The 63,645-nt window shown below is 46.9% G+C and overlaps 3 protein-coding genes and 1 long non-coding RNA gene across 9 annotated transcripts; 3 read left to right on the forward strand and 1 right to left on the reverse strand.

Annotated features, from left to right (window-relative positions):
• Positions 1-12,175: 12,175 nt before the first annotated feature.
• Positions 12,176-12,934, reverse strand: LOC146261146 (uncharacterized). Its single transcript, XR_014724829.1, has 2 exons — positions 12,431-12,934; positions 12,176-12,268 (listed from the first exon to the last, which is right to left on the reverse strand). It is a non-coding gene; the product is annotated as an uncharacterized LOC146261146 (long non-coding RNA).
• Positions 12,935-17,786: 4,852 nt separating this feature from the next.
• trim63a (tripartite motif containing 63a) lies at positions 17,787-19,468 on the forward strand. Its single transcript, XM_084668323.1, has one exon. The coding sequence runs from the start codon at positions 17,959-17,961 to the stop codon at positions 18,988-18,990; it is 1,032 nt and encodes a 343-aa protein (XP_084524449.1). The 5' UTR covers positions 17,787-17,958; the 3' UTR covers positions 18,991-19,468.
• A 3,797-nt stretch (positions 19,469-23,265) lies between these two features.
• Positions 23,266-32,105, forward strand: mlpha (melanophilin a). Of its 2 annotated transcripts, XM_084668691.1 has the most exons (16): positions 23,266-23,314; positions 23,968-24,123; positions 25,232-25,453; positions 25,647-25,759; positions 26,498-26,539; positions 26,764-26,822; positions 27,250-27,345; positions 27,508-27,616; positions 27,905-28,098; positions 28,671-28,754; positions 29,074-29,298; positions 30,065-30,235; positions 30,583-30,744; positions 30,923-30,988; positions 31,116-31,164; positions 31,394-32,105. In XM_084668691.1, exons 2-16 carry the CDS (start codon positions 24,014-24,016, stop codon positions 31,426-31,428), a joined length of 1,737 nt encoding a protein of 578 aa, XP_084524817.1. In that variant the 5' UTR covers positions 23,266-23,314; positions 23,968-24,013; the 3' UTR covers positions 31,429-32,105. The 2 variants fall into 2 exon arrangements, with proteins under 2 accessions (XP_084524817.1, XP_084524818.1); XM_084668692.1 differs by lacking the exon at positions 30,065-30,235.
• Positions 32,106-32,948: 843 nt separating this feature from the next.
• lrrfip1b (leucine rich repeat (in FLII) interacting protein 1b) lies at positions 32,949-55,218 on the forward strand. Of its 5 annotated transcripts, XM_084668134.1 has the most exons (21): positions 32,949-33,644; positions 39,947-40,033; positions 41,074-41,091; positions 41,409-41,456; positions 42,384-42,428; positions 42,693-42,743; positions 44,411-44,494; positions 44,886-44,930; positions 46,089-46,154; positions 46,752-46,829; positions 47,520-47,555; positions 47,807-47,932; positions 48,161-48,331; positions 48,601-48,693; positions 49,304-49,396; positions 49,526-49,673; positions 52,387-52,436; positions 52,624-52,732; positions 52,995-53,074; positions 53,270-53,374; positions 53,651-55,218. In XM_084668134.1, the coding sequence occupies exons 1-21, from the start codon at positions 33,555-33,557 to the stop codon at positions 53,759-53,761; spliced, it is 1,734 nt and encodes a 577-aa protein (XP_084524260.1). In that variant the 5' UTR covers positions 32,949-33,554; the 3' UTR covers positions 53,762-55,218. The 5 variants fall into 5 exon arrangements, with proteins under 5 accessions (XP_084524260.1, XP_084524256.1, XP_084524257.1 ...); XM_084668130.1 differs by lacking the exons at positions 44,411-44,494; positions 44,886-44,930; positions 46,089-46,154; ... (4 more) ...; positions 53,270-53,374; positions 53,651-55,218 and adding an exon at positions 50,073-51,842; XM_084668131.1 differs by lacking the exons at positions 41,074-41,091; positions 41,409-41,456; positions 44,411-44,494; ... (6 more) ...; positions 53,270-53,374; positions 53,651-55,218 and adding an exon at positions 50,073-51,842.
• Positions 55,219-63,645: the final 8,427 nt, after the last annotated feature.

Here is a 63,645-nt window from a genome sequence, read left to right on the forward strand (position 1 = left end):
TTAATCACCCCATGTCCCCCAGCCTCCCCTGCTTTAATGGGGGCTCCCAGAACAACGGTGGTGGGGTCTAAGAGCAGGGCGCCCTCTCCTGTGTGAGGGGCCGCTGAAAGGCCGGATCGTGGGAGCGGTGTGCGCCTGAATGCCAAAGGGCTCCGCGCGGGCGAAGCCGCACAGGAGAACAAATAGCCTTTCACCGCATCCTCATTCCGCCTGCGCCGCCAATACAGAAAAGCGGGCGTGTGTGTGTGACCGTCCACGTGTGTGTGTGTGTGCCGCTCTCTCCTCGGGGTCCCGCGTTCTCACGACCATGAATGTGGCGGCGAGACAGCGATCTGATGGGCTGTCAGATGAGAGAGGGCCAGGAGGTGAAGGCTCATTAGGCCTTCTTGTCTGGGGGAGGAAGGAGCATGAAGCAGGCTCTGACTGACTGGCCCTGGCCAGGCGGCACTGAGACGATGTCTGAACCATGCTTGGAATCTCAATCTGGGGATTAGGAGAGTTGGGGAGTACCCTCGGCCTGGGCAGAGATAACGACCTGTACATTCTGAGGTGCTTGCTGACTGTAAACATAGCTATTTGAGGCATTTGCTTCGCTAAAAGGGGCAGCGTTTTGTTGGACAAAGTATGAAAGTACATCTTGTAAAAGATGACACAAGACTGGAGGTCATGCAATCGGCCAGAATGATGCAAGACATCATGATATGGTGGAGCAGAGGTTTCTGACCCAGCAACGTGATACTGAGGTTGATCTGGGGAGGAGGGCGGGGGTCACGCTATTTGCATGTCACACTGGCCGCACTATTTGTATGTCACACTGGGCGCACCCAGGGTTGCGCCCAGTGTGACATGCAAATAGTATGACCCTGTTGCCTTAGGTTGCAGCACCTTTAAGTTAATTGCCCATTCAACAGAGAAGCTACTTTTAGCTAACTCTCACTAGGCTCTATTGTTTGGTAATTAGACAGTCAATAGGAGCTCGCAAGAAGCTCGTGAGGTGTGTGTGTGTGTGTGGTTCTGAACCAACTGTTGTGTGAGAAGGGAACCTAGGAGAGGTCAGGTGAACCGGGTCAACAATCTAAAGTCAAATCATCTTGGGAAGGGACAGCTTCCGTCCAAAAGGGCCCATGAACCCATTTTGATTATTTTTCCATGAAGTTCCACCCAAGGCAGTACCCTTTTGTTCACACTGCCAGAAACACAATGTTGGGAAAACGTGGCTTGAGATGCATTTTGTGATTATTTTCCCTGGTCTGTTGCCTTGATTCTATTTGTTTCAAGAGGGAGCGGACAGAAATGTTTAGAAAGGAGTCTTCTGGAGCCTCCATGTGTGCTCTACGGAGGGGGGGAGACAGAGCTGTGCTCACATGAGCCTTTTGTGTGAGGACGTGTTCTTGAAGTGGAGGAAGGGAAAATAAATGAGCCTCCTTGGAGTACGTCGGATTTAACCTTTGATACAATAATAACCCGACTGCTAAGCTGATTGATGTCAGGAATACAATGCAAGTGGTGCAAGTCTTCTAAAGCCAGATTTGAGGGCACTAATTGAAAATACCTACGGTGGAAACGCCTGTCTCCCTTTGGAACAGAGCAGGAGAAGTCTACTTAGCATTCACACACACTGGCTCGTTGTCAAAACCTCGGGCGAGTTTTTAAATGTTCTGCCATGCTGAGATAAAACAACCCGACACGACAGGCTGCAGGCTTTTGTTTTGCACTGCATTTGTACCACAGACTCAATTTTGGTACAACAACTCGTATTTCAATTTAGGCCGCAAGAATCAACATCAACATGTCGCAGAAACACAAAAAGTGTGTATTGCACACAGGGATTTTCTGTAGTCTGGTTCAGCAAAGTGACAGCCAGCCAGAGAGATACCGGCCCTTCCCCCTCCTCCTCCCCTCCCCCTCCTCCTCCCCTCCCCCCCTCCTCCCCTCCCCCTCCTCCTCCCCTCCCCCCTCCTCCCCCTCCTCCCCTCCCCCATACAGCGTGAGGCCCTGGGTCTGGCGCTGAGGTAGAAGTCAGGCTGTTGTGTCTGTGTGTCTCTCGGATGCTAAAGAAAGACTGTTCCCTCCCTCAGAAACATGGGCGGAGTAGCGAGGACGGGTGAAGGGCAGGGGCGAGGCCTCTGATGAAAGGAAAGCAGGAGTTCAAAGGAGCCCTGCAGTCCTCTGCTTGGACTAGAGGGTTCTCACACACGGGTACACACACACACACACACACACATGCACACACACGGGTACACAAACACACAAGCAGACACGCACACACATACACACACATTATGACACTGAATGTATGCCATATGAACATTGCTCCTACACAGGCTTTTCCAGAACGTTCCGTGCGGGGCTGAGTGACAGGCGCGTGAGAACCTCCTCCTGAGTTTCACCTCCTGATCTGGACGCCGCTCTCTCTCTTTCATATTTAAATGATCTAATAATGCACCTCACAATGGCACAGTAAATCCGTATTCTCAGTCGAAGACACACATCATCCGTGGACACGCCATTCAGAGCTTTCAGACCCAATGAAAAGAAACGGGAACCGAAATATTTTTCCGGTCCATTGAGCGCCTAATTGCCCCGAGATGGACAATCTCAAGGATCCACTGCATTGGAACTCATTGACATACTTCCTGTGCCCCCCCCCCCCTCCCATCACACACACACCCTCCCCCAAACACACTCCACACGTTCCCTAAAGCACACACACAAACCCAAACTGGTCACGCAACAAAACTGAAGCCCCATATGGAAGTGGATGTTTCTCCTGCTGCCTGCTGTAGGTCTGTCCCTTGTCTCTGCTGCTCACCAGGTGGAACACAGACTATGGAAGACTTATCACCTCTGGGCCCGACAGAGGCCCGAGACACACTGTTTTACAGCTCAGTGGCACGCTGTGAGGCCATTGTCCGCAACCATGCTCGCCTATCTACCCGGGGATTGTATTCAGGGTCATTAGCGAACGAGGCGTCACTAATGTGCCACTGACACCTCGGCACGGCAAGAGACAGCCCAGATAAGACTGAGGCGGGGGGAGACACAAGCTTGAGGGACTGATTGAAGCATAGGAGATAGGGGCTTCTCAGAGCGTGTGGCGTTCTGCTGGACAGTTTAATGGAAGGGATTTCTCTTCAGTAATGTATCTTTGCTTGTATTTAGATGTTTGTTATTTTCATAATTGAATAGGGCCTTGTGGAACTGGGCAGCTGTTTCTGGAAAAATGCTGCGTTTAAGGCAACTTTGGCAGTAACTGGATATGATGATTGCTGGATAATAGCTGCAAATAAATTGCTTTTAAACACAGCTAGTGTATAACTTTTCATTATATACAATTATATACAATACATGCAATGTGTGCAAAGCTGTAACTTCAACCTAAAACCCCAACTTTCCATTTTCGTTCTTCGCCCGTCAGAGACCGGCTGGTTTCAAGGTAGGGTGGTCGGCCGAGAATGTGGATCCGGAAGGATCCGGCCCACACTCAGCCCTGTACAGCTACAGACGCCTGCGTTCCCATGGTGTTGGGTAGTCATGGGCCGGAGCCCACTCAGACATGGTCCTTGGGATGTCTCCGGAGGTGCTGTACCCACCATCTCTGTCTGTCCTCTTTCTCGACTGAAGTAAAAGCGTAAAAAGCTTTGCTGCTTGGATCTGGTGAAGGAATCCCCCATTAGGGAGAGCTACTATATCTCCTGGCCTGGGTCTGTAATAGAGAATCTGGCGCCATGTCAAAAACATTTCAGTACATTGGTATAGGCGTTATAAATGGGACTCTAACCCCTCTCTCTTTCACGCACGCACACACACACACACACACACACACACACACACAGTTTCATACCAGGCATGTACATACAGAGCATCATTTGGGGGGTGGGGGTGGAGGTGGGGATTGAGGTTCATGTGAAGGTGACACTTTGAAAGTGTCAAAATTCACAATGTTTGGCACTATAGCTGTCATCTGGGCTCTTAAGACATCCAACACCTAACCTAACTCAACCCGTCGCCCACCCGCCCGCCCACCCACCCACCCACCCACCTCTCTATGGAGAATCACAATGCTGGATAGAATTTCTAAACCAGCCTGGAGACTGAATGGGCTTTGGACAAAAACGACACAGCATGGCCGGTCCCCATCTTTCCCCCAACAATAACCAACAACCCCGGGCCAGGACCCTCTCACAGAGAGACCTGCCTCCAGCTATGGCACGCAGGAATGTCATTTGTGACAAAGCGTATTCGACATTATCATAGGAGGGGAGGTTCTTTGACCCCCAAAGACCTCAGGAGGTGCGGATATGGTGCCTTTGGCAACCAAAGCTTTCAGCATTAGGAGTTATGTCCAAGGTGAATTTGATAGTTTCCATTTGGCAGCTTGACAGACTCCACATTCACAGGAAGATGAGCACTGTTAATGTGTCTTTTACGAATCTTGGTGAAAGAGATGTGGAATAGTTTTAATGGTTGATATAAGATATCCCTGTGATTTGATTGGATGAAATAGTCAATTTAATATCATCTTGATCATAAAAACCTACTGAGAAAAGACATGATATGTTAAATCATGGCAACGACTTTGATATAGTATGCAGCTGAACATCCTTGTCAAAAGTGAAGTCATACATGGTATCTCACGAAAACACAGACACTATATAACTATCAGTTTTGTTATGCTTTAGATAAGCTTTATCAGCGTTGGAAACTTTCTGTATGCCTATTCTATATGTAAACTGTAAATGAATGAGAGTTGTTTATGTTCTTTATGATTTAAATCGTTTGGGCTATAACAAATACAAATTTACAGTATAACTGGATCTCTGCCATTTTCAACAACCAGTGATCCATCGAGAAACACCCATAACAAAGTGTAACTGTATCTATCACGGCATGAATCCATGTACTGTACGCCTTATTAATTTCTTACCACAGTTACAGTGCATTCCACACAAATGCTTGGTTGAATGCCAGGAATCCTCACACAAAGCCACTTGCTCAGAAAACCACACAAACGATTAAGACTGGGGTATTTGACCTTTGACCTGAGGTCGTGTTTACAGAGAGCAGGTGTGAAATCAAGAGGGCACCCGGCTCGGCACATTCCAGGACCAGCGGCTGGCGTCAGGGTCAACCGGAAGACACGCTTCACTGACCCCGCCTCCTAGACTAAACGTCTCCAGGGCAACGGTGCCTTCATTGGCCGTACTTGCCCGCTTTGCCTGGAACTGTTTTGAGTACTTAAACTCGGATCCAAACACGCCATACTGTCCTCGCGAATATCCGCTATGTGCCATGTTGTGTTTGAAAATGGGTCCTTTGAGAGGCACTCCTTTCCCCCTCCACTTGTTAGCTTAAACGGACGACGTTAGCCGTCTGTGATGGATGGCTAGCTCACATGTGGGCGACCCGAAATTGGCAAACCAAACACGGCCACGGATACGTGCTGTGTTCACAAAGACCCGACCAGAGGTCCGGACATGCCTCGCTGCACACCTTTGTTGTTGATTTTTTATGAATGGAGCACTTTGATTACATGAGGGAGTCCCATCCATCATTCTACATGCATACGGCAGGGAGAAGGCTCGCAGCTGCGGGGGCATGATAACCTGAACGCAGAGACGCTCCGGTGAGAATCCCTGAGAAAGCTTTTGTGGACCTGCCGTGCAATTGTACAATGTTGTGTCGAATGATTCTTTAAAAGGACAGTGAAAGCAGTTCCTCTGGGGGATCGTGTAAACAAAGGGATAGGGGCTGAGTCTACCGACCCTAACCATCATGGCTTTCAGAGAGAAGTTCAGATAAGTTCTTCCTTGCCGTACAGAGAAGTTCTTCCTTGAAACAACGCCTTATGATCCACGGCACCTGCAGGAGTTTTGTGACTACATTCCTGTTTTAATCTCCTAACATCTCCAAACTGCAGTCCATACTAGATCTTCAATCTAATAGCTTCATGTTGCTGTATACTCATGACGTTAATGCTATCATCTAGTCATAAGCTGTGTAAGGTTCAACAAAAGATAATGATAAGAAATAAGTAAACATTGCCAAACTGCTGACAGAGATCGAAGCAAAAGTCTTTTGTTTTGGTTCTACAGGCTGTTCTAGACACAGCTGCTTGACTGAACCAGCTTGAATACCTCTGCCCTGCACAGTGCTCCATGAGATATTTTATAGCCACGCCAGCCTCTTTTGTTCCACTTGTATCATTCTGCTTCGACAGCTGCTGTGACAACTGATGTTTTTGTATGGTGATGTGTGCGTGAGAGTGTATGTGTGTGTTTCAAGCATTCAGACTGAGACTGGAGGGAACTCCTAACAGTGTGTGTTGGAGGTCCTGAACTCTGTCACTCAGAATGCTCAAGAGTAGACCCATGGACTGAGGCACTGCCGGGTGGAATTGACCCCGGGGGTCTTGCACCATTGTGACATTCTGTCACGAGAAGACAAATGTGCAAACATGATATCTGCTCGGCGATGCTGCGTAACCCAGATTGACAAATGACACGGAATAGTTCCAGCATTGACGACCAACGCCCTGAGGAAACACAGACCTCGCTAAAAAGGCTCCACGCAGACCCGTGGACGTGGGGCATTCCAGAGTCTATCTGCTAGACTTCACAAACAAACATGGCTCCAAGACAATGTCTCCGCAATGGTCACGTCTCTTGCTCTCCATCGTACTCTCTCTGTGGCACGTTCCCACGTGCAATGAGAGAAGGCTGTACGTTCTCTGCTCGTGCACGTCCATGTAGATTGCCAGGGGGTCATTGAAAGTTTATCTGACAACTGGATCCAAAACACAATGTCTGTTTGGTTAGATTTAATGTGGTGTAGGATTGTTGAACGAAGGTCTACAGCCCGTATACTGGTATGAGCCAGCCGAACAGATTACCAGTCTGATAGACATCAAAGAAGAGGGCAATGTTTGCCCGCTTTCACTGAATACACATGAGTATGAATTGTGGTGTTAGGAGGAGTGTTTGAATCTGCTTAAAAGAGTTTTCTCATTATATATTCATGAATGAATCGACGCTACGCGTTTGATGTTTGATACCTCGTTAATTCTTTGGTCAGAAGCACTTCCTCCCGGCTAAAAAAAGAAAGGCATCTCAAACATTACTACCATCTAATGGGAACTACAGTCATTGTTTTCTTTGGCATTTGGATTTGGCGTGTCTAAGACTGTGCTTGTGAGAAGGCTTTTCCATAGCATCAAATACCTCGCATCACTGTGGTACAGTCCTTGTAATTGCGACAACGCTGGAAACTGAAATCCTTTTGATTGCCTTCTCTTGTTGAGTGGAAAGTGTCAACAACACATGGTTTTGATCAAGTTCTGCAGAGTAACACTGATTGGAATGACCAACAACGCATGTGTGTGGATTTAACAATGAAACAGTATCACGATGACAATCAAATCCTAGATCCTAGAAGGATATCAAAAATGTAATTCTGCACCCTAGTTCCCTTGGATTAGAAAAGTACGGGTTCAAATGGAAGCCAAGTTCACATACAGATCACTGTCAGAATGTCATTGCGGAGCCAACAACTGGTATGGCATTGTTCACAAGGAGCTCCACTCCTCAGATATGCACCTTGTAGAAGTCTTCATATGTAGACTACATAGATGATACATACATGTACCATATGTTGTCTTCCAGCAAAAAAAGAAAACACCAAACCATGGATGTAGTTCATCAAATGAACAAAGAAATGATCTTGGGGGATTTTTGCAGTCATTTGTACATACTAATAATGATTATGAATTATTCAGTATCTCATAGTTTTATTTCAGATTGAGTTTTAGATGTATTCACTATGTAGTGGAGACACAAAGATGGAAGGTGAGATATGTGTGCAGCACTCAAGCTGTCAGAGTTAGAGTGCTGTCAGAGTTAGAGTGCTGTCAGAGTTAGAGTGCTGTCAGAGCTCATGTCATTGTGAAAATGAGGATGATAAATACACAAATCCATCACGATCCGTGTCTGTAACCCATGAGCCAAACCTGATGATTCATGAAACTGGTTGATTACCTAAAAAACTCGTGGGAAGAAAAAAAAGCTTGACTGAAGTTCTACATTTTATATATGTATGTTTTCGTTTGAGTGGGCCACTCTTTGGAGAAGCTCCATTTGGAGGACAGGACCATCCATCTCCCACTGACATGTACAAAACCTACTGACGTTTCCCCCATTCTGGTGGAAATTCATCAAAACAATTGCAACACTTTAACTCGCAAAGCATCACATTTTCCATTTATGTGCTCCATGGCTACATTGTAACCCCTAAACCGTAAACCTCGACACTGCAGCATGTTAACCAAGCCATCAATCAGACCGTGAAGTGCTGCTTTTCAGACCAGTCGAGTCAAACCAAGGAAGGAGTGATTATGATTAAACGTAGCTCTCGTTCCCCAGCACGGTGGTAAATGGCTTTCTCTCACTCATCTGTTATCTTAGCATATAATTAATAACAGAGCACTAATGGGGTCTCACAGGACCCCATATATAACTGTCTCCAGAGAAAACCCAGCCTTTCACGACTCGATACCTATAAAAAACCTTTTCAGTGAAAAAAACCTGGACCTCAGGCCACATCCACCCTCATTCATCATCACATATCTCACTCACATGACCATGCATGCTGCGCTATATGGGCTAGCGAATAAGGGTCTGTGTGTCTGAGTGTGTGTGTGCATGCGTGTGAGTGTGTGTGTGCCAGGAAACCTGATAGGGGACCTGATTAACTAGAACAACATCTACCGCCTGTGGTGGCAGCCATCACACTAATCTGAACCAGCACCTCCGCAGAGGAAACTCCATCGGACACCTCTTCTAGCACATGACACCTCCTCTAACGTACCAGAGGGGCACTCTCTCCAGCCGCAGTACAAGATGACTACTTCAGACTGCTTTCAAACGTGTGTGTGTTGGTGGGGAGGAGGTGTGTGTGTGTGTGTGTGTGCAGCAGTGTGTGTTTAGTGCTGCTGGGGCATCAAATCTATAATTTTTCGATCGCTTATTTTCATCCAGTTTACTTTTCCATTTGCTTGATATCCGGTCCAGAATGAAAGTGAGAACACGGTTCTGCTCTGAATTGACTTGTCAACTTAGATTAGGTTTTCGATTATGTACAAGGGCCCTTTTTTGTCGGTGAAAAAAAAGCTTTTTGTTGTAGCTATTGTCCACAAGCTCCATTCCGCTCGTCGCCATTTGTTACTCAAGTTCCAATTGGCGACTGACCGCTATAAACTCAACACTTAAACTTTTAGAATAACGTAGGCCAAAAGGCTTGGGCAGGCGAAATTCTCCTCTACTTGTCCTCTTGGTTCAATCTACGACAGACACACACCCACACGCACACACGTTACTGTAGCAACACATCTATAGGGTTTGCCCTGGTCAAACTCAATGGGTTCCTCAGTAAATGCAGCACAAGCCAGCCTGTCACTCTAGAGACTCTCAGAGCGGCTACTGGCCCCTTCAGCTGCCACCAGAGGCAGGACTGGAAGGACACTTCAATCCCCAGGTTCGACTCAGGGTGAGAGGCCACCGCATGTGTCTGTCAGGCGTCTGCAGATGAAGAATGAATAGGAGCGAGACGGTTTGTTGAGGAAAGGGGCCGAAAGGACAGGGTCGTGCGGTGTTGTTATTGAAACACCAGCCTTTCTGTGGAGTATCATGGGTAAAATGTAGGAAAGCAAAGTTCATGTCAGTTATACAGTAACAAATGAGGTAATAAACATGAGTCATTCATTTGAGAGATGCAAACTTACAGTATAAGAGTGCACACGACAGCTATCGCAAGGTAAAATGTACAGATAAATAATGTTCTGGTCACATCCTCATGAGGGCCAGTTTCCAAATAGTTAAACAAAAGAGCTAATGCTGGCAACATGTCGTCCCGTGAATGCTGAAATATGACCATTGTTGCTACAAAAGCAATATTTCATTTCCTCATTTGGCCTGACACATTCTCTCACCGAGCCTGGTGCATAGCTGTTATCTCAAAGCTCTGTGTATCCAGTTATGTGTCTTCCTACAAGTGATGAAAGCTGCCAACGTTCACAAAACAAACTCCTTCCGCCTCATTTTCTTTACTGCCAGTAATAGTGTCCAAACAATAAAACAGAACATTTAGACGTTATTACTACACAGAAAGCACTGGGGTTTGGTTTGGAAGAAAATATACTGAGCGTAATAGCATTTCTTTTAACCTACATCTTCTTTTTTAACTTGTTTTGTAATAGCTTCAACACAGCAAACTGAAACGTTCATACAGTAAAGCCTTTAAATTTAAGTGTTCCATAAACACATCCTCCACCCCAAACAGTCACCATAAATACACACAAACCCCACATAGTGTTTAGTACTTGATATCTAACACAGCTGCATGTGGCCACTACTTGATTAGGTTCATGAAGGGCCACAGCATACCATTTCCTTCCCCTCATCAAGGGAAGGGTAATTGTTAGGTGTGTCTTATTATATAACTAGTGGCTTGAAATCTGATTGGTTTGTTTAGCATTCCAGAGTAAAGATTTGATATGGCTGACTGGGCAGTTTGGGAACATCCTGTACAGAGCAACTCTGCCACATACATTCGTTTGGTCATCGTTTGGTCATTTAACAGGGTCTGCGGTCACAGAAGGGTTTTCAGACGATTTTAAGATGAAATCGCAACAACCACAAACCATGACCCCGGTTGTTATTCAGCAAACACACACATTTTCAAAAACTGGCCGGAAATAAGTGAGGGGAAAATGATATTCAATTGGGTGGGCTCACTTGTGGCTCCTGAGTGATGTTATGAGTCTTGAATATTTGCAGTGAACTAAAAATGCTTCCAGTTCCTGGAATTTAGTGGAGTTTAGGTTTAGGACAAACAAATAAGTCCAAACAAGAGGCCAGGGGCTGGGGGTCTCTCTCTCTCCTGGACCGCTGAGTCCTTGGTGGGCTGATATCTGGAGCACAGACAGAGCTCTATTCAGGAATGAGGCTGGCAGGCCGACATGCTGCGGTTCTCAAGAGGACCGCTCAGGTCCAATCAATCCCTGTCTGTTGGTTATTAAACCAGACTTATGTCGGCAATAGCAGCCCATGATGTATTGCTCAAGGCACTGCGTTTTACCTGGTTGGCTCACAAGTTCAGTGTGTTTACTTTACTGTTTAGTTTTTTCTTATGTTGCGGGATTAGACCGTTTGTGTAGGCAAGCCCCAGTGCTTATATACTTAATTATAAACATTATACAACATAATATCACATCAGAACAGTAAGTGTAAGGGTAACTGTCAAGTGTCTGCCAACAGATAATAACTTTCTAAAAACAAAGATCAGTCTGATTTAGGACCACCCTTGTTTACTAAACAGCTGTGAGCACTGAGAACTGAGGAAACTTCGCAATCCGCTCAACATGTCGTAAAGCACCAGTGAGAGGAAAAAATAGGACCAGCAGGATACTAAGGAGAGGAAGGCCGGGGACCCCACAGTCATCCACCTACTACCTGAAACCTGACAGTCACTGAGTCTCGAATCAACAAGACACATGAGCCAGCACCTTGAGAGTAGATTAGAGCGGCGAGTAATAGTGTTGTTTTCCATCTCGTTTGGTGTCACAGGTCAAACCCAAGCTTTGAAGTTCCCCTCGATGTTTTAAATAGCCTTTCTCCCAAAGCCGGCAAATATAAAGCAACACTAAATTAGTCAATGCATAAAACCTGTCACACTAAAAGTCCTAAGCTGGGATTGATTTTGTTTTCTTCCTAAATACTTGTGCGAAACAAGTTTTAATTACTGGGCTTTTGACCCTAAAGTGACCTGTGGAAGCTGCAAAACCTCCCAATTAAAGGAGTTTCACAGATGGATTTATCAAAGATTTACGGGGATTTACTTCAAGAAACGAGACAACTTTAACCCCCTGGAGAATTACTCTGAGGTTTTCAGTTAATTACAGCCAGGTTCTGGTGATGGTAAAAGTCTGTGTCATAAAGTTATTTTTTATATTTATGTGCTAAATGTGTTTTCCAGAACGGCGTTAGTCTGTTGTGTGATTCATTGGCTACTGTATTCTTAACAAACGATAAGAGTACAATACCAAAATACAGACTCATAAAGCAGGACATATATATGACCGTTTTAAACACATTTCAAAAATAGAAACAATAGATCACCGAAGTGAGTTCAAAGGTATTTATTTTTGCTCACCGATTCAGCCCTGCAGGAACTACCCAGACAAAAAGTCTCTCTCTTTGAACTCCTGAAAAAACAACTGCGAATTTGAAACAGAGAGGGAGTTAATTAATGGCGTACATTTCATTATAAGCGTGAGGTCATTTTTGGCAACAAGGGATCACCCTCCCAACACCAGGCCGCTGGAGGCGAGAGCGCAAACACAAAAAACACAGTGGAAGACATAGGAAAGCAAATATACCTTCGGAGCGAGGAGAAGTAACACAAACACAAGGTGCCTGTCTTGACTTGAATTTCAACATTTTGGACGTGTTCCAGGTTCAATTAGGCTGCTGCAGCCCTCGAGCTTCTTCCGCCGTCTCAAACACCATCAGGGAGAGCCTTGACCAGGGTAAAGCAACATGGAGGTCTGAATCCATACAGGATCATTTCATGGCTTTTTAACAAATATCAGATCCATTGGCTGCCTCAAGGAGGGGAATTTGTTCATGGCTTTTACACTTTCATGGGAAAAGAGGGTTCGCTTAATCACAGTGTTATACGGGTCAGATTTGGGTTGTTTGAGCACATTAGCTTTTATGTGAGCATGAGTTTACTTAGTATGGCAAAAGGAACAAATATTATTACAAGGAAAATATGTAGACATTTACAATTCCTATATACGATACTGCATAAACATCTACTGTAGTGATGCTGTTGAAACTGTCTTTGATGCTGTTTTTAAAGTGTTTTTGAGACAGACACACTGTAACTTTTGGTCAAAGTTCTATAGAAAAAAATATTATGTTTGACCAGACGGGCTTCATAAATGTTAAAGAGAGCAGTTTATTTCAGGGACATTTTTACGGCCCAAAAAAACAAAACTCTAGACCAACCACAACTGCCATTTTCTCTTTTACCGACATGGCAAACAAACCATGTGACTTCAGTAAAACAGCGCCGTCAATCAGATTTTCTAGTCAAAGCTGCTGTTTGCAGTGTGCACCCTCTGTCTACGTCTTAAATCCGCAGCCCTCTCTCACCACCACCGGGCTAAGAGAAGAGCCCAGAGAACAAATGACTGAACATACACAGCCAAATTATGCAAATGTTACTTATATTTGCTGGTCTAACATGGTTTAGCATTAATACCATTAGCCAGGGTTACCACATGCCCGGTTAATCTCTTGTTTGCCCCAAGTGGATCTGTGTGCCTCTGTGTGTGTGTGTGTGTGTGTGTGTGTGTGTGTGTGTGTGTGTGTGTGGTGGTGGTGGTGGTGGGGGGGAGGGGGTGGGGACGCTGAGGCTCCAGTAATCTGTAGTCGATCTTGTGTCCCTCATCCTGTTTTCAGTCTTAAACACATTGTATGTTGTCAGAGGAGCTTGTGGTTAGAAAGCGCTACCTCTGGCTGAATCTGAAGAAAAAAACCCACAACAAATCTGTCATTGTACAGACATGGCCACAATTTTTTTCTTGGGGGGGGGGGGGGGCGGGGGTTAGAATACATGAACATATGTGCCCCAGAGAAAACAAAAGGGGCTCCCTAGTCTTCCGGGGAAACATGAGCGTGCCACTGTGACAGACTGCACCCCAGTGTGCTGAGGCGTCTATTTCAGGAGCACAGAGAGCACATTCTAGAGAGCATCCTTTAATTCAGCCCATCCTTTTATCTTCGTCGAGATCAAAGCGGACATCTTGTTATGCTTTACTTGATGGTTGCTTTATGAAAAAAAAGAGAAATGATGAGGTCTGCAAAACATGCTGTTGAGGCATTGTCTGGCCCATCATTCATATGATGTTCCATTGTCTATTTGCTTTTATAGTACCAAAGTGTGCTAAATTAATACATTACATGATGCAATGTTGGTGTGTCTTTGTCTTGAAGAAGACAAACCAATTTCCCCTCATGGATTCACAACTAGGATAAAAATGTCGAATGTGATCAAATTGAAGATGAAAAAACAGTACATACAAGAAGTACATCAATAGATACGATATGGTAGATTTTGAGGAACAACCTGGATAGGATATAAATCTGTATGTAGGGTTTGACCCCCATGACTCCTGAAAGCAATCCTTTCCCATGACGGTGATTTTGCTTGTGGTCAGTATCTTCTCCTCCCACGCATTTTCTCATTGCTCTGCAAGCCCTCTAATGAGCGAATCTCTTTCAGGTGGAGAAGGCAGAGCAGCGGACCCTCTGTGAAAGATTTCAACTGTGTTCTTTTTTTTTTTTTTTTAAGATGAAGGGATTTTATATCATGAGGGAGGGGAGTCGAAAGGCGAAATGCTTTGAGACGCAGGGAGCATGCAGTGTTAATTGGACTCTCATTTATTCGTTCTGGCTGGGCTGTGTGTTGTTTATGAATTCAACATCTCTAATGAAGACCCTCATTTGTGAGATTCAGACTGCCAAAATGTCACGATGTCAAGAAAAATCTATCAAAGGATCAAAGATGGCTAAGGGCTTCTGCTGTGTTAGGTTATTCTTTGTTTATTGTTCATGACATCTTTTGACCTTTTTGAGCAAAATAAATGCTGTCGAATATAGCACAAGCATTATGCTGAATAATAAGTGACTGAAGTATAGGGAAACAGTACTTAGTTTGCCTGCCAAAAAACATACATAGCTGATGTCACTCAAAGATATTAACTGGACATTGTTAAAAAGAACCACTGTGACTATATTAAAACAACCTACATTTCTTTCAACTTTAAGCACAGAAGAAGGAATCCTCCCACCAAAGGAAGCTGACCTTGGCCTGACTAGCCTGACCACAGTAAGATAAGAGTTAACCCTCCGCTCTCCCCGACCAGTGGTCTACCGGAGGGCTTGTGGAAAGGACTTCAGACAAATGTGCACACACAAAAACTACACACCCACAGCCTACACATGGCTGCATGCGTTCACATTTTGAGGCTTAATTCTACTGGGAATGTTGATATTATTCCTTTCTCCTCTACCCATTCCCACTTATAGACCTGCATCAGAAGGAAAGGGACTCTTCCTTCGTTCCAAAGTGAGCGTGGGAAATCCAACCCCTCCGTAAACACACGCCAGGGCAGAGAAAGGAGCCTCACAAAGCACAATGTCCCAAACGCGGTCCGTTTTGATTTCCTGCGCGTGAATGAATCAAACCCACGAACGCCAACTGTGTTTACGTTACCGGGGTGTACGCGACAGGCGGAGACTGGCAGCTCCGGCTGCCGCGTGTAGTTCCTGTCGTGCTTCAGCCCCAGGCCGATGCCCGGTCGTCCATCGGCCTGAGGCGGCCCGCCTCCGTCACTGGTCATCATTGTGTTTCCGTACACAAAAGCACAATGGATCATTTTTCCCACAGGCCCTCTGGTTCTGAGATGGCACGGCTGATATGTGCGCGAGTGGCACGGAGGAGGAAACAGACGTCCCGATCGTTTATCTTGGATTGTCAGCAGAACACAAACACTCCTGTCAAGTGTGGTTTGCTGATGTGACGTTGGAGGGGGAAAATGTATGGGTCACAATGGCTGTAGTAGTATGAGGACTTCTTTAAGGGTTATGGGTTATGGATATTCTGAGTTTTTATTTTATTTTACATTTGACTACGGATTAATTAGTAAATCAGTCAGATTATCAGAAGAACATCACTAAGATAATGTGAAGCAGGGAATCTTAAGAAGCCATTTCTGAGATATATATTAGTCATCTATTGTACCAGCCATAGCTATTCAGATAGCACTGGTATTTACAGATACATTCCATAGGCTATAGATCTATTTACATACTTGGCATTTTTTGTCATCTGCAATATGTCAATAATGTCCTCTTGTGATATCTGATGTCCATAGCTTTTGTAATTTGATTGGAAAATAGTTATGTATCGCCATCTAGTGGGAGGAGCTGCAAAACATTTTTGTTTGCATCATTTTTGGTCACTTTAATGATAATCTCTTGTTTTTTTACGTTTAAATGAAGTGTAAAAAATATATTTGAAAATGTTATTCACACTACAAGCCATTAATATACTGTCTTTTGTACACCAGCTTTGTTGAATGTTATCCTATAATGACATAAACTAAAATACTATTTCAGCTTGCGTAAGTGAAGTTCAGGGTCTGTGGCCCCGATGATAAGTTCCTCCAAAGTGTTATTATGAGTATCAGTTCCATGGGATGGCTGTTGGCAGCTCACATGGGATCTGACATTTGAAGATGCTGTGAAGCCACCACTGTTGGCCACTTGGAAAACATCCAGAACCTTTGGGAACACACCTCGCTCTTTCACTTACCTGCCAACATCACACACAGTCCACTGCACATGAAACTATTCTGTACAGTCATTCCTCAAAGGTCCCTTTTCTAATGTTAAATTGCACAGTATGGTTTGAGGTTGAATGGACATATACGGTTGTTCCTATATGAATTATTTGTATTATTATGGTCCCGATCTGCAAGGTGTTGTTTGTTACCTTAAATGGTTCCAGATTGCCTGTAAAAGTATCATTACGGAACTGGATTCAGTTGTATAATAAGGTTCTTTTGTGTTTTAATCTTGAGACTGAATGTTACATGAATGCTATGAAATACAATTTTTCTTATGAAAGTGATAATGAGGAAAGTGTGTGATATAATTCGCTTTCTGCTTTGATACTACATACTATTCTTCTTTTAGTAGATATGGCAAAGTTAGTGGAGCCTTCAGTCAACAAATCCACGTGGCCAAACTGCAACAACATCTCTCAACGTATCACTCCTCAACTTTGGTCATGTTTACAACACACACACACTCACGCACATACAGACACACCTCTCTAACCACCTGTTATTTTGTTAACGGTGAAGTTTTCCGACGGCACAAAGAGTGCCATGCTGACCCGTGCTGCGCCAAATAGTGAGGACAGTGTTGCTCAACCAGCTGTGGCTGTATGACCCGCCAACGGCTCTGAGGAGCACATGACTGATTGTTTACGGCTCTTCCAGAAGTCCCCTAGTTGTGTAACGTGCAGACACCCAACGTGAGCTGGCTTTGCTGGCGGGAGTGAGGGGTTGCGGGAGGGAGTTTGGGGGTCAGGAGGGGCGTAGGATGTGTATGTACTGCCACAAAGACTACCACTTTTCTATGGTTTGTTTCATAGGGTACCCGGTGGCATTATCTCATAATGTACCGTATAAATTCACAGCGCAGTTTTAAGCATTTAAATGTGCACAGGCTCGTGGCTCTCCTTCTGCATGGAACGGCGAACGCCTCGGAATGCAACAAGCAGCGACCTGGTGCCTGCTGCTGAGGGAGGGTCGCAACACGTGTAAACACATCTGAGCTACATGGTTGTTGTGGGTTGGGAGAAAAGGCATGTTGTTATTGGCAGGAGCAACAAAACACCGTCTGAGAGCCTAACCGTGTCACAAGGGGGGGTGGTCAGGTCTCCCGTCGATTTGATTTGTCGCCCTCCACAGAAAAGGAGACCGGGAGGTGTTGCTAAGTCTGGCATGTGCCATGTTTGGAGGGAAAGGGGGGGGGGGGGGCTATTTTCTCCGAAATGAGACTCACAAACAAGCGGAGGGTGGGATCATGCCACAAACGGTGTGCGGGATCAGGTGTCCTGTCCCGCCTCGCAGTATAAAAGCCACCACAGACGCCTGGCCAGGGCAGATCCAAAATAAACTCAGCTGAGAGAGACACAGCACCGTAGCTTCCAAGGAACAAACAAGAAGCACAAAAGGGACAGACCCAGATCCTGAACCCAAAGACCAAAGGACCTCAGAGGATTTTAAGGAACAAATCCCCGAGCCATCGACCCCACACCCAGACCATGGATATCCAGACCAGCCAAGTGGTGAGACCTCCCAGCCCCATGGAGAGCCTGGAGAGGCAGCTGAGCTGCCCCATCTGCCTGGACATGTTCACCAAGCCCGTGGTCATCCTGCCCTGCCAGCACAACCTCTGTCGCGGCTGCGCCAGCGACCTCTACGACTCCCGCAACCCCTACCACTACTCCGGGGGCATCTTCCGCTGCCCCACCTGCCGCTTCGAGGTGGTGCTGGACCGCCACGGCGTCTACGGCCTGCAGAGGAACCTGCTGGTGGAGAACATCATCGACCTCTACAAGGCCCAGCAGGAGAAGGGCGGCGAGAGCGTGGGCGGAGGCTCCCTGGAACCTCCGATGAAGGACAAGGACACCAAGGAGGCCAAGTGCAAGGAGCACGAGGACGAGAGGATCAACATCTACTGCGTGACCTGCCAGATCGCCACCTGCTCCATGTGCAAGGTGTTCGGCCAGCACAAGGACTGCGAGGTCACCACGCTGGAGAGCGTGTACCAGACCCAGAAGGCCGAGCTGCGCAACGCCGTGGACATGCTCGCGGCGGGCAACAGCTGCGTCCAGGCGGTCATGGCCCAGCTGGACGACATGGGCAAGAGCATCCAGGAGAACGGGGAGCTGCAGAAGAGACACCTGAGCGAGAGCTTCGACCTGCTCTACGCCATCCTGGAAGAGCGCAAGGGCCAGCTGGTGGAGAAGATCAGCCAGGAGGAAGAGGAGAAGGTCCAGGTGATCAGGTCTCTGGTGGAACAGCACAAGGTGCATCTTGAGGCTAGCAACCAGCTGAAGGAGAGGGCTTCGAAGAGTTTGGAGCTGGGAGGCGCGGCGGAGTTCCTGGTGAGCGCCAAGGAGCTGATGTCCCAGGCCAAGGAGGTAGCCAGGGGAGCCCAGGTACAGAGGCCAGAGCCAGGCTATGAAAGCATGGACCACCTCGTCTTAAACACAGAGGACGTGGAGGTCCTTCTAGCCCAGATGGACTTTGGAGTCAACGATGACGATGTAGAGACAGAAGAAGATGAATAGGAAGAGGAATAATGACTTTCCCTTTCAAGACAAAGACTTTTAGTAGAAGTAGGGGAAAGTTGAAGTAAAGACTCTGATAAACTAGCAAGGAAGAAATGAAAAGATGTCTGCGGATTTCACAGAAAATGTATAATGGTGCCATTTTGAAAATACGTTTTTTTACACATACAAAATGCAACCTTTTGCATTTAATTTCCTTTTCTTTTTTATACTTTTGTATTTAATGCCTATTTAACTGTACTGTACTATTTTGATATCGGTTGAGCTTGATATCACAAGACACATATTTATGTTTACACTTGAATTTTTAAATACAAGTTTAAACTACACCTACACAAAAAAAGTTTATTTATTGAGTTTGGAATGTCTTCATTGTTTTGTCATACTTGAATTGCTGCAAAATGCACTGAATCATATCTGACACTGCTGTTACATTGTTATGTGATTGTGAGTTTCAATAAAGTGTAAAAGAAAACAATTTTGAATCAGTCCTTCCTCACTCATAACTTTTAAAGTCTAAGCGGATTTCTCTCGCTTCGATTGATCCTATATTTACATGGGTCATGAAACTACACTATAGCCTTACTTAGTCTTCTTGCTGGTGATATAGTGGCTATTTTTGCTGGTCAAAAGGGGAGAGGTGGTGAAGGGCACTGGAATAGCTCAGTCAAAGAGAAGGACGAGGGAGAGTTCATGTTGCTATCCCTGACCCAGCAGCTCCACTTGACCATTCCAGCTGCTGTCTGGCATGCCTGAGAGAGCTGCAGGCCAGGGGTCAAACACTGAGACCATCATCGGACTATGGCATGAATGCAAGAATAATGTGGCTTCAGCAATTGACCAGCACAGCCCAACCAACGCCTTGACCAGAGTTACAGTATGTGAGTGCGCTTGGATATTTGAGGAATCCATCACAGATGGATGACATGTGATGTTACTGATAATATATTCAGTGTTTCAGTACACGTCTGTGCCATTATCTGACAGTACATCCAAGAACCAAATGCTTCCATTTCCACATAAATGAATTGAAGTTAGGATCCATTCACTGACGTGTGCTGCCAATCTGTTATGGACATGATCTGGTTTCCCTCTGGCAGCAGCTGACTGCACTCCCCAGTCACATGGTCTGTGTTGAAGGAGCTGATAAACCCAAACAGGCTCTCAACCAGCTTAGAAATGACTGAGATACAAAGACACACACTCCCTATCTCCGCACACACACACACACACACGCACGCACACACACGCCCCTGCACACACACACACGCACACAAACGCACACACACAGAGACAGTAGCTAATGTATGATACCAGACAGACAGACCCCAGACACACAAACTAAAACAGTAAATAATCAAACGTATTGTATCATGACTAAAGAGTCCTCTAAAGTTGTACATGCTGTCGTGTGCATTGGACTTAGCAAGCATTCCCCCTATAGACGCCATCATTGTAAAATAGTGTTCAATAGTAGCAACACATTGAAAAAGTCATTAGAAATGAAGACAGTGCTCTTGGAAGCTATTTGACAGGTACAGAGATAGGCTAGCCTGGAGTTTGACCTCGTACGTCTCACCACCAGCTGTTCACCACCAGCCAGACAGCAATGCTTATAGCTGCTCTTCTCAAGTGTTCGTGTCAGACTATCTGTGTACGACCCCGCGAGTCTCACGTTACGATGCTGCAGAGGGTGTACAGTAGCAGAGGGGGCGGGGGCCAACACACTGCCTTGATAACCGTCCGTCTGAATGCACACAATACTTAAAAGTGGAGTGGCACATGGTTTTGGTAGCTTAGAGCCCCTATTTTGCAAGCTGGGCTCCCATGCGCCTCAAGTGCTGAAGCGGGTTCATTTCCAAACGCCTGCCTGTCAGGTGAATTTGTCACAGCTACCGACAATAGCTCCTCAGCCTTTTTCTCCTGTCGGCCAACAAACTGTCTCTACAGCTCACCTTCGCCTCTCCTTTCTAATTCGGGCCCCCACGACCTTGCTACTCCTGCCCAAAAAGAGAATGAGGCTTTACTGGGCTGGGAGCATGTGCATGCAGCGACCCGCTCTTTGTCGGGGGTGTAGAGTGTTGAGAGGCCATGTGGTGTATTACTTTGACTAAATAAGATTCGGACTTCCCCTGGAGCTCACTCAACTTTGCTGCCTCCCAGCCTCTATTTTTAGAGCTGTGAATCAGCTTGCCCTTAGCTATGCCTTGTCATCGTGAAGGGCACCCTCCTCGGCAAGTTTCTCCCCCTCCATAAACCAGGAATGGGGCCAAAGCTGAAGTTAGATGGAAGGGACTAACATCAGGGAAACTAAATGCTTCTGCATGGGCCTTCCTAAGCTGACCCAATTTAGTAGTATCGGATCAGGTTACTGATGTAAGCGAAGAATACCTTTACAGTAACCCACCTAATGAGTAATCAACATGCCACCCTAGTGCTACGTAGTAACTTGCTACCTTGCTCCGCTGTTGGCCTCTTCAATAAGGCCAAGGGTCCACACTGACTCTAATGACTACTTAAAACACTTTACATTTACGCAATTGTATCTTGTATATTTGTATTTTTTATAATATTTGTATTTTTTAGTATTTTTATAAGTGGTAACTTATTTTATTTTATGACAACTTGTATTTTATTGTACATTTTATTTCATTCTAATTCCACTTAGTACTGCTAGTTTATGTACCCTATGTACCCTTAGTATAGATAGTCCACAAATTTAAATTTTAGGTTCCTTGTAAATTCCTTGTCAGTTCAAACCTTCATGGCAAATAAATCCCATTCTGATTCTGATTCTATCACCTTCTTCAGGGTTTCAGTTGGCGTAGGCTACCCGTTCTTTTCTTTGACAGCCAAGAACGTTGTGCATTTCCAAGTACACTCATCTGATTATTTTATCAACTGTGACGCTTTTACTTTCTTTGTGACATTAGTCTTGTAACCAGACAGATTAGGGGGGTTTAGGTTAAATTTCCCATGTAACAATAGATATGGTATTTAGAGATGGTCAAATGGAATCGCCCAAGCATCTAACCAAGAATGACAGTATGACATCAGTTTCGATTTGCCAAGAATGATAATACAGGGGTGCATTAAGCCAGACCAACCCAGAGGAAACACTGGTCTGCATCAGCTTGTTTTAAACGGATTCAAGTCTGAGATTAATTATTAAAAGTATTAATCAAAATGTGTAGGAATAAGCCTGAGCCATGCTGGCTATCCACAAGGCTCTACAGAGAGCTTGGGGGAAAACTAGTGTTGACACTAGAGTCTTATCCTGGGTCTGGCTCTACCACATGGAAACTCAGCAAGAATTTGGTGATCAGAATGATGGAGACCTTGTTAAATCAGTCCTATGACATCTTTGCGGAACACAAATAGATTCAGACTGGATTGTTGGAAATTATTGGCTCGAACAAACCAGAAAATAATGTTTCCACTATGGAGGTCAACGTGAAGTGAAGGCAATAGACAACAGCAACAGTTGCTGTTTTCAGCATATTACTGTAAATCATAGCTCAGATTTACAAGGTTGGGTACCAAACTCGATTTTGGCTGAGTTTACATTAACCTCTGACAAGAATTAGTTGTTAAAATAGCCACGCTTGACCCTTGGTCGCAGCATCATGTTTTCGCTCTAGGTCGGCTACACTTGAAGACAACTTTCTAGTACATCGGGATTGATGTTGGATGGTGTGTGTCTTATTTAGCTCACTATACTAGGTTACAAATTGGCTGTTTTCCCTCTGACAGATACAGTGTCATCTCTGTGTTCCTAAGGGCAGCCTTGTGTGCCCACCTCTCAGACCGATAGAGGCCTCTTTCATCTGTTGATTTACCTTGGGTTACGCTGATAAAAATAGCATTAGCCTATAGCTTGTTTTTAACGCCTCAGGCTTGTAGCCGAGGCTGGAGTACAGATTGGAACAACAAAATATATGTTAAGGCTACTGTCAACGGGAAAGATCAGTGAAAAATAAAGTTTAAAATAGAAACGTTACCCATTTCTGGTTTTAAAAACGTGTCAGTAATAGTCATAATCTTCTGAATGGAAATGTGTTCAAAAATAACAAAATGTCTAATTAAACAAATCATTTCCTTTCCCAAGTATGAAGTCATTGTGTATGATATGGTCTATACCTTGTGATGTCGCATGTTAAAGTGTGTGACTGACTGTACTGAGGGCCGGTTAAACCTACTTGGAGGAGGGGATAAGGGATGTTCATTCTTCTCTCCTGGAGGCATGTGATTAACTTAACCATACTTGAGTTCATTCGAGCATTTGGTGCTGCATCTGAACAGTTTACCGGTGTCCGCAAAACGGGTAAAGCTAAGCTATTATTATAAATCAATTTTGTGTATTATTTTGAACTGGTTTCTGAGTTATAATTTGTCAAGAAACAGGCTACCTGTTCACCTTTTTAACAGTAACTCTTAGGCATTTTGTTGAGTTGATGCATGACAACAACATTCTGAGACAATGGCTCACCCATGATCTCTGTACAAAGTAATGTTGTGCCTAACAGGGTACCTGTTGAATAGATTTGTTTAATGCAATGGATTTTTAGTATTGCTGTCTTGTATGCTTAAAATATCTTATTTTGGATATTGTTGACTGATTAGATAACTCAAATAACTAGTGTCAGAATCGCGCATTTCATTCTGAAAGAGTGACTTGATCTTGTTTTTATGTTTTTGACAATGTAGTGAATGTAGGTGAACAATAGTTTTGTAATGTTGCAGGATTCCAAATCATGTGATTAAAGCAATACATGCAGCTGCTTTGTTGTTTAATTGTAGGGCAACAATAGACCGTAACTTTTGATCTTTAATTTCATTTCAATTCCTAAGAAAATAATTTAAATTCAATCAACATAACTCAATAGATTTTCACAGTCCTAGCATCCAGTATACTGTGATCGCCTTGAACACTAAGATCATTCGTCAGCAATCTGACAGGCTGTGTTGATTTCACAGGAACCATCCTCGTTGCTTAAAGAGGGGTGCTTCTGTTGCAGCCACCATGGACTGCAAACTGGATCTTTCCAGACTTACAGATGAGGAGGCTAAGCATGTGTGGGAAGTCATTCAGAGGGACTTCAACCTGAGGAAGAACGAGGAGGAGAGACTGGGGTGGGTCAGCTGCCTGATAACCTTCCGATTCATGAAATGACAGGATCCGAACGTTTAGTCACAGAAGGATCTTCTTGAATAATTGGATTGTGAATCGTCTTTCAGTGATTCCATACAAACAATGATGTTAACTGTTTAAACAGAGCTAACATTAGCCAGTTTGATAAGTGTATATTTATATTTTTATAGTTTGCACGTCCATATTCCAATTGTTCTGACTTTATATGCAATGCAATGTGCACATAACTGAGAACTGTGCCCAGTTGAACCCAGTTTCAACAGCTATGCATTTGCTGTGTTTTGCCCCTGCAGAGAGTGTGTGTGTACTGATGATGTGTTCTGTGTGTGTGTGTGTGTATAAGTGTGCGTTCTGAGCTCTGCACTCAGGAATGTAAGTGTGAAAGCCTGCTGTTGTGAGTCAGCTCATCACGGTGATCATGGAAGAGTCACAAGGCCGCTTCCAGCACCCAGACAACACAAGATGTTGTGAGCTCTATTCTCTCACAGGCACAAAGACTCCTCTGTTTGAGTGCTGTCTCATCCCCATCGTCCTCTCAATGTCTCCGGGAGAACACCTCCACGATAGGTTCCCTTCCCTCTGTCAGAGTACAGTGAGATTCAGCATGCATTTACATTTAGTCATTTAGCAGACGCTTTTATCCAGAGCGACTTACAGTAAGTACAGGGACATTCCCCCGAGGCAAGTAGGGTGAAGTGCCTTGTCCAAGGATACAACGTCATTGGCAATGCCGGGAGCGAACCAGCAACCTTCGGATTACTAGCCCAACTCCCTAAGCGCTCAGCCACCTGACTCCCATACAAATGTTTCTTTCAAGGTTTCCTAATGTTCATGAGCTTGCACATACAAGTTTTGTTTTCGTGGAATGCACCGTACTGTTCACATACCTGGTGATAAAATGTTCATCTCTATAACTCTATAATTTTCTCAATAGTATATCTGAGATCCGCCTAGTTTGCTGTATCCAGGACCCGATAAACCAAAAATGAACACAATGAAACGACACGTGACACCAAGAATGGTCCAACCCGAGCTTTCTTTTCAGAGTCCCCTGAATTCTCTCCTCTTCTCCCCCCCCTGTGTTGGCAGCGAGCTGAAGACGAAGATCGAGAAGGAGGACACCAAGCTGGAGCTGCTGGGGTCGGAGACCCCTCTGGCGGTCTCTCACTGCATTCGCTGCCTGCAGCCCTTCAAGTTCCTGGTGAACAGCAAGCGGGAGTGTCTGGACTGCAAGCTCTCCATCTGCAAGGCCTGCAGCCGCTACAACAAGAAGGAGATGGGATGGGTGTGCGACCCCTGTCGGATGACCAGGTGACACCCCCCCCCCCCTCCCAAAGGACAGGGTCACACGACCGAAGGCTTCGAGCTTTTTTTCTGAGGGAATGTCACGAATGGTTACGCAAAGCAGCCCATTTTAAGTGTATGCATTGTTTATAACATGACCGTACGGCATAACAGTACGGCTAGGGCTCCGTGCTAAAAGCTGGTACCTTCTCTAATGCAGGGTCCTGAAAATCGGCAGTGCCGGGTGGTACCATGACAACGTACGCAACCGCTTCAAGAGATTCGGCAGTGCCAAAGTGATGAAGTCCCTCTACAAGCGTCTGAACGGAGAGGGTCCGTTTGATAGCAACGCTCTGAGACTTGATATGATAGTTGCTTTTTTACTTGGTCTGTAACAGTCCGTGTCAACGTTTCAGATCAGAAGTTTAAATCATATGTGTGCTTGCACGATTATATATTCAGTCTTTTTTTCTGAATGGGAGAAACAGTCCCATTTTCACAACACTCTTAGGCCTACTCCAAAATCCTGGAAGTTGTCTATCATCAGATTGTTAGGAGTCCCCACATGTTCTGCATATTGCTTGCTATGTGTACGTGTTTATGTGTGTTAGTGTGGACTGAATTGTGATTACCCAAGAGGATAGCCATACAAAGTTGCGTGTGTGTGTGTGGACCTAAGGCATGCCTAAACAATGATGCCATATGCTGGAGTCACATTTAGAACTGCCTGTGTCTGTAACAAAATGCAGCTGGTTCACTCTATGATTTGTAGTCAGCTATGCTTGCCTGAAGACTTGGACAAAACATTCAAAACTGTGTTTGGTTACATGATGGAACACCATAGCGGCTCAGCTCACAATAGCATCATGGGGTTTGGGGGTCAACGGGCCAATTTTGTAAGGATGTACAATGTCAGATTGTATTCCACGGTTGAGAAAATTCGAGTTTAGTGCTTTGTTTTGTTATTAGAAGTCTGGAGAGTGAACCTTCAGAAGACTAGATCGTGTCAATGACATATTTCAGTGCATGGTTGTTTGCTTGTCCTCATGAAGAACATTGTTGTTTTCATAGGAACTCGTGAAGATGATACGCAGAGCATGCCAGATGTTCGCCGTGAGTAGAATAAACCACACATTCATCTCTTAAGCAAAACACAATGTTTATATTTAGATTCATGGACAGCATATTCATGTTCTGCCCCAAAAAGTCACAGTCATAGTATTGTAATGGTGTTTCTTGGGGCTGCAATTCTGAACATGTAGCTTTAGTTGAATATGTAATATGAGAGGGTGGAACGTTCCGGACACTTGATGAAGCAGTGGAATTTTGCCTTTTAGACACATACAATGGCCACGAGGAAGAGCATGCGGAGGCCGAAGCGCAGCGCTACAAGATGGTAGGAACGACTGAAGGAAAACAGATCCTTTTGGTTCTCTGTGACATGTCATGCTAACACGGAGGCAGAGCAATCCAACGAGTCATCAACAAGCTTTGCAGCAGGCTCCTCAAACAAACAATGATGTCTTCTTTCCCCCCAAACATGGATCCTTCCCTAGCTTGTTCATGAAGTAGCATTGCCTTGAGCTTGCATTGTGAGGGCACTGGAACAAAGAATGTCTCAGTCTCTCTCTCTCTCTCTCTCTCTCTCTCTCTCTCTCTCTCTCTCTCTCTCTCTCTGTCTCTCTCTCTCTCTCTCTCTCTCTCTCTCTCTCTCTGTCTCTCTCTCTCTCTCTCTCTGTCTCTCTCTCTCTCTCTCTCTCTCTCTGTCTCTCTGTCTCTCTGTCTCTCTGTCTCTCTCTCTCTCTCTCCTTATTCTTTTGCAGATGCGCAAGAACAAGCGGCTGCTCTCTGTCCACCCCCTGGATTTCGACGTGGAGGAGTATGTACCCTACTCCCACTCCCGACGACAGTCCTTCCAGGTGACACAATATCCTCCACTCAGTCACACCCCAATGTTTAGTTAACGAGTAGGACGACCTGACCTGTGTTAAGGGACTCAAGTGGCCTGATAGGTCCTGAGAGGAAATATGTGTTAGAAGGGTTTATATTGCGGTGATAATGAGGTTCGATCGGCGGTCCAGCTCATCCAGGAAGAGCGAGGCGAGTACAGGAACGATGTGGAGTACCACAACGACATGCACCACCACCGCATGAACCGCAGGAAGAGTCTGGACAAGTACATGCGGCATGGTGAGGAACTGACCTCACACACAAACATGACCACACACACAAACACATACACTCTGAGGCCTATACTGAATCATAGCACCACACACACACACCTGCGTACCTACACTTTGCTTCCACACTTTAACAGAGTACACACTGTTCACGGTTCCTAATGTGACAACGTGAAGTGGGTGAAGCCACCCTTTTAGAATCTGAAACTCCGACAGGACCGCCACTGGCCTTGATTACATTTCTTTCCCCTAAACTGACCTTTGTCAAAATGACCGTAGCCGAAGCATTGCTCTGCAGATGAAGGTCCATTTGCAGACCCCAGGATGGTGCGCGCCCGCTCCCTGTCCAAGATCGGCTCGTCCATGGCTCGCCAGCAGTACGTGGACACGTCAGAGGAGGAGGAGCTCCAACGCTACCCCGTGTACCAGCCCCCGCCCCGCCGCCGTCCCAGCAGAGCCTCCTCCCAGGAGAACCTGGGGGGGCCACCGCCGGTGTGTGTGTTTGTGTGTGTCTGTGGGTGGGTGGTTCTGTGTTTGTGGGTGTCTGTGGGTGGGTGGTTCTGTGTTTGTGTGTGTCTGTGGGTGGGTGGGTGGGTGGGTGGGGGGTTCTGTGTTTGTGTGTGGGAAGGGTTGGGTGTGTGTGTGTGTTTGTGTGGGGAAGGGTTGGGTGTGTGTGTGTGTTTGTGTGGGGAAGGGTTGGGTGTGTGTCTGTGTTTGTGTGGGGGAAGGGTCGGGTGGGGTGTGTGTGCGCTTGTGTGTGCGGGGGTGTTTTTGTGTTTGTGTGGGGTTCGGGTGGGTGGGGTGTGTTTGTGTGGGAGCAGGCTATGCCTCAGAACTAATGCAGTGAAACAGTGTTATGAACAAAGGCAATTTGTTTGCCCTCTCAAGTGCCTTCAATTTCAGAGTGATGTCATGAATTAGGTGATTAAGAGATAATCACACAGATAGATGTTATCTGTGTTTGCAACAAAGACGTGTGCTCGTTCGGACTAGTTCTAGGTCATGGCCACATTGCCAACGAAAGCTTTCTGACAGCATTAACGTTGTTATCTTTGATCATGTAGATAAATGAGTTGAACAAGCGCATGTCCGCCATCGAGAGCCTCCTTAACCGACTAGAGGAGAAGATGACCGTGCCCCCCGACGAGGTAAGAAACTGGTTCTGGACTCTAAAATGGAATTAATCCACTAGGAGGTAACCAACAAAAATACGGTTTATCCTTGACATGAGCCTCGCGCAGACAACTGTAGCTTATCGCTAGTATTGTTTCGTTAACCTTTGTCGATGCTTATTTTGACTATTTCTTTAAGGGTCAAGTCCGTGAAACAGCTCATGTGGCTTGGAGAGGAAACTGCATTTTCCCCACAGGCTTGCCAATTGCCCTTAACAGACACTCGGGGGCAATGACCTCCCTCCTGCCCCCTCCCCCCCCCCCCACCCCCCCTGTGCTCTGTGTCTCCTGCCAGACGACACCTCAGACCACCGCTCAGCTGGAGGAGGAGAAACTGCGGCGGAAGCTGAGCGAATTGGCGGGCAACGTCAGCGACAAGGGGCTCTCCTCCGACGAGGAGACGGGGAGGAAATTCTCCCTGGCCAGAGGGACCCCTGCGAGGGGCGGCCCCTCGGCGGCCCGTCCACAGGACCCCGTCCTGAGCTCCTCCAGCGACGAGATGCCCACCGAGGCTCAGAAGGTGGGCCCTTCAGACGGTCTCCCCTCGCCAACGGAGAAGTCGGTGGGCTGACCGCTTGGCGGGGGGAAGACTGTTGTTTGCTCGGAGGCCCTGGTCCACGTTTCGGGTCGTCATTGACTGCTCTAAAGTCATGGTTGCTAGGGCAGGGGTTGCTAGGGCAGGGGTGTCCACTCTTTCTGTGGAGCTCCTCACCTGGTGGTTGTAGCTCCAACCTCAGGTCAAACTAACAGGATTCAGCTAAATCAACCGTAGGTATTGGAGGAGTTGTGCTATATTTGGGTTGGAAAAATAGATGACAGATGGTAGATCTCCAGGAACCGTTTTAGGCAGTCGTGATGTTGGCCGTAATGTCCTCTGTTCATGTTTGTGGTCTTGTTGGTAGTTTGTGCCGTTGTTGGTGTCTACAGGAATGACAAAAATAAGACTTCTATGAAGATGTAAATGAGTTACATTTGGATGAACTCTTATCTACAAGAAGGCCCAAAAGTGAATGTTTTTTGAAACGGTTGAATTGCAGCGAAAGCTCAACCGCTCGATTTCAATGTGGAATGTATTTCAGTACACACAAAGCACAAGGATCCTTTTAGCTTAGCTTTGAGTTTAGTCTTACATTTAATTGTTTAGACTTTGCAGAGATTAGTGCTGACTGTATGACTGCATGCCTTCCTGGCTAAATCTCCCTTTAAAAAGAAATCAGTCTGCTTCTAATGTGAGAAGTTAGTCGTTAGCGTAGTTGCTAATTCCTGTCCCTTTACATGGCTTTCAGAGATCCACCGCGGCGGCCCTCTGTGACATCACCACAGAGGTTCTAAGAACCATTAATGCCACTGAAAGTGCAATGACTGAATACGGCCCATCAAAGCCTATTGACAGATCCCTTTTAATTGGGACTGATGTAAAGCAAGCAGATGAGGCTTACAGGGAACTTGAGGAAAATGTAAGCTTAAAACTCGCACCCCCCCCCCCCCTCCCCCCTAAGCTATCATGTCCAAATAGCTGTTTGTTTAAGTGTAGGTCTGTGGAGCTATGCCCGTGCACTTTCCTTCTAAAAGCATGCGAGTTACTGTTGTCTTAAAGGGACATTCCACTCAAAATTTCAAGCACTGGGAAATTGAATTCCTTGACACACTGAGAGTGCCACTCACATTTGAATATCTTTGTTTCTCTAGTGTCTCTTTAATGCAGACATGACCTGCTTCGTTTCCCAGCTTTCTCGTCTGAAAGTCTATGACTTTGGTGCTGAGCTGAGTTTGTGCATTGTCCAATGGTCGCTTTCTTCCCCAGGTGTACATGACTGCAGGGAAGTCGTTTGACCTGGAGAAGAAGCTGAGGCAACTGGAACACAGTGCTACCAACCGCTTCGGGGGGGCCACGGACTCAGAGCTGTCTGAGCTGGAGGACGCGCTGGCTATCACGGCTGCCAGAGTTCAGAGCACAGAGAGCGAGGTGTGTTAGCTCTGCCACCTAGATTCTGTACCCGGTTCTGTAAACAGACATTACTTACTGATGAAGCCGCTCAAGTAACAGTGGGAGACTTGGTTCTGTACGAACTCTTTTACATCATCCTTCTCTTGTGTCTTTTCGTTCCGAACTCTGACCTATCACTTTTCGATGCTTGTTTTAGGTGTCTGACATTGAGAATAAGATTGCTGCCCTCAGTGCCACAGGAGGGGATAAGGCCAAGAAAAAGGTGAAGGCCATTCACATAATCCTCTATTTTTGTTTCCGTTTGAAAAGCATTCCTTTTGAGATTCACGCGTGTATTCGTGTCGTGCACTGTGTGGCGTTTCCTGAACACCTCTCACCTGCTCCTGCAGGTCACAGGCAGTCAGCAGAGGAAAAGATACACCCAGGACTTTCCCACAAGTAAGGCTTAGGAAAAAGCACAATCTTCATGCCCGGTTCTACAGTAAATAATACTGCATGCTATCCTGCGCATGCTACTGCACGTCACCTCCTTACTGCATCGTCATTCATTAGCTTTTCATCTGTGGAACAGTAAGATTATGTTTGGCTCTCATCCCCTACATGAAACGTAACATTTTGATTATGAAACTGGTTGCAAAAAACCTTCCTTTGATCTTTTCTTCCACAGAAACCAGCAATGGCTCAGGGTCTCTCCGGAAATAAACTTGTAAAGGACTGTGTCGGCATCTGTCCCTTGACACTATGTGGTTCAACTAAGCAAATAAGCTCCCATCCCTTAACTTTGATTCTTCACATATTTGCCAACTTTGATAGATGATCATACAAGTAATTACTCCCCTGGGTAACTGCCCTGAATAACACACCTCTTCCAAAGCTTGTGTGTACATGTGTGTGTGTGTATATCTATGTGTTAGGTATGTTTTGTTACTACTGAGATCTGATCTGATTGAGCTCCTCTCTCTGCTTCAGAATAGCTTATTGTGCTCAAGGCCCTAGGATCAAAGTGCAAGAAAAAATAAAGATACAATTTTGTGTATTGGTAAAGATTGTTGTATTTATCAGCTAGTTGCTTGGCAAATGTATCTTGTATGTCTGGAATTATACTGTTAATCCCAAATCACCTGTAAAGATAATGCACTGTTGGTTGCGCCAACAGTGATTGTGTATATCACAATTCAAATGGCTCTTGTTGAAGGATAATGTTTATCTCCATCTATATATATTGATCTACATAGATATAAATTATGTTTATGCTCATTTGAAAGTCTATACTATAGCAAATTATATTGCAAAAAGTTGCAAGGAATTTATGTCCTGCTTAGGCTATCATATTTGTGCTTGTATCCCATAAATTATAGAACATTACGTTTTTTATGTGTTTTTATTTGAAACCCTGTTATTTCAACTATATGGGGTGCATTCATTCTTGACAGGCACAGTATTGGTTATACTTCAGCTAGTTTACATTAAAGCAATATCATTTACCATACTGTATACAACTAAACTAAAATACAACTAATGCTGCCATCTAGTGCCATTTCAGTTCACTTAGCTAAACGTTGCTGTCGACAGACACATTTGCATGATCATTTTGCTACCATGTGAGTTTGATATTAGGTCAGACTGGATGGTAGAAATTATGCTTTCAATTGCATTTAATTGAAATAAATAATAAAAAGCATGTCTCCCCTTTAGCAGCATGTCAGGTTGAACACAAGATGGAGTAAGAGCACAACAAAACACGTTGCGTGAGCGGCTCTACTTATTTTGGCTTCATCCTCTTTCACCAAGACACTCAGGTGTTGACTATAAGCAGTATAAATAGCATACAAACAAAGACATAGGTTGAAGATAATGGTTAAATACGATTAACTCATTCCCATCCCATCAATTTTGAATAACTATCACAAGTTCAGGTTGAAGAGGATCAAATGTAAACTCATCCACTAGTAGGCTATGGTTTATTTATAAAGGCCCATGAATCAAATCCTAACAATTTGATAAGACATAAAATGAAGTATAACCTGAACAGGATATGTGTGGCAGGAGGATATCATATCTTTGGAAAATGTCAGGAATCAGACATCAAAAGCTACCAAGAGGCTTTCCATTTATTCGATAGATCAGAGAAAGGTAATTTATTTGAATAAAGGACAGTCGTGATCTACAAGTTAGGGATGTTACCACTATCTGCAGTCTGATCTGCAGGCGTAGCCCCGGAACGTGTATTCTTCACAGTGTGGTCATCATCCGGGATTGCTCCGCAATAAACTTTTCTCCATCTGTTTTGGCATTTTGCGATTGGGAGGTTCGTCTTTAAGCAAATAACGAGGGCATAATTGAATTGAAGAGAAGACAATCAAACGAGTATTCGACGGGTCCATGGCAGCACATTTGCAGGCCTATATTCCTTACAGAAGCTTAAATGTATTAGGATGACAATGGCGGATTAGATAGCTGACAATCGGGGTAGCCTGCCCTAATAGCCTGATGTTTTGACTAAAGGAAGCGACGCGTGTGATAAAATGTTTATCAGCAACAGGCATTCAGTCAGATAGTGTATGATATGATAAAGTAAACGCTTCGGTTGCTGCATCAAATACAGATGGAACAGAATGGCATCTTTTCCGGTGACAGAGAAAATATTGGGTTGTATCGTATTCGTTGAAAAAGGCTCACTCTTCACACATTTTATGGCAATGCTATTTTCCATTGCGTGGACATGATATTTCCAGCTCGCGGATATCGAATTCACTGGTCTCGTTCTTGAATGTTCTTTGATTCTGACACGTATGCTAACATAGGCAACCATATCGTCACCGACAAACATGGGAACTCAGGTTACTGGAAGAAAGAGGATTCCCAATAAAGAAAAATTGACCGCAGAGGACGATGCTCTCAATCAGATTGCTCGAGAGGTAAGTTTTTTTGGAGATGTTATTTATTCATTTCGGCAAATCGTCACACTGCGCCAAACCTACAGTAACCAGGGACACGTTCAGTAACAGTAGGCCTATAGACTCAATAGTGCAACTAAAAGGATATGTTTGACGGCAGTATCCTAAACTAAAATCATGCACTATTGGTTATCAGCCCCCACCCAACTCAACGAAAGCAGCGCATTCATTCAATTGGCATATTGTGGTGCAGCCTTTTCCTATCCTATGCATTCGTTGAACTGAAACAAAAGAGGCATTATTTGTGAGAGGAACCATTGACATTGTTAGTTTGGCCTACATAGTGAAGAATGTGAATACATTGAAGTGTAGCTAACAACAGAGCGATATGAATGGGTAAATTGTAGTGAGCAAATTGCATGCTAAGATGACAGGGCCATTGGGGAAGACTGGTTTAAGCCTGGTGGTCATTCTTATCAGTTGTCGGTACCAGCTGAAAGCTTCACCTATTTAATTCACTGGCGGGCTACAAGGGAGAGAATGCTGACGTCAAACCACTTCACACTGCCGGAGATGAACCTCAATAAACAATTTCTCTCCTCTCCTCCACACAATCTGGGCTTATCTCAATGTCTATGTCATCTTTATTCTTGGCGTGCTGTATGACTGGGGGTATACACCCATACAGTATAAGCGTATTGCATACACTTGGCTTAATGCTGTTCTTTATCGTCAGTGAGTGCTGTAAGAGACCTGCGATTTAGAGAATGTATTCAAAATTGTATACTTCATGGGAACACGCCAGGTCACTGCATTTGCTGATAGCTGTGTCCAAACAGTTCATCCAGCACAATGATGTTGAGCTCTCCTGGGCAGCACATGTGGATATTTGCAACGACACGCTTCTGACCGACTATAGACTGTGTTCTGTTTACCAGACATCTGGAAAGCATTGGCCCACTGGCACCCATGTCTCGCTGGCTCTGAATGTCATTAGAAACAAGTTCTTCCTGTCTTCGTTTTCATCGCGTTGGTTTATCACCATGTAAACTTGCTCTTCAGGGGGGGAAAACCTGAATCACCAAAAAGATTTTAAAACACACCAATTGACGTGTGTTCATTTGTTGACACTCATCCAAAGTTATATGGAAATGGCGAGTATAGTTGGCCTAAAGGCAGATAATCAAGGACCAGTAGTCCTGTGTTGTACTCGGACAACGTCCACCAATAACAGTCTAAACTACAATATTGCAACCAAACTACTGATATTGCATTAATACGAATGCGATGACGAAACAGTCACTGATGCTGAAGGTTACTTTCGCAAATGGATGTGCTTGTTAGACCTTATCTACAGTCTATATCAACCACATAGCCAGCACGCACCCAGTGGCATTATCACAAGTGTGTTGGCTCTCATTGGTGAGGTCAGCCACCCAATGACGTGACGCTGACAGCCCACATGGGTTTGGTCGACAGAGCAACGGCCTTCTTATACAGGATCTGTTCTCAAAGGATTGCCCATACACAGTATTCTTAGTTATTCAAGTGTGGGATTATTGTCACGTTCATCGATTTACTAAGGTACTTAATATTGTCTTTTGAATGAGGAAAGCTCTGCTAAGCAAAAGACCTCCAGTCAAGGAATAACAAGGTGTTTTTGCAGAGAGGGCAATATTCACATCATTAATATGATGTACCGTAGCTTGATCGTGCCATCTCATTTCAGTGTCATGGCAGTGTTACTGAAGCAGCAAATGCGAGTTTGTTCCAGACAGCTCACTTTGCACTTTGGTGGTAAATTAACTTTGGCTAAATAACAATGACCCGAGAGATCATAGGGCCATTTATTTTCCAGGCTCCACATAATCCTGATTTGAGGAAGATATATTTGGTTTATTTTGTAGGTAAAAAATAAATACAAACCTTTAGCAGGGTTGATGCACCTGGTTTTGCCATGGCTTGTTTCAATGGCTGTTCCAAGTAGCAAGTTGAATGTGGACTGCGATCTGGAATTCCAAGGAATGGACAGATTGAGAGTTTGGCATGGGGAGTGTTGGACGGGGGCTAAGAGAGTCTGGATGGCTCAGGGTGGGCCTTGGCTGATGTTCCTGCATGCTGGTGAGGCTTGACCTACTGGCTAAGATGACAGCTGTTCCTTTGGTTGCACAGTTGTGGGTGTGTGTGTGTGTGTGTGTGTGTTTGTGTGTGTGTGTGTGTGTGTGTGTGTGTTTTGAAAGCACTCTGAGCCAAGGGATTGGTCTGTTTCTATCCCAGTGACCTGCATCTTTTAAGCCTGAACTGTATCATCCACATCCTGATTTTAAATCGTGGACTGAATAGTCAAAACATGAAGCTTTTACACTATTGGGGGGGACATTGTCATTCCCTCTTTCCTGGAAACCTAAATTCAGGCTGGAGTGCCAGTAAATTTAGTTCAGTAACGGAGGTTAATTCAATGGTAATACAATAAAATGATGCCAAAAATGACTGGCCACTCAAAATTGCATATAAAAATGGTTGGGATCATCTCACTAGAATCATGCCGGAAATTATGAATATTACTCTTTGAATATTTGGGTAATATTGCGGCTTCAGTCATGGATTTGATGGTTTGGAGCCCATATACTTCTATTTCATACCTCTGCCTTCAGTATCTCTCTGCTTGGTGGGTATGGTGCTAACGATGCTTTGTGAGACAGTTTGAGGGCAGAGTTAAGCCTCCTCTTAAGGCTCGGGCCAGGCTAAGGTGACCGGCCCTGGAAGGAAGTGATGCGTAACAGGGACTAGTGCTTTAAGAAGGGATTAGACTGGCTGGAGCTCTGGGCAGAGGCAGGAAGTGTTCCCTCTGACCTCCGACCCCCTGCCATCTATAGAAATACTGGCCATGGGTGGAGAGGACGTTAGTGGTGTTTTCTTTGGATGGTTAAAAGCAGTGTTTCTCTTTGGCTGGGGCTGGCGGGAAAGCTGGAATGGGGTTGGCTGGTTCGGACAGAATGAGGTGATGAGTGTTGTGATAGTGGGTGACTTTATTCATCCCTGAGGGTTGGATTTTGTTATAAACGTGTGTCCTAAAACAAACTAGGCTTGATTCAAAAAGGGCTCTTTACGAAGTACACCAGTTTGAATGGCTTCGGATTGAGTTTTGTAATTGGGTTTACCAATAGAGAAAGGTTATTTTTGAGCAATTATAAACATAATAGCCTGGTCAGACAACACTTAGAGGGCCCAGAATAGGCCAGCTAACGAGTGTTGATGTGTGCCATGGTTGGCATTGGGATTAAATACGTTTGGTCCATTAAGTATTTTATCATTTAGTTTAATGGGCCCTGATACCATGCACACCCACACGCCAACACACAATGCAAGTCTGCTCATCAAAGCAGTTTAATCTGTGGGGATCCTTCTAAGAAGATTAATACACTCTCAAACATTGCCATTGACGGGGGCATTGGCTGTGAGGTGATGAGGCATTCTTTCCGGAAATGAAATCGTTCTTTCAATGAAATCGAAATAAACCAACCCCTGTATGGGAGCCCAATGTCAGTGTTCTTCTCCTGAGGCTGGGTTGACTGTTGAAATGTGACAATGTCTGTGAGGGGGGAAAAAAAGAAAAGGATTTCTGCAAACACTGTCACCCCTTCTTTCTCCTGGTCACAACCACCCCCAAACGACCAAGCCAAAAACCTTAGAAAACAACCTTGGAGGGCCGTTCATGATGTTCAACACAGAAGGAGGGAGCTTCAGTCGACCGCCACAGACCAGTGTGCACTAAACTGCTGCCTCACTGGCCCGTCCTGCTGACGGAGCCTCCTTCCGACTGCTCCGTAGGGATGTCTTTAAGCATTGGAAGACATCTGCTCTGCCGGAGGGCTGCATGGCCAACGTGTGGAAGCTCCAACCGGCTAATGGGAGTGACCAGAGGCTAGGTTTTACAGAGCAATATTTTAAGTCGCAGGGAAGACTTTGGCTGTGTGAAAAGGCAGGCAGCTGGTGAAATAAGAAAAGAACGTTCTGGATTTGTAGTCGTACTCGGTAATCGGGAATACCTCGTTTTAGATAGTTGGAAAATGCCTCCAATTGTGGATTTGAAGCAGGTCTGCTTTTTCAGTTTTTCTTATTGCTGAGGATTGAAATATCAGTGGCACTTAATTCAGCGATCAGTTCAGGGCTCATATTTTTCGGGCTTACAGGTTCATGCTGCAGGCTGTGTTCACGGTTCAGCGTTTTTCCTGGAAGTGTCAAATCTCAACGCTAGTCATTCCCAGTGTGTGTTTCTTCCCAGCTGCTGTCTCTAGAGTTGACAAGCCTTGAATAAGTGCCTGTGCAAATCAGCCCCGTTGGGTCGAGATTTGGACTCGTGTCGAATGGCTGACCGCCCAAGCCCCCCCCCCCCCCACCCCCCCATTCTCCTCTGTTTCACGTGTTGACCTTTTGCGGAGGACGATCACCTTTTAAAAAGCCTTATTTTGCTTTGCAGTCTCCCGTCATTTCAAAATGGTTTGGCGGTGGCACTAGTCATGCGCACCAAGTCGTATGCGTCATCATTTCCGTTGTGGGAGTCGGGGGCATTGTCTTTGATGTGGCAGGCCATCTACCTCTGGCTGTGCCCCAGTCTAGGGTCATACCATGCTGCTTAATGGTCTCACAGTGACGCCTTAACCAACGTCTGCCTTGAACCCCCCCGGGATAATCCCTGTCAAATCTCCTGAGGAGTGTAAAGTCTCCTGATCCTCCGAGGCCACCGTACCTGTGATGCTTGGCAGGGACTTACGGCTTGGAATGAATTAGGAATGCTCAGCTGCTAATGAGAATCCCATGTGTGTCTCTCGTGGAAAATGGCTTGGTCCTAAACGATTCCACCCCGACGTCAGCCAGACGTCTCCAAAAGCACGGAAGGTGTTTCTCTCTTGCACCGTCGCAAGCATACATGTGGCAGTAATTAGCAAGGAAAGGGGCTTGTTGATGTTGCTCCTTGCTTGGCAGTCAGTGCTGTTCCATTTTACCCTCTTTCTTGTGTTTAGTTTTGTTTATCCAGGCCGATTTTCGTATATTTTTAGAACTGAACTCTGCATATTGAACTCCAGAGTCCAGATGTCTAATGGAGTTTTGTTCATTTTCAGTCTTTAAAATGGTCTTAATATATTTGTGCTGGCGTGGCTAAAGATGTTTTTCCTTTGTGCTAATTGCTACCTTCAGTCTGTCAGCAAGCTGTGTTTACGGTGGATCAAATGTACAAATAATAACCTTTTACAAGGTGAGAGTGCAATCAAAGCAGATATCCCAGCTTGCACTATACTGGTACCAGCGTTGTTGTGGTCCATGAATGGCTGTGTCTCACCAGAAATGCTGGATCATCCACATTCTATCTCTCTCTGTCTCTGTGTCTGTCTGTCTCTCTGTCTTTTCTCTCTCCTATCATCATATAGGAAATGCTTCCCCCTAGTGGCCACAAATCCAACCAGACTCAGCCCCCTTGTCTCTTTCATGTGCCCTTGCTTCCCCGTAGTCAACCGTAACTCAACCAAAGTGGTGTTACAGACGGATTCCCCTGTGTGTATTTACCTATCTGGTCAATTAAGATCAGAGTATCCTTTATAAACAGGAGAGCAAAGTGGAAGTGAGCAAGGGTTCTCTTTCTGCATGTCTTGCAGTCGGTCAGTGCAGTGCAGTGTTCTCATGTGGCCTTCCTGAGCCTGGCCGTGTTCCGTCCTAACCCGTCCAGCCGGGGAGAGGGCTGTGTTTTGGTTCCCTGGCAGAGAGACACCAGCCCTGTCTCGGCCCAGCGGGCGAGTCATCGTCATGGTGCCCAGTCATCCACACACTCCAGTGAGCCTGCTCAGCCTCGCCGAGTGAAACCTCCTCTCTAGGGACAGTAGGACACTGTGGACTAAACCTCTCTTGCGGTTGGCATTTCAAGGCGACGCCGAAAGTTTCTGTCCTCACTTAATTGTCGTTGATTATATAGGTGGGTGTGGGTTTACCATTCCCCTTCATCTTAAACAATGGACGTGAGTGACGTAATCATGTTGGAATTGATAACCAAGTGCAAAGGCTTATGAGGGACTGCCTCAACACTATCCTGATCTAATTTGTCTTCAAAGGGTCGTTTCATCTCCCCCTGCCTTGCTATCAAGCTATATTAGCCTGCTGCATACATAACAGAGTAGCAGCAGTCGACCCTCCTCTCCAGTCAGCTCACTGGCAGTCTTTGTAGAAGGTTCCAATGGTAACAGTTCACCCACACTTAGAAAGGCGGCTGCTGACAATTCAACATAAGTACCATTTTAAAACGTTTTCCTCCCTCTCTCTGTCTGTTTCAGGCCGAGGCGAGGCTGGCCGCGAAGAGGGCAGCCCGGGCGGAGGCACGGGAGATCCGGATGAAGGAGCTGGAGAGACAGCAGAAAGAGGTGAGTTTCCGGAAGGTTCTGGGTGAGCACTAAAAGACCAGAATGGCAACTAGAAGCAAAGAGTGCCATGGAAACATCTTTTTTTTGGGGGGGGGGGGGGGGGGATTGTGAAACAACCTCAGGTTTACCTCAATAGTTTTGTATTGTAGTTATGGACGGGAATACATTTTTGGAGCTTTTGTGGTTGGGGTGGCGCTGTGTTGTCTAGGTTAGTAACAGTATGGCTTGTTGCAAAATCGATCCTGGTTTGAGTCAGCAGACAAGAACTTGTGCATGCACCCTCAAACACATGGGAGTATGATCAAACTGAGAATGATTGGGATGTGTTCCAATCCAAATAATGGGACAATAGACCTTTGCAGACTCGCCCTGTTGTGTACTCGGATTGCTCAGGGATTGCTTACTATTATTGTTTGAGATGGTGCAGTTCTATAGGTTTGCTGCTGTCTTTTTGTCTCGGTAACAATGTGTGAGACAGGCCCATCAAGCTTTCTCATGAGTGCTTCTTAGGCTCAAACATGCCTTGAAAACGGGTCAGAATCCAGTCAATCAGAATCCTACTAAATCAAAACTCAAATTGGTTTAAAGGTTGACCAAGGTTAGAGGAATATGTTTTGATCTAGCTGCTTGGGGGGTTTAAAAGTCATTATGAGGGACCAAGCGGTAAGTTAGGCACGCCTGATTGGAGCAGGTAAGTGTTTTGAGGTGTATTTCCTACATGCTGTACCTGCAGTAAGCGTAGAGCTGGTTGTGGTAGTAAAACAACAGCAGCGATCCTCATTTTCCCATGCTGCTGTTTGTAGGTGAACACAGCTGGGTCTGCAAGGAGGACTGCTAACATGACGCAGCTTAGATACATGTTAGTTATTATGATTTTCCATGCTCATTTCGACACTAACTGCTGCTACCATGGCACTATCTATTCCTGTCTCACTCGTAACTTGTTTTAACCCGATGTCTTTCTCCTCCTCATCCCTCCATCTTTCCCTCTGTTTTCATGTCTTCTCTCCATGGTGTCCTGCCCTTTCTGCCTGTTTTAGATTTATCAGGCCCAAAAGGTAGGCACTCTCTCTTTCTTGCTCTCTCTCTCTCTCTCTCTCTCTCTCTCTCTGTCTCTCTCTTCCTGATTACATTTCAAAGCACATTCCTCATCTCTGTCTTAAGCCTATCTACTCAATACAATGTAGAAAGACCACAATGTCTAGATTTCAGGAACTCAATTCATGGCTCTTTGAAAAACAGATTTGAAACGTTTTCCTCATACAGGTTCACGGCTCAAAGGTTCAAAAATGTTTTACTGCGCTCGTATCGCTTTCCAAACCCTTGACCTTCCTTCCTTCCTTCTTTCCTCTATGCTTCCTCTCCCCCCCCTCAGAGATACTATGGTCTGGACAACAAGTGGGGGCACATTGAACAGTGGATGGTAGGACAATGCAGACACTGATCTCTGGACTGCATTCGATTGCATGACACGACGCGATGGCTTGCTGCACACATGCTTGCAGTCGTAGATAACCCGTGGTGCCGTATTGTTTGTTGTTTCTACGTGGCCTTTAGTAGGTTCACCAACACGAAAGAGAGGGCCCTCCTGCCCTCCCTCAAACCCTCCCCCCCCCCCCCCCCACCCCCACCCCCATGTAGTATAGGCTTTGGTGTTGTCTATGTAGATGTATCAGTCAAATATACACGCTTCCTACTGTACAAGTGCACTGGCATGTGGTAAACAAGTTGCCTTTTGCAGGCCTTTTGATACAGTAGATGGGCCTGCGTGCGTGTGTGTGTGTGTGTGTGTGAGTGTCCACCAGACATAGGGCAAAGCTGATCTACATTCCACCAAATCCCGTGGAGCCACAGGGGGTTCCCGAGGCCATCTGACAGGGGTCGGAAACCTCACCCTCCGATAGCATGAGGGACAGTCAGGATTACGCCCTGGTCACATGACAAAGAGCTTACCCTGCCCGACTGGACCCCCCCCTCGCCCCCCCCCCCCCTCCACCCGCCTCTAGCCAGAGTCCCTGCTGTTGATCCGTGCTCGGCGTAAAGACAGCAGGAAGAAGTGGCTGATATGAAATGCATGCCAATGTGATGTGCCCAGACTGGGGTTAGTTCAATTCCTGTTTCCACCTGGTCAAGGGCTTTACTGACGGCCGGGTGAACTCCCCCAAACTCACATGTCCGGCTCCACTGGAATGGAAATGGAATTGAGCCCGACCCATATGGCACTGCCTGATGCGACCTGGTGGTGAAAGCCATTTCCTCCCCATCCGGGAGGAGGGTTTCTCCTCCTTTTGACCTCTTGACCTCTTTAACTTTCTTCTCTTCCTTCCTTTCTCTCCGCGGGGCCTTCCAGGAGGAGAGTGAGCGGTATTCCCGTCTCTCTCGGAGGCACACTTCGGTCGGTATCCCCTCTCCTGCATTCTTTTCTCTCTCTATCTCTCTATCTCTCTCTCTCTCTCTCTCTCTCTCTCTCTCTCTCTCTCTCTCTCTCTCTCTCTGCTCTCCTTTCTTGCTGTCCCTCACAAATACATGCTCTTTTTATTTTTATTTTTGCTGTGGCAATACCTGATGGAAAACCTCCCTCCTACATGACTCTCAGTGTGTTGTGAGCAGCATTTGACTGTGTGTTTGTGTGTGTGTGTGTGTGTGCCCTCTCTCACAGATCTCTGACGATGAAGAGCGGATGTCCGTTGGAAGCAGGGGCAGTCTTAGGGTCAGTACGCCTGAGTTTCCTTCTCTCTGTCCTCTGCTCTCCTCTTCACGCAGGTGGCCTTTGCTGCAAGACGCGCACACACTGACATTACACGGGTCCTAACCTTTCAAAGCTTACATTTCCACTCCAGCTTGTCAACAATGAGACGGTAATGGGCTTTTTGAAAAGAGTTGAATATCTGCCCTTGAATGTCACTGTACTTACTGTAAGTCGCTCTGGATAAGAGAGTCTGCTAAATGACTCAAATGTAAATGTATTGTAGGTAGCACAGATGGAATGGCAGAGGCCTTTTTCACACCTTTTAGACTATCAACAATATGGTCAACGTCGACTCAACCAGCGTGAAGGGGAAATTAGCTCCATTTAATTTGGGGCTGAAAAAAATATTTGACCCAGGAAGAGTGATCCACATCCATATATGTTTCAGAGGCAGATGGAATTTTCCAAGTAGCATTTAGAATCACATTTAGTTGTGCATTAACAATAACGGCCATCTGACAGAATTAGGCTTGGGCTGTGGCAACTGCTGTCACGCCCCTGTCAACAGTCAAGCCTAGTCAGCATAGCTCCAGTCTTCCAGTAATAGGTTGTTAGGTTGTTAGGGGGTAGCAATGTGTTTGTGAGGTCACACCCAGCTATAGCTTTCTTCTCACACGGGTGAAAGATGAGATAGCATTCTGCACTACATAAAATTGTTTTTCAAAACTTTGTTACCAAGGTACAAAAAAAAAATATATATATATATATATAATTATTTTGTACCTTGGTCAAAATAGTTCTCCCCCTATTCAATTATATGTACTTGGTTTGCTATAGGTTATGCTTGGCAGACTCTTGTGCGGCAAACTCAGTGGTCGTGACCAAATCAAACATACCTGAAGTGATTGACTGAAACCACATACGGCTTTGTTCCATGCAGGGGAGCAACCTGAATCTATCCCCAACATGTAAAAGAACCCGGCCTGTATGGGAAAAACACTGGGCTGAGATTGAATGACAGCAGAGCATATCGTTCCCAAAAACACACACGCAGCATTCTAGAAATATCCGTTCATGTAAGGACCCACGGCTGCCTGAGAGCGTCTGCATGTTGATCTGCCCCTTCCTGCTGTTGGAACCATCTTTAGTGTTCTCTAAAACTCAACCATTTCTCTTAAAACCATTTTGCGCAGACCAGAACTACAGAACCAGACACCTCCTAATTAGTACTATTTTATTTATAACAGCAAATTGAAGAACATCGTTAGTTATTAATTGATTTAAGAACAAGCGCTCATTAAGGTAGGGTAGGATTCCAGACCATTTACCAGCTTATGTCTCAAAGCCTTCAAGTAGATGGAGATGTTGGTTTCCTGTTTCCATTGTTGGAAAGATGTACAGATGTCAGCGACTTCGGTGAATGTCGGGGAACAGGAAAGTCTGGATGACTGTTTTATCACCCAGTTGGACCCTCCCTCTGGCTAACCCTTGCCATAGAATGTCTGATAGAATGCTGGTAGACATAACATACTGCTTGCTTTGGTGGACCACACCCACTCCTAAGAGACACCTGTCATAACATCATCCTGTGTACGAGACTCTCAGGTCCTGTGTGTATTTTCTTTTAATCCATTCTTGTCATGTCTCTCTGTCTGCATTTCTCCTGTCTGTGTGCTGTTCCGGTGCAGGGGAGCCACTTCCCGGATCAGTACTGCAGCACCAGCAGTCTACCCTCTCTCAGACAACACAATAACTCCACTCAGAACGGCCGGGTCTGTCCCCTTCACAAACCTACCCACCTCTCCCTGACCCTCCCTCCCACCCTCGCCCGCCCCCGTGTATCTCCCCCCTCCACACCCCCCCCCCCCCCCCAACCTCGCTCCTCAGTCACTGTGCTTCCTCCACCTCCTCTGTCTCCCCCTCACCCTGTGGTAACCGAGATAAGACGTGGGGTGACGTGGGCGACCGTCTCGTGTTCCGTGGCGGTCTCTCGACACCTCACCTTTAACGGTGTGAGCTCGGGGTGGGGGGGGGACGAGACGGTGGCCGGGCACATGATGAGGATGTGTCTGACGAGCCAGGTCGGTTGCGAGTATTTGGAACTTGTTTTTTTTGTTGTTGTTGTTGTTGTTGTCGTCGTTTTGTCTCCCTCCACGCGTGAAGCCCTCCGTGCTCTATAGTGAAGGCCAACGCTCCCAAAGCCAAAGGGTGGGTCCCTCTCTCTCGTCCCTCTCCATGCCGCCTTCACCTCACCGAGAGTAGATGGATGTACGCTGGCAGAAAGGATGGATGGATGGATGTAGAGACGGACAGAATGAGGGGTGTAGGGACAGACAGCTGGAAGGATGCATGGCTGAACGGAGCTTTGAGCGTAGCCTATCGGGTGGGGTCAGGCGACTCGTGAGTTCAGTGGGTAGATAGGAAAGGTCAGTCCCATAAAGGAGATGGCGGAGGGCCTGCATGCATTCACGCGTCCAACTCATCCGTCATGCACGACCCGACACTCGGGATGCCAAAAGCCACCTGGCGCTTGCGCGTCGCTGCCCCGAGATGTCCCCCGTGTCACTGTGCATGGCTTGACTGAGCGGTTTGTGCGTGGTCGGGCCCGTCACAACCACTCTCTCTCTCCCTCTCGCTCGTTCGCAAGAGCTGTCACCGTTGACCCTGGAACGCGCCGAATCCCGTTTTCGAAGTGACGGACGCTAGCTGCGGTACGTCTGCGCGCGCCAAGCTGCTGCTCATGCATGTCCCACTGCCGTCCGCGATGCCGCGTGTGAGAGAAGAGCGTTTGAAGCTAGTTCGGATGACACGGGAAACGTGGCGTGACCGTAGCGACCGTGACCGTGCCGACGACACGGTTCCATCTCACTGTTGACACAGGCATGCTTGCATCGATGGGCACAGTCATATCCCGGGTCTTTGTGAACCGCTTAGTAATGTCCAGATATTGTGTCCGTGTCGTCGAGGTTTGGATGGACTTCGGACAACATTGTGCACTTTTGCCGTTTCCGAGCATGGGTGATTGGTTTTGGGTGGATTGACACAAAGGCATGACTGTATCCGAGGTGTAGTAGAGGTGCGTGTTCAGCTCGACCATGTGTTTGTCCCAGCATGCACATAGCCAGCTGGCTACCAGTATTTCCTCTAGACCGGCTGTTGGCACAGTCCTGCTGCTAGCCGACCTGCGCTTAGCAGTCCGGCTATGAGAACGACACTCACGTCAGGTCGGCTGTCTGCAGGGTCAGTGCATGGCACAAACGCAGGGGCGGAAGGAACCGCCCAGCTCCTACACCTGTGTGGATGTGTGAGAGACGAACGCTGACACTGTGTGTGTGTGTGTGTGTGTGTGTTCTTTCCTGTCCGCAGGGCTCTGTGTGTGAGGAGTCTGTACTCGGCAACACCCGGCGCTTCAGTGGCTCCAGCGCTCGCGGCGTAAGCCCTTGGAACGCGCCCCCCTTCTCCCCTGAGATGGGGTCGGAGGGGGGGGGGTCGATTAGCATGCCTCACATGGGCACATGGAACCGCACAAGCCTGTCTGCATGAAGGTCGTCAGTCAGGGGGGTCAACGCAGTCTCTTTTGACCTTGCGGACAAACAGGGCAGAATCCATCCCTCTCTGGCCTGTTGAAATAGCACTGGCGTTGTCCACCCTCCCGTGTCTTGCATTTGACTCAAATTGCATTGAAGTAGGTTACAAACACACACACGCGCGCACTGCTCACACTCTGATGTTGGGTGTGTCGGTGGTCGAATGGTAGGAAATCAATCATTGTGGTTGCTGCTGTATTGAGTCTTGGGCGAAGTGTCCGCATGCGCGTTTGGTTTTGGTGTTGAGGTTGTGTGTGGTCTAACCAGGCCCGGTGGACTTGTCTAGCAGTCTTACCCCTGTTACTCAACCCCCTCCTCCCTCCCGCCCTCCCGTTATATATCTGCCTGCTCATTTCCCTCTCTTCCAACTCAATCAACGATGTCACTAACTCTCTCTCTCTTTGCGTCTGTTTCTTTTCTTCGTCCGCTGTGACCTTGCCAGCCTTCGGACTACAGTGGCTTTCTGGGCTCCAGCTCTCGGGCCTCGTCCAGGGCCAGCTCGGCCCGTGCCAGCCCAGTGGTGAGCTCTCTTCGTCAGTCACTCCCTGTAACCCAAGACCCCTGCTTTAGGCCTCTTCGTTGATGTCTGTCGTCCCCGCCCACCCCCCCCCCCCCACCCCAGTGTCTAGGGACGTTGATGCCCCTGTGTACCTCAAAGGCACCAGTAAACCGAGATGGGCTCTTCATGTTCATGTCCACGTCGACGAGGCCACTTTGGGGCTCAGTTTGGTGGCCTCATGCCCCCTGGTGGCCACGTTGAAGACTGTAGCTTTTGTCGTGTTCCTCTTCCAGCCAAGACGAGCGGCTCCCTGACAGAGCTCGTTTAAAGTGAGTGAGAGGGTTACTCTGAATGCACTGTTGTGGGGATGACCACTCACGCGAAGACTGGAGTGCGACTAACCAGCATTGGTGCAGTGGTTCAGAGAGCCGGGGTTTCGCATGTGAGCATGACCTTTAAGACGACGCCGCTGTTGTAGGATTGTGTTTTCGACGCACTTGCGGTTTCAGTGGCTTCAGAATGAGCTCTAACCTTTAGCAGTGCTCAGCATTTCGAATGGGTGTGTGCACTCTCAAATATGTGTGTGTAAATATGTGAAGCCGTTCGTGTGACAGCGTGGACAGAGCCGTATAGGATACTGACCGACAATGTCAGCGGCCTGAGCCTTCACATGAAACGTACGTGACGGTTCTCTTTGTCTTTCGCCACCAGGTGGAGGAAAGACCAGACCGGGACTTTCTAGAAAAGGTAAGTGCGTATCTCTCTCATACCTGAACCCTCTGCTGACATAAATCCGTGGGCACGTGACATTTCCCCCCCGTTGCTCACCCGCACAGACGACAGCTCTCCCACGAGCGTCAACTTTGACCCTTTTTCAATCCATAAAGGCCATAGGGGAGGGGGTGGGGGGAGGGGGGTGGTCTCGGAGGGGAGGGAGGACTTGGTTAAGTGGCCCAGCCTCGCCAGACAGCACTGACCCCCCTGTGGCGTCCTCGCAGGGCTCCAGGACGGCCTCCACCCTGTCGGCCGCCACCCTGGCCTCCCTGGGCGGGGCCTCCTCCAGGCGGGGGAGCTGCGACACCTCCTTCTCCGTGGACACGGAGGCCTCCATACGAGAGATGAAGGTGAGACCTCGTCCTGTCAGTGTGTGTGTGTGTGAGTTCTGTGTGCTCCACGTGATTTGATTTAATCCTGCATGCAGAGGACCAGTTCACAGACGGGAGCAGATGTTGAAGGCAGATGTATACAGAGTACATTCGTGTCGCCCCCCCCCCCCAACGAAAAGGAATGAGAACACAGAACGATCGATGCCGACTAAGCAGGCCTGTGTGCGTGTGTGTGTGTGGCGGCAGGACTCCCTGGTGGAGTCGGAGGAGAAGTACCGCAAGGCCATGGTGTCCAACGCCCAGCTGCACAACGAGAAGTCCAACCTGATGTACCAGGTGGACACGCTGAAGGAGTCCCTCATCGAGCTGGAGGAGAGGCTGTGGGAGTCGCAGCGCGAGCTCAGCGACAAGGCCAAGGTCAGGCTCAGGGGGGGGGGGTGTTAAGGGCTGGGGCCAGTAGGGCGCAGTGGTTAGAGCACTGGACTGCTGATCAAGAGGTTGCGGGTTGAAATTCCCCCCCTCGTCCCCTTTTGTTCTGTGCATCGGTTTGGTTACATTAGTTGTTTGTTTCATCGCAGCCCTAAAGATCCCACCTGTGATCTGCAAAGAACGGTTGTCTGGGAAAACGGTACCTTTTCCAGTCCCAGTGGGACACGCATTTGACCCGCTTTCTCTCGCCCTCTTAGGAGTTTGAGAGGGAGAGACATGCCCACGGCGTGCTTCAGTTCCAGTTCAGCGAGACGAGAGAGACCCTGAAACAGAGCGAGGAACTTCTGACCGTGAGTACCGACCAAGTCCCCGTCGGCACAAACAAACCACCGGCGCTGCAACCACAGCACTAACACTAACGCTGGCCGTAACTGGCAAACTAGTACTCCATCCTATGAGGTTCCCCCTCGCATGACCGGGTCTCTTTCGCTGCGCTTGCTTCTCCTGCGAAGCATTCTTCCGCTCGCTGACTTTCCCCCTCCTGTGTGTCTCTTGGTCCTCCGTGCTTTCCGTCCTGCGCCCCCCCACCCCCTCCCCCCCCCCCCCCCCCCCGAGCCAGGAAGTGGGAGAGCTGCGTCTCAAAAGGGACAGCGGCGCTCGGGAGATCTCTGACCTGCAGGAAGCGCTGGAGTGGAAGGAGAAGAAGATCGGGGTAGGGCGCCACAGGACTTCCTGTCGGCATCACCGCAACAGAAAGAGATTTCCCCCTCTAAGCCCCTCCCCCCTAAGCCCCTCCCCCCTAAGCCCCTCCCCCCTCCTGGCATTCTCCTGTCTCTGCCTAACTCTTCCTAACACGCCGTAACTTCTTCACCCTGTTGCTATTTTCTTTTCTCTTCCCTTCACCACCTGAATCTCTTCCCTTCCTTCCTGTACTGACTTCCTGCTTCCGGCACTGCTCAGGCCTTAGAGAGGCAGAGGGAATACTCGGAGGCCGTGAGGACTGAGCGGGATCTGCTCAGGGAGCAGGTGGTCCGTCTCACAGATGCCCTCAAGGTACTGAGTCGGTCCTGTAGGATCGATGCTTGAGTCCAGAACAGTCTTGGGTTTGATGTCAGTAGAACTGTATGGTGGTGTGTCACACATGACGTTGTCGCATTCTAAGATGGGTTCTTTCCTGGGCAGAAACATGGGATAGCGCTGTCGCCTGAGGTAACCACCAATGGGGCGACAGGAGATGGAGTGCAGGTGCACAGTCCGCTCTGTGCAGAGCCTGGCTCCCGATTGGCTCAGGAGGCACAGCCACCTCATATAGGTGGAGAGAGCATGCTGGGTAAGCACCTTTTGGATGCAACCAGACATTGTCTGAGCTTTGCCAGTGAACTGTTTTTGGTCATTCCATTTCATGATGTTAATGTTTTCTCATATGTCTCCTCTACTTTTCTTCTCGAGTGTCCTCTGTTTAACTGACTGTATGACTCAAATGGGTACAAATAATATTTTTGTTCATGCTTTTTTTAAACATTCTGCAGCATCGGCCTGTAGGGGATTGCGATATTATTTTTTTCCCCCCAAGCCTGTTTCTCTGTGATCGAGTCCCCTAATTCTGTTCTCTTCCAGTTCATTTAGTCGATTTCTTATGAAAAAATCGAATACAAAAATTTACAAAATAAAAGAATCCAATGAAATCTTTTGAGGATGACCGTTGTCTGGTCCTCCAATATTCTCCCAGGCAGAGCTCTGGAGACGACGCTAGACCAGATTGCCGTCAAGGCAGCCGCTGTCAGTAGACTGGCAGCCGAGGCTGAAAACACCTCCCAGCAGCTCTGCGAGAGGCAAACTGAAGGAGACTCGGACGACACCTCCAGTCAGCAGATGAAGACAAGCAGTCAGGAGACGACTCAGAACACCAGGGCAGAAACCACCCAGCAGAGCACTGCAGTCTATCCGGACTATTTCAAGTGGAATGACCGAGAGATAAGAGAGGGTTTTCAATCACCGACACGCTATGCTGGGCAGCAGCTACCCCAGTGCAGCACAGAGAACAAGGTGGATTCTCTAATCAAACTCAGAGAGGACGTTTTGGTGGATATAAAATGTTGGCACAGTCAAAAAGATAATGGTGATATAACGGACTTGGGAGGATGTCAACGCAGAGGTTTTCATTGTAGACCGAGTCTACAATATACGGAAAATATCATGGATGAGTTGATGGATTCAGGACAACGGAGAATATCTGATCTGTGTGGTGAAGTGGAGACGACCCTCTTCTTAACGGAGTCTCAAGGTCGCCAGAAGGATCCCGAGGTCGTGCTGATGTGTGACACGAAGGCCCGTCGGATTGTTCCGGAGGTTTCAAATCCCAGCGTGAAGGACGGCAAGCACCAAGTGGCACCTGAGTTGCTTTTCACATTTGGGTTTGCGTTTGGGCTTGCATTAGGGATTTCTGAAGAGCGGACAAGAGCTTCAGAAAGGGCTGGAAATGACATTAGGGTTTGTCCGTCAAAGAATTTGCGAGAGAAGCCAGGAAACCCGGGACACCTCGCGTCTACTGCATTTGACTCTGAACTAAGGATGACGTTTCTAGAAGAGGCACGGACAAGCTCTGTTCAGATGAAACGAGGCACAGTAGGTCCTAGAAAGTCCTCAGATCTTACTGCCCTTTCACCGACAGCAGAGATGGAAGTCACATCCGATCTGGCCATTCTAGACATTTCCACCAGCCCCGAGAACAATCAAGGGAACGTTTTTAAACAACAGGCAAATAATCATCTCGTAAGAGAGAACTCTGATTTCTCTAGCCGCCACGGCCCGGATGACACGACGGTCCTTATTTCCCCTATGATTGCACGAGGAGCTCAAGGCGGCTTGATGAAAGATCAGGCTGATGCCATACAACCCGGCAGTGCCCGTTTGGTGAATGTGAGCTCACCAGATGACGAAAATGCAAGAATGACTTATCTTGTGACCATATTTGAGTTAGAAACCTGTCCAGACTGGATTGTGTTGGATCTCCACAGTTTCTCCGAAGGAGAAGAAGGGAGCATTCAGGAGCAGGGACAAATGGAGCAGGAGGGTTTCAGAAATAGACCTGTTCTTCGACACAAAAAGACAAATGAAGGGGCGTCAGTTGGAATCCTTGACAGTTGTGAAGAAGCCATTTGTCTTGAGGAGGAGATGGCAGTGGTTTGGCAAAGCCAGCCAGATGCTGTGGATGTGGAAGGAGAGAGTGATGGTCCCCAAGCAGATCAGAAATCTCGGAGTCACAGAAGGAAAATGTCTCTGCGTCAGAGGGAATGCAAATCAAGAGAGAATTGCTGCCTCATGTAGACTTGAACAACCTACTTGTACATAACTGATTGTGTGTGTATGTACTCAATGGAATGTGAATATAAAAGTCTAAAAACAAATACAAATGTGTTCATTTTTCTCAAAGAAAATTATAAACAGGAAATAGACTTGAATACAATTTGTGTTTTATGGAATGATGTTATCATTTTGCGACCTGTATGCTGTATGTACAGTATCTAACTTTTTTTTATTGAATAAATGTGCAGTGCCAAGGTGCTGTTTTTTTAATTTTGTGTTAGCATTCTTCATATTTTTCTTCGTATTATTCTTCATAGACTGCAGGGGTTGTCTATGGAACTCTAGAATGGATTCTGGAAAAATTGCTCCAGACATTCTCACAGAAGAACTTGTACACACACAGAATGTGTATTATATCTCAATGAGACAAACACTTGGATTCAAATGCTACTATCTATACATGGCCAAATGACTTGGTCTTGTATCTAAATAAATCCTATCCTATTGATTTCAACATAAATCAGCACATCCTGTCTCACCAGGAATGGAAAGAAACTGTTCACTGGCTCTAGTTTACTCAGATGGTTGAGAAAGTGGAAATCTGAGACAGTTCTAATGAAATATAGTTGTGATTTGGGGCAATTTTACATTGTTGACAAGTGCAGTGTTTAAGTATGCCATTTATCCACCCACCCAGTCAGAAAGTTTTCTAACTGCTTGTTTTGTCTGTGTTGTAGAGCTCCGGTTAAGAAAACTCGTTGATGAGAGAGAAAGCTTAGTGGATCAGGTGAGTCTTCACTTCATAATGCACATTTTTTTGAGAAATATAATACCACAAAAATGTGCAGTTCAACAATAAAATAAAAAAATCCAAGACAAAATGAAAACGTTTCAAATGGGTTTGTTTTAGCTGTCAAAGAATCTTCCAGGAAAGGTTTCTCCCCCTTGTTTGACCGTGTGTGACCGTGTGGTAGGTGAGGAGGCTGAAGTCTCAGCTGGAGCAGAAACCGAGGAACGGCACCGAGGGGCCAGAGGAGGAGGGCGTGGAGAACGGCATGGACCCCTACATCATGGAACTGCAGAGTGAGTGAGGGCGGACAGTCGAGACTGCTTCTCCGAATCACCCCGCGGTATCCTCCACAGCCCTCTAGCTTTTTTTCCCCCGACCCGTGGCGACTCAGCAACTCTAAACAGGGCTCAGAAAATGTCCTTGTCAGGTCACACCGAAAAGATTAACGACTTGTCCAATTCACTTTCTATTGTTTAATGCTGCTTTAAAGAGTCCTTTTGATGTCTCTTAACACGGTGCTCATTATGTGACTTGTTGTTCTCCTCCTCTGTACAGGGGATGCAAACAGGCAGATTAGCGACTTCAAATTTAAACTGGTTAAATCGGAGCAGGAAGTCACAGCGCTCGAACAAAACGTAAGTTCAAAGTGTTTCCTCGTTGCAACTTAGAGAGCTCCGCGTAACCAGATCTCCACGCACGCAGCCTTCTACAGACGTGACCATTGAAATGGGCTTCATCCTGCGTCGACACTCGGCTCCGTCAGATTATACAGTGAAGTCACATTCTTTTCCCCTAATCCAATTGTTTCACCTCACTTGTCCCCTTCCCAGATCATACGGCTGGAGGGTCAGGTGACTCGCTACAAGTCGGCCTCGGAAAGTGCTGAGAAGGTGGAGGACGAGCTCAAAGTGGAGAAGCGCAAGCTGCAGCGCGAGGTCCGACCCCCGGGGGGCGCTCTCCCGTTGTTGACGTTGACCTTTCCCCAAGCGCTTTGCGTTTGCACGATTCCAAAACGGATGATTTGTTTTCTCACACTTTTCTTTTTTGTCGTTGTTGTGCCCTCCCTCTCTCTCTCCCCTCATCTTTCCCCCGCTCTCTTTTGGTCCGTCTCACTCTTCTCTTTCTCTCCATCTTTCTCTCGTTTTCTCCTCCCACTCTCTCTCGCTCTCTGGCCTTCCATCTCTCTCGCTCTCTTTCTCTCACCACTACAGCTGAGGTCAGCCCTCGATAGAATCGATGAACTGGAGGCCAGTAACAGCCATCTATCCAAGCGCCTGGAGAAAATGAAAGCCAATCGAACTGCCCTACTGGCCCAGCAGTGATGCATCCCGCAACCTCCACTTGACCTTTGACCCATCAGTCGATGCCGCCCAAGGATTCAGAGCAAGAGGAAGCAAAACACGGAGATACGCAGTGGCATAATCGTGCATAACGCTATCCCAGACGACCACACTGGGCCATGTTTTCATCAGCTGTGCGTGCAAAGAACAGACCAGATCAAGAGGCTGTTTTTTTTGGGGGGGTGGTTTTCTTTGACCACGTCGCTGGTCAGAATGTCTCCACGTTTCCATGCCAGACTCTAAGGACCCTGACCCTTTGCGTGAGGGGTGCCGCAGAGACACAGAGAGGCCCTGTGGCGGACAGGATGACTTCACATCACATGAACCCCTCTCTCTAGGGTGGGTGAAGGAGTAAACTGCACAACATTGAACAAAAATTGAACTACCCCACCCCTCCTCCTCTCACTGTGGCTCATGAGTTCACCCCCCCCCCCCCCGCTATATTTTCTGAAATACGTGGCACTACCTATCTCTGCCACCTGAGTGCGCTGTCCTATCAAGCAAGCTCAATCGCCAGGAGAGGAACGACATGAAGGCTGAATCATTGACTCTGCTGGTTCTCGAGTTCACCGTTTATTTGAGCTCTTTCTTTCCATTTGTATATGTACTTTATGGAAATGCACTCTGTTCCCTGGCGTACTCCCAAGCCAAACTCTTCCGTTGATTCGATGTTCATTTGTTTCGTTCGAAGGTGATGTACGTCATGTATATCCATGTTGTTCAGCGCGGTGTCTTCGTACTGTTGGTGTGTGGGTGTGTTACATATCTAGATGGGATTGGTGCAAAGTGGCACCTGGCACAAAACGAATGACGAGCGCCCAACATCGTCTTTGTGCCACTTATAAAAGCAGACTATATAACAAAAAAAGAAATGTACCGGCACTTTGGGAAAAACACCAGCTTTAAAATGTACAAACAGTATCGCCTCATGCAATTAAAGGCAATTGGTGGCTCATTGAAACCTATGGGAGAACACAATCATTGAAATAATGCTTTGCAATAACACTTTGTTTTGAATGTACAGACTGTTGAGAATCATTGCCTAAATCAAGGTATCATGTCATTGACGGGAGCAAAACGCATCCCTCTGCTTGGAAGGCCTGGAGAGAAGGGGGAGCATTGAACACAACCTCCCATTCCCCTGTATACCTGTCATGCCACAGAACATCCATATGATCTGACAATTGATGCCGCTCCATTTACGACCAGACCTGTGTAGAAGATGCCAATGACAAACTGAATCTCTTTGGGATCGCTGAGGCTTCTGAATGCCTGCCATTGAAATGGAACAAATTCCTCCTCCTAGTTTTGTTCTTTCAAACGACAGGAAGGTCGTGGGTGCTGACAGCGGGAATGTCCTTGCCTGGTCATTGTTGAGGGGTGTTGGGTCTTTGGGGTGGTATGGACGAGCGCTAGATTAAACTCATTCAACAACTCTGCTCAAGCAATGGATCTTGATTTCTTTCTGAACATGATCTCATTTCCAATTGGGTGTCATGTCACGGCGCAGCTTTTGCTTCGCTTGACCTTGGTTGGTGCGAGTCCTATTTAGCATAGAGCCTGCCACAAACATCGCAGCTTCAGGGAAACTGAATTGATTCTGTTGACTTACAAAAAGGAGTCACCCAGGATCCTGTCACAGTTCCGTATCTGGTGCTTCGAGAGCGTCTCGGCTCCCCGTCTGCCGTCTGAGAGGGCTCGTCTGAGTTTGGGGTGTTTTTTTTTCTCGGAAGAGCTCCCCTACCCTCCCCGCTTCCTGGACCAGCGCCGGCTGAGGAGGGAGTGAGTCGTTAGCACATTCTGACAGCTCTTCCACTCCTCCCCCGACTGTTCCACACTTGCAGCCACTGTGTAATCCTCCCCTGAGGAATCCTTCGGCCTCTCTTCTCTCTGATGTCAATCCTTTCTCGCACTCGCTCTCTCTCTCTCCCCCATCCTCCACCTCGTAGAATCTGCCGTGGAACCGGGGGGTGGGGGGGGGGGGGTCCACACAATAGGAAGTATGGTTCCTCCTAAGGGAAGCTGCCAGTCAAGTGTCGCTAGACAGTAGCCACTTTTCCTCCAATTGTTGATGTGGATGTCTTGGGACAGGGAAGTGATTACTCCCTGGAACCACTTCCACATCTGCTCCAGAACCAGTAGTGTACAAAATGTACTTATGTTCCTCTGACGTGAGACGTGTCTGGGCACAGTTTTTGAGGAGGAATTGAACCAGTAGCCTTCTGATTAATAGCCCGATTCCCTACCCGTTCAGCCATCTGACTCCCATTTTCAGCCGTGGTGAAATATTCCCCCTGGAAAGATACCCTCAAACCAGGAAAGCTACCTCAGCTCATGAGATTTCCTGTGACCCAGTTGCTGGGAACTTTTAAAGGGGAATGACTATTAATAATGATGGCCCCTGCGCCATAATTGGGCTATAGGCCTTACGTTTTGCCATGGACATTTTTGAGCAGCCAATCAGAGTGGGATTTACGTGTATGCAGTGGGTCCTCTCTTCTAAAGAGGGGATATCTTGCTGTATACCGAGACTTTTGCAACGCTCGTGCAGAGAAATGCCTGTTGTGGAATGTCAATGAACCTTGCAGTCACGACCACAACATCCAACCTCTGTGCCTCTCGGTTCTGGTAAGCACCGTCAATTCATCTTATTTTGTCCAGGGAGACAGTTGGTGTTGACGTCTTATTTATCATACGGCGTCTTAGTTATATACGGCCTTGGTAACGCCATTTTTGGACGTCATCAATAAGCGTTTCCGAGCAAGTTAGATCTTGCCCTCTGGCAAAGTCTATTGAGTTGAGCCACCATCTATCAGAGCCGCCCACCAAGCCCTAATTACCCAGCATGCCCCACAGCGTGCCCAAACATGCCACACATTACCGTGATCCTAAAAAGTATCTCTCCATGTCAGGCCTGAATTGACTCTCGCAAGGTCTTTTATCAGTCGCGTTAGTTTTCATCAGACAAGACATTTTGACGTCAGCAGCTATTAAAAAGACCTTGCGCACACACTGCCGTTTGTTGATGTGGATGTCTTGGGACAGGGAAGTGATTACTCCCTGGAACCACTTCCACATCTGCTCCAGAACCAGTAGTGTACAAAATGTACTTCTGTTCCTCTGACGGAGTGACGTGTCTGGGCGCAGTTTTTCCCAGAAAGATTTGCCTTCTTTTATTTTACTTCAAATTTAACACATCATTTGTGGGCATGACTCGTGTCGTGTAGAAATGAAATGGACTAAACTGGAATAGTCCAGTACAGTCAAGTATAAATAAATGATCTATACTGAACTATACTTTCATTTCGGCGTTATGGAGAAGAGTGCTACCTTATTGATTGCCGTGCACAGTTGCCATCATGACCTACTACAGCATATAGAGTGGACAGAGTCCCATTGGATTTACTCCTTATCATATTTTGCTGCTCTCTTCCTGAAAGAGAGCAGATCCTAAAAAGTATCTCTCCATGTCAGGCCTGAATTGACTCTCGCAAGGTCTTTTATCAGTCGCGTTAGTTTTCATCAGACAAGACATTTTGACGTCAGCAGCTATTAAAAAGACCTTGCGCACACACTGCCGTTTTGTTGATGTGGTCCTTCAGATGGTTTATTTATTGGAAAGAAGTGTTCAGATGAGAAGTGAAGAAGAGTCTCTAAATGTTTTATTGCTCCGTGAGCCTGTCTTGGTGAGTAAACAGTATCTTAGAACCAAAACACTATCTAATATCATCTATTGTGGCCTCCTCAGGGGAACATTATCTTCACAGAGCTGTTTAGGTGAAGGATCTGTATAGCCTGTGTGTGTGTGTGTGCGTGCGTGCGTGCGTGGAGAGGGGTTGTGCAGTGATCAGACAGACCACAGGACTAGTAGGGTTGTTTCTTGATGCAGCATCGAGAGTTTGCGACAGCTCACGCTTGTCAGCCCACCCCCCCCACACACACACACACTGACACAACATGTCACACATCACAACGAACGAACTCTGAATGGTGGGGGTAATTGGCTGACAAATGAGTGGCAGGTTGTTTTTCGGAGCAGTGCATCTTGATTTACAGTGTATGTTTAATGAGATTGATGGTCTTATGGAGCCAGCATACTGTGCTATACTGTAGGGATACACTCAGTGAGTGTGTGGGACAACAGAGGGGTTGTTACAGAGAATAAAAAAGACGGCCTAAAGGGACAGATTTCTGGAGCTGGGAGAGGAGACTCATTAACTGGAGAGTGTCCATGGTTGGGTCTAGTTTTGCTTACATGTAGAAATTCTACAAAGACTTGACAACGTCGTCGACTGTGCGACTTCAGCACATACTTCTTCCGACCCAAATCCTACGTGGGCTTCAAAATCAGCTTGGGGGGGGGGGGGGGGAGGGGGGATTTCATGTCGCAGCACAAAAACCGGCAAGGCCTGAGATCTGAGTCCAACAAAGGATTTGAGGGTTTGGATTGCAGCCCCAGCCGAGGTGTGAGTCAGAACTACCACGTGTCTGCTGTAGTGCACCGTTCAGGCTCGGCTGCAGAACAAATCGGATGGGCGGGCATTTGGTTTCCACAAGGGGGTATTTGTATATAGCTCTCTTATGGAAACTCGTATAGCTAAAATAAAGCGAGGGGGGGGGGGGGGGGGGCAGTGCCTGTCAATGCCCCCCCTTGGAGCAGACTACTTAGTAGTAGTCGACTGGCTACACAGCTTACTCCTATGGAATGGAGATAAAACTGCACTAGTCTTTCCTTTTCCTAATTGTCTGCAAGGCCAGACAGTTTCCTGATGACTCAACAATTATTACCAGGAGGTACATCCTGATGAGAGAACCTTAAAGGCAGAGTGGACCCAGAGCACGTGACTCACATTTACATTACATTCACATTTATTCATTTAGCAGATGCTTTTATCCAAAGCGACTTCCGAGAGAGAGCTTTACAAAGTGCATAGGTCACTGATAATAACAAGATAGCCCCAAAGCATTGCAGGTAGCCAAAACAAGAAGCACACATTGTGAACAACCAAAAAGTAAGTGCCAAAGGGAAAAACCATAAGAGCATGTAGTAAATACAAGTTCCAAATAAACAACATGAATCTCTAAGTGCAAGTGTACCTGTAGAAAAGCAAGCAACATTCAAATAAAATAAAAATAAGATTAACTAAAATAGAATACAACAGTTTAAATCAGCTACCACTAACCAACAAGAGCAACAGTCTCTAAGCAAGAGTCATTGTGATCCTTGAGGAAACTAGCATTGGGTTCAGCAAACCATTCCTAAGTACCGTTGTACTCCCGGAACAAGTGCGTCTTGAGCCTTCTCTCGAAGGTGGAGAGACAGTCTGTGTCTCTGATGGAGGTGGGGAGTTGATTCCACCATTGGGGGGCCAGGCAGGAGAAGAGCTTGTGTTGGGCCCGGGCGGTCTTGAGCAGTAGGACCACCAGGCGATTGTCTGAAGAAGACCGTAGGTGGCGGGTGGGGGTGTAAGGCTGCAGGAGAGACTTGATGTAGTCGGGTGCAGTCCCGTTCACTGCTCGGAAGGTCAGTACCAGGGTCTTGAATCTGATACGGGCGTTGATGGGTAGCCAGTGGAGGGAGATGAGGAGTGGGGTAACGTGGGAGCGTCTGGGTAGATTGTAAACCAGGCGGGCCGCTGCATTCTGAATCCTCTGAAGAGGGCGGTTTGCCAATGCTGGGAGACCGGCGAGCAGCGAGTTGCAGTAGTCCAACTTGGAGAGGACAAGTGCTTGGACAAGCAGCTGGGTGGAGTGCTCAGAAAGGTATCTCCTGATCTTCCAGATGTTGTAGAGGGTGAATTTACACGACCGGTAGACCGCAGAAATGTGGGCCGTGAGGGAGAGCTAGTCATCCATGGTAACCCCAAGGTTCCTGGCAGAGGAAGAGGGGGTCACCGCCGCAGATCCCGGGGTGATTGATAGGTCATGGGAGATGGACGGCCAGCAGTGGAGAGCTGGCGAGGGTCTGACAGTTTACCTCCCCTGGAGACCTGGTAGGATCTTCCTGACAGGTAGGATGAGATCCACTGGAGTGCAGTGCCAGTGATGCCCATCTCAGAGAGTCTGTAGAGCAGGATTTGGTGGTTAACCGTATCAAACGCTGCAGAAAGGTCCAGCAGAATGATGACGGATGACCTCGAAGCCGCTCTGGCAGACTGGAGGACAGTGGTGACTGAAAGGAGGGCAGTCTCTGTGGAGTGGCCGGTCTTGAAGCCCGATATGGTTGGGGTCAAGCAGGTTGTTCTGAGAGAGAAAGTTAGACAGTTGGTTAGATACAGCACGTTCAATTGTTTTAGAGAAGAAGGGTAACAGTGATACCGGTCTGTAGTTCTGGAGGACGGCAGGGTTAAGGGAGGGTTTTTGGAGTAGAGGGGTAACTCTGGCCTGTTTGAAGGCAGAGGGGAAGGTGCCAGAGGTAAGAGAGGAGTTTAGTACATGGAGCAGAAAAGTTATGATGGAGGGGGAGATGGTTTGAAAGAAAGGGGAGGGGACAGGATCAAGGGGACAGGAGGTGGGGCGACGAGAGAGAATGATGTCAGAGAGCTCTGCCTCGGACAGGGGAAGGAAAGAGTTTAGACATTTAGTTGGGTCAGTCATGGAGGGTGAGGGGGTAGGAAAGGTGGGTTTAGGGAACCGACTGCTAATGTCGGCGACTTTTTCCTCAAAGAAGGAGGAGAAGTCGTCTGCTGTCAGGGTGGAGGGGGGGGGGGGTGGGGGAGGTGACTCACGCCCTGACAGGAGCCTGGAGATTTCACACTGGACCCTGTTCCTCCAGGCTTCACCAAAACAAACAGAAACACAATATCTCTCTTCACACAGCCTGCGTCCTCGTCTAGCTACGGTTCAACCTGTTTGCCAACTCTCATGCAAATTTCAGCCTGGCCACAGGGCGGGCATCCGAGGGTTAAAGGATTCTCTCCTCTCATTTGCTGTGCACGATCGGCTCCTCTTCCCCTCTCGCTCCATAGTTAGAGGCTTTTTGTCGAAACAGCCATCCTCCATGCTCGTTTATTGGCTCGTTTCACCTCCAGCCAAGAAGACCTCCCTCCATCACTCTCTCGCTCTACAATTACCCAGCACCACCTGAGGGGACAATCCACCTACACCTAACCCTTCCCCTGATTGCCTGATCCCTCAATGTCTGCCCCATCCTCTGGAACAAACGTTTTCTCATCTTCAGTGGAAAGTGCTGGATTGGCCTTGGAAATGTATGTAATTCATTTTAAATGGGGGGTTCAATAGCTCAGTATATTGAATTCAGAAGCGAAATAAGATGTGACAGATTAAAAAATAATTTGCTGTACATATCCCACATCTACCCAACTGATCCATGCAGGCGATCCAGATTCACAGTGTTCTCAAATGTCATTCTTCAAACAAGATTGAAGGATGGCTGACATCTATTGCTTTATACAATGTATGTGGGTGCCATTTTGTGACAAGAAAGTAAAAGGTCTTGGGGGGGAAAAACGGCAAGCATCAAGGGTCTTTTATCTTCTATGTTTACTATCTAATGCTGTGTCTGAAACTCAATCTAAAAGGTCAACTGAGCTGGGATATCATTATGGTCAAGTAATTACTGTACTTTTTCCAATAGATGAATTACCCTTGTCCATTTCACTGAGATAGAGTAAGGTTCCTTGTCTGCTGTTCCTGCATGGTGACTTTCACCCATTTGGCTAGACGAGGCAAGAGTGTTTCCTGAAGGATCTCTGCATCACTCGATAACATGAAGAGACGGGGGTAAGTCGCCTCTCTCCATCTCCATCTCTCGCTCTTTCTCTCTCCATCTCTCTCTCTCTCTCTCTCTGCCCATCTCTCTCTCGCTCTTTGTTTCTATCTCTTTCTCACTCTTTCCCTCTCGCTCTTTCTCTCTCCATCTCTATCTCTCTCTCTCCAGCCCACCACTGGTTTTTGCCCAAAGACTGTAAATCAATGAGGGGCATTTTACTACAAGATACTGGTGGTGGTAAATGCAATACTTTCATTTGTGGTTGTCTGATGACATTTGTCGGTCTGGTGTGTTGACTCCATACCAATGACCTGACATGCTGTCTACGTTTGTCAGACAAGAAGTGCACGTGATACTTGCCAGAGTCATCATTTGGTCACCATCCAATCTGCACTGCTGATGAGTAATGAGTGGCTCATGCATGGCACACAACACCATGTGATGGGAGGAAATCGAACACACACACCCTCTCTCTTCAGGGCCTTCTGGGGGATCTCCATTCCGACTTCGGGGGAAGTTCCACTCTAATGGATCAATCCATATCTGTTGAAACCTAAAGGGTCCATTTGAATCAGTTGTAATGTGAACTTTGAGTTTGGAAGCAATTCATCCGCCCCTGTAATAAAAAGACCTGGATTTACAGTACATGACATGATGTCATGGGTTAACGTAAAGGGTTTGGTTGCGATCACTGTCCGACAACACTGTGTGTGAACTTGAATCAAGGCCGTAGCCATGGAGTCAACAAAGGGGGGAACAAATTAAATTTGTTATGATCATTACAGACAGTGTGCGTGGTTGCCTGTCGTAGCGTGGCACATTTATAGTCGTATTTATATTTTTATATCAATGTATTGGGGGGGACGTTTTGACCAGATTTGAATATTGGGGAAGATGTGTCCCCCCCAATATGTATTATGATTATGGCCTTGACTTGAATATTCTCACATAGATACCTAGATAACACTGGGAATGCATTCCAAAGGTCCAGGTTGAGATGTATAATTTGTCCTGTGAGAGACGTGGTCAGAGTACTTGAATAGTGAAGCGGGTCTGACACGCCGGTGTCTACCTTCCAGGAAAATAGATTAGGCCAGACTGTTGTCAGGAAGGATCAGAAGACATCAGCAATTTTAGATAAGGATGCAGCTGTGCCTAGGCAGGGCATAATGGATAGAACACATCAAGCGCAGAGACTGAGAGACACTTAGAAAATGGTGTGCAGAAACCTTTTCACAGACCAGACAGCAAGGGCTCCCTGGGTTGATGATAGTAGGCCAATTGCATTTTTGCAGTGAAATGAGGCCAACGTATGTCTAGAACATCAATTATCCAACACTGGACCGAAGGAGAGGAGAATGCCCAGGTCCCGTGCAGCCATGCAAAGTGTGTGTGTGTGTGCACGTGTGGGAGAACAAGATTGTGTGTCACCACGGTAGTCTACACTGTCTGACCCATCCCCCCCCCCCCGGTTAAACTGAAGCCCATCAGTGGTGCCAGTGAAGTGACCCACCAGTCATCCCAACCTCAATGCTGCCACATGACAAATGCCTGCGACCACGCATCGAACATTATCCTTTTCAAGCCTCTCACAGAAGTCTTCCAGAGACACGAAATGTCAGCCGGCTTGCTGCTAAACAGCGACGACTGCCACTCAGAGAGACATTAGCATAATAGTGGAGCTCAAAATACATCTGGAGGAAGTAGAGAGGATGGCCAGCACACCTCCCACCCACCTGCCAGCATAATAGAGTTGCCTGGAGAGCTTGAAAGCTTTTAGGGCTTGAGAAAACAGAGCTGCGCAGAGTCGCAGTGCCTAGTCACCGAACCCGGTTCCGACCGGTTTTGGGGACGACTGCCTCCCTGGAGGGACAGATGAATGGTGCTCAGAGAGGTAATTGGGCTGAGTGGGCCTAAGTCGAACAGTGTAATTTGCCGCCTCCCACAGCAAAGCAAGAATGAATTGGAAGCCTCAAGGTTGTGCAGGAGAGATTTTTCACCCTCACGTCCATGATTGCTATAAATGTGCGAGCAAGAAGGAGGTGTGTGTGTGGGTGAGGAGAGGGGGGGGGGATTTTTCATTCCCATGCGTCCTAAATACAAAAACACAACTTGTTTGTAGACCTGACACTAA

The sequence above is a fragment of the Hypomesus nipponensis genome, chromosome 12 (assembly GCF_054491055.1).
Source record: "Hypomesus nipponensis isolate SF chromosome 12, ASM5449105v1, whole genome shotgun sequence".
Classification (NCBI taxonomy): Eukaryota; Metazoa; Chordata; class Actinopteri; order Osmeriformes; family Osmeridae; genus Hypomesus; species Hypomesus nipponensis.

Excerpts from the sequence above, each read along its gene's own strand:
- trim63a (XM_084668323.1), top strand. The coding sequence starts at position 17,959 with ATGGATATCCAGACCAGCCAAGTGGTGAGACCTCCCAGCCCCATGGAG.
- mlpha (XM_084668691.1), top strand. The coding sequence starts at position 24,014 with ATGGACTGCAAACTGGATCTTTCCAGACTTACAGATGAGGAGGCTAAG. Across the intron at positions 26,823-27,249 it reads AAGCGCAGCGCTACAAGATG|ATGCGCAAGAACAAGCGGCT; the intron begins GTAGGAACGACT and ends ATTCTTTTGCAG. Across the intron at positions 31,165-31,393 it reads CACCCAGGACTTTCCCACAA|AAACCAGCAATGGCTCAGGG; the intron begins GTAAGGCTTAGG and ends TTTCTTCCACAG.
- lrrfip1b (XM_084668130.1), top strand. The coding sequence starts at position 33,555 with ATGGGAACTCAGGTTACTGGAAGAAAGAGGATTCCCAATAAAGAAAAA. Across the intron at positions 41,457-42,383 it reads GGCACATTGAACAGTGGATG|GAGGAGAGTGAGCGGTATTC; the intron begins GTAGGACAATGC and ends GGGGCCTTCCAG. Across the intron at positions 48,694-49,303 it reads AGAGCGAGGAACTTCTGACC|GCCTTAGAGAGGCAGAGGGA; the intron begins GTGAGTACCGAC and ends GGCACTGCTCAG.